At 34.9% G+C, this 72,089-nt stretch overlaps 2 protein-coding genes and 1 long non-coding RNA gene across 6 annotated transcripts; 1 reads left to right on the plus strand and 2 right to left on the minus strand.

The window, feature by feature from the left end:
• Positions 1–7,868: 7,868 nt before the first annotated feature.
• On the minus strand, positions 7,869–8,716 carry LOC145641028 (uncharacterized). The gene is made up of 3 exons (XR_014115108.1): positions 8,460–8,716; positions 8,118–8,219; positions 7,869–7,956 (listed from the first exon to the last, which is right to left on the minus strand). It is a non-coding gene; the product is annotated as an uncharacterized LOC145641028 (long non-coding RNA).
• A 3,635-nt stretch (positions 8,717–12,351) lies between these two features.
• Positions 12,352–16,365, plus strand: LOC145641029 (uncharacterized). 2 transcript variants are annotated; one of them, XM_081692225.1, is made up of 10 exons: positions 12,352–13,097; positions 13,204–13,255; positions 13,351–13,694; positions 13,797–13,850; positions 13,967–14,106; positions 14,214–14,787; positions 14,900–14,977; positions 15,118–15,167; positions 15,336–15,479; positions 15,890–16,026. In XM_081692225.1, the coding sequence occupies exons 1-9, from the start codon at positions 12,573–12,575 to the stop codon at positions 15,451–15,453; spliced, it is 1,935 nt and encodes a 644-aa protein (XP_081548351.1). In that variant the 5' UTR covers positions 12,352–12,572; the 3' UTR covers positions 15,454–15,479; positions 15,890–16,026. The 2 variants fall into 2 exon arrangements, with proteins under 2 accessions (XP_081548351.1, XP_081548350.1); XM_081692224.1 differs by having other exon boundaries at positions 12,355–13,097; positions 14,900–15,020; positions 15,890–16,365.
• Positions 16,366–16,853: 488 nt separating this feature from the next.
• Positions 16,854–41,446, minus strand: LOC145638989 (pyruvate, phosphate dikinase, chloroplastic-like). Of its 3 annotated transcripts, none has more exons than XM_081690077.1 (21): positions 41,290–41,446; positions 39,670–39,941; positions 39,368–39,424; positions 38,566–38,799; positions 38,319–38,456; positions 37,828–37,990; positions 37,483–37,718; positions 37,273–37,401; positions 36,945–37,124; positions 35,791–35,928; positions 22,095–22,259; positions 21,850–22,011; positions 21,440–21,529; positions 20,851–20,989; positions 20,584–20,761; positions 19,998–20,127; positions 19,629–19,757; positions 19,254–19,391; positions 19,087–19,164; positions 17,323–17,414; positions 16,854–17,216 (listed from the first exon to the last, which is right to left on the minus strand). In XM_081690077.1, the coding sequence occupies exons 2-21, from the start codon at positions 39,916–39,918 to the stop codon at positions 17,174–17,176; spliced, it is 2,868 nt and encodes a 955-aa protein (XP_081546203.1). In that variant the 5' UTR covers positions 39,919–39,941; positions 41,290–41,446; the 3' UTR covers positions 16,854–17,173. The 3 variants fall into 3 exon arrangements, with proteins under 3 accessions (XP_081546203.1, XP_081546204.1, XP_081546205.1); XM_081690078.1 differs by having other exon boundaries at positions 39,670–39,951; positions 41,290–41,435; XM_081690079.1 differs by lacking the exon at positions 41,290–41,446 and adding an exon at positions 40,484–40,501.
• Positions 41,447–72,089: the final 30,643 nt, after the last annotated feature.

Raw genomic sequence — 72,089 nt, forward strand, 5'->3', positions numbered from 1 at the left:
AAATCCCGAGAGATCTTCATGAAAGCCCCAAAACGGCGCCCCCATATTACACGTGGCATCGCCTGATTCCACAGCTAATCACGTCACGGAATTTTAGGGTACAAACCCTAAAGGGGCACAAACTCCCACCCCTATAAATACCCCAATCATTTATGATGGGAGGGAGATTATTACGACATTAGAAGAAAAGAGCATTAAATAGCTCCAACTTCTCTCTACTTTCTCTCTCTAGCCTTTTCCGTTTCAGATCTTTAACTTGATTGTCGGAGGAGAATATTCCGATAAAGGAATATTCATTCATTTTGCAGGTGTCCAAGTCTCATTGCCTGGAGAGCGCGACCAATATCCGAGGAATTCCAAAAAACACCCGAAACAATAGCAATAAATTGTAATTAAAACTGATTATTCGATACGAGAAAAACTATAAGATCTAATCCTTTCGGACGTTATCTCTCTTGTTGGTAGATTGTTTGTAGCTTTCAGGATCGAACTCATAATCATTTGTCTCTTTCATAGGTTCAGGTGTTTCAGGTTAGGGTTTTACTTGTACAAACTCCCCCTCTTCCTCCTCATCGGATGAGATTTCGATAACAATCGGACTTGGAGGTGGATTTGGATTTGATATCTCCATAAGTGAACTGTCTTCCAAGAAGAGAAGAAGTTTCGGACTGATGACCTAGAGGAGGATTATTCCCTACTGGATTGTTATAATAATAATCAGGGTATGGAAGGTGCAAACGTTGACAATTAGCTTTTTCAACCCTGACAAGGTAATTGGTTAAAAAGCATAATCTAGGTACCATTGACCATAATAATCCTTGTATTTGTGGTAGTTTGGAACGTCTCCTAGAAGATAAAAGTAAGAAAATCTTTCTTTGACAACAAGATAAGGAGGCTCTTTTGGGAGACAATGAATAATCATAGCTGAAATGCGGTCAGGGGTGTCATAAACTCTGTCCCTTAAGACATTACTCATATATGAACAAAAATTTCTGATTCTTTCTACATAATCATAGGGGTGTTCATTACGTTTCTTAACAAGTGTGCCCAATTGGGTGAATTTGCTAGGTAAGATTGGCATCCTGTAAAGGAAAAAACTTAGAAAAGAATTCTCTTCCCAAAAATAAAAATAATTAACAATCAATTTTTTAGTTTGTTCATTTTGCAGAAAAGCAAGGATTAAGGTAAGTATTATGTGTAGGAAAAAATTCGGGCATATAAGTTAGAAATAATCATGTTCTTGTATGCATTAATATTTAGGTTGTGATGTTTAATCATGTTTTTGGATTACTTGTGGGCATGTAAGAATGATTAAATTGATTGAATTAGGTTCAATGTTTAATCAATCAATTTAATCATTCTTACATGCCCACAAGTAATCCAAAAACATGATTAAACATCACAACCTAAATATTAATGCATACAAGAACATGATTATTTCTAACTTATATGCCCGAATTTTTTCCTACACATAATACTTACCTTAATCCTTGCTTTTCTGCAAAATGAACAAACTAAAAATATTTTTTACTCCTTTATAATTAAAAATTTTGAAATTAAATAAAAAAGAAGGTAAAATTTTCGGACCTCCCTACTAAAAAAAAAAATTCAAACCTTCCCTCAAAAAAAAAAAGAAAAATTAGGACCACTTAAATAAATAAAAAAAAATTGGCCCTTTTTTAAAAAAAAAAAAAACAAACCAAATAAATAAATAAATAAATAAAATTTTTGGTTTTAAATATTTAATTTTCCCATAATAAAATAATTAGAATAAAATAAAAGTTAGTTCTCTAAAATTTTTACCAATAAATAAGTACTTGGCCAAGTTTACAATTAAAATACTTTGAAACACGGATTTAGCTTTAGTGGTAATAAAATCTCAACCAAAGCTCCCAGATACCACTTTGTAACACCGTAGGAATTTCTTCCTTTTAAAATACCTGTTTTTCCCTGTTTAAAACTTTAAATAGGAATATCTAAGACATTACCGCCACCATGATAACAGTTAAGGCAACTATCAAAGACACAGCAGAAGACTAATTTCAAAACATTTTAAACCAAGTCAACATTGAAAATCAAACAACGAAAGTAAAGTCAAACCAAAGTCAAACGAAGTAAAATAAAGTCAACCGTCAACTTGGAACCATTGTAGCCCTTATTAAAGCAAAACCGAAATTCAAAACCCTTTTCGTTAGTCACGTGTAATAAATAAAGTCATAAATAATTAAAGCAATAACACATTCATATACTTATAGAAACTAGCATAATTCGCTCTTCACTCATGCTCATTCATGAAAATGTTTTATCACCTGAAAAACTTATCTCTACTTACTTCCACTACTCTCCATTAAAAATGGGTCATCATAGGGCCAAGGTAAAGACAAGGCCAACAAACACACAAAACACACAATCAGCAAAACTGAGTACATAAGCGTAATTAACACACTAACATATAATTTCCTATCAACACACAACTTACTTCGTTGCACCTGTGTTTCAAGCATACAACTAATATTCAACAACAGTTCTAACTAGACACTACATAATTTATTTAATGTTGACTACGCATCGAACGGGTTTCCCCCTCAACCGCCCCCAAATAAATTTGAGGTTACTGACACGGGAGCTGAACGTGCCAGCATCAATAACCACCCGTAAGTGGCGGAATTGCTGCGCATAATAATAATAAAAAGAATGTACAGCGTCTGTACTCCAGTAGAAGTTATGGTTAAATATAAAACCCCATAACTCCCCCTATATGTTCATACTCAAGGTATATACGTAATAAGAGTTTTGGTACGTAATCTCTTTCACTTTACATTATTTACAAATTATTAAACTTGGTGATGACTCTCAAACCATAATCATTCAATCAACAATAATTATTCAATCAATCAAATATACCAATTTAATTCTTGAATAATTAGTGACTACATAATATTTAATATTGAATCCTTTTTAATTCTACCTCGGTGCTAATGACACCTTAAACGCATAAAGCACCACAAATCCTATCCTTCAGTGTTTAAAACACCTTAAGTGCACTAAGGCACCAACATATAATTTATTCCTCGTGTACATAGACACTTATATAACTCTTTCCTCATGCTTATAGCATCAATAAAAATTATATGATTCATAAATAAATTCCTTTTTAATATTCCAAACTAAATTAAACATTTAGTTTAATTACACATGCTCTCTAACATGCCATAAATAAATATGTAGTTCATAGATAATATTCCAAACTATTAATTTCCATTCAATAATCCATTGGCGGATGTAGAATATTTAGTGTGGAGGGGCACTAAATAAAATAAATAAATAAAATGCTTGTATAAGGGCTTGAACCTAAGACTTTTAGTCCAAACTAACGCATTACCACTATGACAAAGATAATTTGATATTATTTATTGTATTAAAATTGTATTTAACCCATAAATTTACACACACTTAAATAAAAAATAAAAAATTTGGGAGGACCGGTGCCACCCAGGCCCCTTCATAGATCCGCCTATGATTTAGCATGCTATAATATTAACATAATTATGCTAAGTACGCGAACGTACCTTGTATACGATCTTAGAATCGCCACGACTAAGAAAAATCACTCACTTCAAAGTCTCCTACAATTTAAAATGATAGAAGAGTATTAAAATCCACTTTACACAAATTTCCAGCAATATATACTGTTATAAAACCCATCATAATTTAATTAAAACATGATGAAATTATATTTACAACATCATAATTTAATCCCAATTCATGGGTAATTAAAAATTTCTACAGAAACTTGATTTTAAGTGCTCTACTAAAAATTCCAGCACTATATTTTGATTAAAACTTGCTATAATTAAGCCTTAAAAAACTTTAATCAAAGGTCTAATTAAAAACAAGAACCTAGCGTTTCAAAAATTGGTGTTTTTTAATTAAAAACATAATCTGAAAATTAATTAACATAATACTTATAATCAAACATCAAAATCAAATCCCAAAACTCAAAATTAATAATTAGATTTAGGAATAAATTAGTTTTTAACAATAAAGATTCGATTTTTTTTACATTCGCAGCGACAGCCACCACGCCGGTTGTCAGTGTCGGTGGCTGATGCTGATGCCGGTGGTCGACAATGGGGGGGGGAAAGAGCAGCCGAAAAAAAAAAAGAAAAGGGAAAGGGGAAAAGGGAGAAAGAAAAAGAAGGAAAATAAGGAGAAAGGAGAGAGAAGTTTACCTTGGGTTTTTCATTCTCCACTCTGGGCAAAGTTGCTTTGCCCATAAGTGGGATATTTATACCTCTTCCTACAAACCCTTTTTCCCTATCTTTCCTCTTTTAATTTTCCTAATCCCATCCCTAATAAAACTTTACTAAATTAAAACTTTCCTTAAATTAAACCCCAACTTAATTAAATTAGTTAATTAAATAAACTTTCCTTTTATAGATATTTTCAAACTTATTTAAAATGAATAATTAAAATACTTTTAAAAAAACAATTCAATTAAATTAATACTTCTTAAAATACATATAAAAATACGAGGTATTACATATTGACCCATAAAAATAAGTTAAATTAAAAAATGAGTTCATCCTTTTGGGAGTGAGTATTTTCCCCTGTTCCTTTTTTATTGTCATGCAAAACAAAACACCAAACTTTCGAAAACAAATTTATCAAATCATGTGCTTCTAAACAATTAAATTCTCATTTTTAATAAATTTGAATATTTTATAAATCTAAATAAAAACAAAAAAACAAAAATTAGAAAATAGAAAATTTACCTGCCATTATCACCAATAAACTTGAAGCTTGCTAATCAACAGCTTGTTGTTTTGGCAAAGCCTAATCAGAAAAATCAAAACTTAAAATGAAAATTAAAATCAAAACCAATATCAAAAAATTAAAATGAAATATAACTGAAATTAAAATCAAAACCAACATCAGAAACTTAAAATGAAATACAACTGATTCTTGTCAAAATATTTTTTTTTTTTTAAAAAAAATCGAAAATCCAACCAGAAAATTACCAAAGAAAAGGAGAAGATGAAAGGATATTATGCCATCAAGGAGTTGGGTATTAGATAATAGAGAGAATAAGAGAAGGGATAAAGCGAAATTGAGAGAAGATCATGAGTCAAAGGCATACAAAGGAGTGAAAAAGGAGGTTCAGGAATATCAAATTATAAATGGGGGTAAATAGGTAAATTAATATTTCAAGGGATATAATTGTCTTCACACTGTTCATAAGAGTTTTCTTCCACTTTTTATAAAAAACTAGGGTTGCACACGCGCGCTTTGCGCGCAAAGCAATGTAGTGATGCTAGTGAGTGAGGCCGAAAGTGTGACTTTTTTTGGCTAGTATGTTATGCGATTTTATTTAGACTATGTTATTGGGTGTTTATTGTTTAAATCCCATATTAGTTTGTTTATAACGATTTTTATACACAATAACACAAGTTAATAGCACTACAGACAATAGCAAATTAACATATACGAAGTAAGTGATTACCCAACAAAAAAACTAAGCTCAAAATAAGGAATGCTCCTTGTCAATATCGCACGTATTATAAAACATTAAAGCTACTTGATAAAGAACATTTATCTAAATTTCAAATATTTAGACAAAATTGTAAAATAAATTAAAATAAGGATATTTAAATAAAGAAGTCAATCAAGAAGTATTCTGCTACACGTTTGCCAGCACTTGCGTCCACTGCATCAATTTTTTCAAATAATTCAGCAAAAGGTGCTCTACTTCTCTTCATCAATAAGTTGACTAAAGATCAATAACCAAAAAGATAAAATTAAATTAAAAAAAAAAGTCCAAACAATCAATTTCAATAACAGGAAAATTAAAAGTAAAAAAATTAGAAAATTTAAGATACTTAGCATAGCCGCCTCTCCAAGTATTATCCCTTGCTTTTCTTCTCCTCATATATACCACCTCAAAAATAAACAACAAAGATCAGTAAAAAGGAGTTTTAAAAAAATACTCTAGAAAGGAGCAAACATATTTAAGCAAATACAATAATTTGATAACCCAACATGCATGCTAATCCCCAAACTGAAAACATGAGTTTCTAATTAACAAGCAAATCAATTTTAGCTGAAACAATCAAAATGATGTGTTAAGAGACTTAAGACCATGAATCAATCAAATTTGGGATTGTTCATGTTTGCTTTTATCCGTTATCAGGGGTATTCCTTAGATAGTATAAAGAATGTTTTCTCCCAAATAAATAAAAATGAATACAAACCAGTAGAAGAGTGAGGAACTTGAAGAGCAACAACAAGATCTCCAAGGATAACAACACCAGAACACCAGGAAATACTTACATATTTACATGGAAATTCTGGCAACTCAAAAGTGACGCATGAGTTTAAACACGAATGAGGATTTTATCAAAAGGCAAGCTTAATCTAAATTTGGTGCACATCAATTCCCACATACAATAAAAATAGATAATAACGACTTCAAGAAATACACAAATATACATCTAAATTAAAAATGGCATGTTAGGATCTAAAACAGGAATATGATGAGTGTTAGTCTCTTATATTGTTTCCCATGAGTACACAATAACAGTTCCTTGGTAGTGTGTTCTTATTTCTTTGGTTGGCACTTCATTACTTAATAAATGCAATCAGGCCCAACTCCAAGATTGTAACTTTGTAAATGATGGGAAAAGAAAAACAAACACACTAACCACGAAACCAAAATACCATATCACAATAATACAAAATTCATTTATTTATCAGAAGAAAATATGGTACTCTATTCACAAAATGCTTAATTTAGTAATTTATAATAGCATTTGGTTATAAATCCTTGTTTAGATGACAAACAATTAAGAGTTATACATAAATAAATGATTTTAGTGGTTTATTATGAAATGTAATAGAATTATGAAGTCATAGGAAAGAATAAAGGTTGAGTTCAGACTAATTAAATTTGCAAAATTGATATTCGATAATTTAAAGAAAAATTTACCTCAGATACTGCTTCAATGGAGGAGAGAACAAGGTACTCAAGAACACCAACTAAGTAAACAAGGGGCACTTACTCCTATTGCAACTAATTTCAGAAGGTGCAACTAATTTCAGAAGAACAAAATTTCAGATAGACAATCTACTCTCTTCAACAGCTAATAACAAACCATTGAAGATAATGTTTATTTTTCTTTTAGAACCATCTTGCAAGAACCATTCTCTCTCTCTCTCTCTCTCTCTCTCTCTCTTTTTAAACCTGCAAGAAGCATTCTAAGCAAATGCATAATTAAGCTAAAGTTTAGGCATTTTTAGCAAATCAATAAACAGAAGCCAAGCAATAAACACAATGTCACACTAATTAAGCAATCAAAATCATTCGTTTCATCTCCAAACTAAGACAAAACCTAATTCCTTCATCAATCACATAATTTAACCACAACATTCATTTTTACAAACCAAACTCTAGAAAATAAACAAATCAACCTAATGTCACACAACAACCAAGATCAAATCTTTCACTCTCAAAAATCAATCTTTATGCAAGAAAACTACATATTTTACCATTAATTGACATAATTAAACAAATATCTGAAGCAATCTTTACAGTATAATTCAACAATCAAAACTACATATTTTACCATTAATTGACAAAACCCAATTCAGACACAAAAGTACAAAACCCATATAAAATATATAGATAAAAATAAAAGTATAATCTACAATCTTTACCCCTTAAAATCAACAATCAAAAGGCTTGAACAATCGGGAAAAAAACAACAAAAGAAATGTACCTATTGCTTGCGTTCATAAAGAGGGAAATCCCTGATCTTAGCGAATTTCTTATCAGCTTTATCAACGAAAGACCAGTAAATTTCAATCATGCCACAGTATAATTCTCTTCTTTCTCTCTCCTCATCAGACTCAATTAACCACCCAGAAAAGGGTCTAAGAGATAGAGGAAGGAGAAGCCTCCTACAAGTAATTCAACAAACCCACAATTAAAATTTTAGAAAACAATTAAAATGAATACAAACAAGTAGAAGAGTGAAGAACATGAATAACAACAACAAGATCTCGAGGTTAAGCAAGGTCATCAATACTTAAACCCAGCCTAAAAAAGGAAAAGAATTAACCTTCAATAGCTTCTCTAGGAGTCTTGAAACCCAAACTAATGCTCTTCCAGAACCTGTTTCCTCCTTCCCCGTGGTCGCTTTCTCTTTCCAGCTTTCTTCAAGCTGCAATTTCCATAATATTATTAAAATAGAATAATTTAACTTAAATATCTAACAATTTTAGCATTTTACAGAGTTGGATGATTACCTTAGAAATACTTTAGGCTGCTTCAAGGCCTTCTCAGTCTGTTTTACAAATAATGAAATGTTAATTAATTAAATGATAAAATAAATACTATTTGTATAAGATTATATAATAAGACCGAAATATAGTTAATCGAAGTAAAAAGATTAAAATAGTACATGTTCCGCCATGATTGAGTGGTTGTAAGATGAGGCTTAGAGGAAGCAATGGAGGCGCCGCAGAGGAGAGAGAGTAAGAGAAAAGGAGAGAAGACTTAGGGTTTTTTGAATTCTAGAACATTATAATTGAAAGAAAAAAAACTTTGAGGATGACAAAGCTCTCCCTAGCAACGCATGCATTAGCTCTTACAAGATAGAGAAAGTTGAGAGAGGAGAGAGGCAAAGAGGAAAGCAGGAAGCTGAGAAAGGAGGAAGGGATGCAGAGGCTCATAGAAGGGTCACAAAAAAAAAAAAAAAAAAAAAAAAAAAAAAAAAAAAAAACACAACAAAGACAAAGCCACATAGCTTTCTCACACATGTGAGCATTATTCATAAGGGGAACAAGTGAAACATTTTAGGGTTGTAGAAATTTTATAAAAAAAATAGGGATTCGTAATATATTTGATATAATTATATTTATTGCAAAAGGAAGGACTTATTATCTTCAACTTATTTCAGATACTTATTACTTATTCATTAATAAATTCAGATCAGATTAGACAAGATCAGAACTTTTGATTATCATTTACTTATCGTTAAATATTGTTAATTGCGTAGTAAAAAAAATTATAAAAATTACATATTTAAAAAGTTCATGATGAGGCGAATCTAACATGATCCATTTTGATTATGTTTTTCTTTATAGATTAGTATTAAAATGCGGTCAAAGTTTAGTCAAATTATTAGGTTAGATCCCGTGCCATGCACGTTGATTTTTTTTTATTGAGAAATATTATAATCATAAATTAGTCAAGAAATAATAAAAGTATGTGATATGTTAATTTGATATTTGCAATTTTAATTGTAACTTCCAATACACAACTGAAACAAAGTAGGCAAAAATCTTTATTGTAAAATAGGTCACTAATTATTTAAAAATATTGATTTTTGGTATATATTGCCCAATTTATATTAGAAAGATTTGTGAATAAATCATTTTTTTGTAAATGATTTGTTTCCTTAATTAAAATATTTTTTAAAAAGAAAAAAAATAATTAAGGACACGCCAGGAGATGACACGTGTCATCGCTGGTGTGTCTTTTAGTATATAGCATTGATTAAATCAAATCAAACCAGACTAGATCAGAAAAATTCTGATCAGACCTTAAAAAATTCAGATCATATCAACTTGTTTCATGTTAAGAGAACAAGTCTGAAAACTATTTTATTAAAATATGTTGTACAACTTAGCTATAAAATTAGTGAATTAAGGTCTGTTCTCATACGTTGAAATTTAGTTCAGTTCAGTTTATGTCTAATGATATTGCTAATGATATAAAGCCAAATTTCATTCTTTTAAGCTCTTATTACAACGACGATAATAATTTCATTCTTTTAAGCTCTTATTACAACGACGATAATAATTTCATTCTTTTAAGCTCTTATTACAACGACAATAATAATAATAATAATAATAATAATAATAATAATAATAATAATAATAATAATAATAAGGGTTTTCACAGGGGATATTTTCGGTGATCACACGGTGTTGTGTGTTGGTATGGTGGGTATTAAACATCGGCACAATGTTGTTCGGGATATCCTTGTTAATATTTGCTATCGGTCAGGGATTTCTGCTAGGAAGGAGGTGGACATTGGGTTATCTGGAGGGATCGACAGGGCTCTCAGACCTACAGATGTGTTACTTTATTCATGGGATCGTGGTCGCGATGTCTGTGTTGACTTGACAGGGTCTTCTCCATTGACACAGTTTAGGCTTTCTGACTTTGTTCCTGGATGGGTAGTGACTGATGCGGCTAATCGGAAGCGAGTGAAGTACGAATCTAGTTGTCGAGCAATAGGATATGGCTTCCTTCCTTTCTCTTTCTCTTCTCTTGGGGAGTTAGAAAATGAGGCTGTTGCATTGCTGAAGCGGATCCAGAAGTTTTCGAAGACTCAGGACATTGGGACGCGTGTTGCAGCTCATATCTTTACTAGGATCGGCTTTTCAATAGCTAGAGAAGTGGGGGCCCAGATTGTATCTCGGCTTCCCACTAATTTTCTATAAGGTGTATAACTTTGTATGTTTTTGAGATTAATAATAATAATAGTAATAATAATAATAATAATAATAATAATAATAATAATAATAATAATAATAATAATAATAATAATTATGACGGGGCCCTCAGACCTGCTGATGTGTTACTTTATTCATGGGATCGTGGTCGAGATGTATGTGTCGACTTCACAGGGTCTTCTCCTTTGACACAGACAGGGCTATCTGACTTCATTCCTGGGCGGGTTGTGGCTGATGCAGCTCATCGGAAGCGGGTTAAGTATGAAGCTCGATGTCAGGCGATTGGATATGGTTTCATTCCCTTCTCCTTTTCTTCGCTTGGGGAATTAGAGAAAGAGGTTGTTGCGTTACTAAAGCGGATTCAAAGGTTCTCAACGACGCAAGACATTGGGGCTCGTGCTGCAGCTCATATCTTCACTAGGGTAGGATTTGCAATAGCTAGAGGAGTGGGGGCCCAGATTGTATCTCGGCTTCCCACTAATTTATTGTAGGTTGTATGACTTTTGTTGTTGAGATAATATCAATAATAATAATAATAATAATAATAATAATAATAATAATAATAATAATAATAATAATAATAATAATACAATTCATTGTTCAAATGGTTCTATTTTTTTGATACACATTTCTACTGTTAAACTCATTGAGAAAATTAGAGTACTACACAACTTAAACTAATTTTCATAATCGATTAGTTCTTCGTCTTCTTCTTGTCCACCAAGCTCCTCCATTACCTTGGCATTCCTCTGAATTGACTCCCATATCTAATCAGTTATTTCTTGTCGTACAATATCCATAACTGCTTTTCTATTAGGATCGTACATAGTATGATATTCTCTTCGCTCCATGACTTCAACTTGGTGCGTGAATGGAATCCCTAGTTCATGTAAACGAGTAAAATTGTGTAGAGTACAACAAGCAACGATTATTTGCAACTGAAAACATAATTTATTTTTATTTTTTTTATTTATTTATTTTTTTTTAAAAAAAGTTTAAACAACAAAGTGTTTTGTGTTCTTTTGTCATAATACTATTTTATTTTTAAATTATATAGTATATGTGTTTAAAATGTTTTGGGGTTTCATGTTTATAATATATTTTCCATAAATATTATAATTATAAAGTATATTTTTCATAAATATTTTAATATGTACATATGTATATACACATATGTATAGTAATAAATAATCAATAAATAATCAAAGATCACTAATTCGTTGTTAAAAATCACTAATTACTAAGTTCAGTTCAGTTCAGTTCAGCTCAGTTCAATTCAGTTCAGTTTAGTTCAGTTCAGCTGATTTCAGTCAATGAGAACATACCCTTATTTCCGAATTTCGTAAGTGCTCGTAAATTCATAATCAATTTTACTTAATATTGGATAATGGATATTCGAAACATCCGATCCAAAAATTTTAGATATCCGAATATCAGATGTCTGAAATTTTCAAATCGGATTGGATATCAATTTTTGATATCCAAGTATTCGGATATCCAATCCGTAAACAGGCTTAATGTTAACAACCACAATTAATTTTGTTGAATAAACTATAAGCTAGTAAAACTAAACACTAAAAAAAAAAAAATAAATAAATAAAAACAAATCACACCACCTTATCTCCCCCGAAAAAAAAAAAAAAAAAAGAGGACAAATTAGAGTGCATTACAACGAAATCGCAATTCACAATTTCAATAATACATCTTACTTTATTAAGAAGATGATTAATCGTGTCATATTTCACTACTACACGTCTACACATATAAAACCAAAGTCTAAGCTCATTTCGCAGAAACCGCGCACTTTTGGCAGATCGCACCCATCATTCACTTTTAGGCGGGAGCTAATTTCACAATTTGCCACTTCACATTTTCACTTTCGCGCCTTACTTTCATTTCCCTAACTCAAATTTTCGCCATTTCTCCAAATTTCTCCTTTTACCCACTAAATTATTTCTAAAAAATTATTCACTACTTTCTCTGTCTTCCAATTGCTATACTTCACAATTTCAGATCTCATTTTCAGCCTTATCTCTCTCTCCTCCATTTTCATGGATTCCGAAAGTGATTTAGATCAATTGCTACTTCTGCAGTCTGAAGCTCCTACCCCAACGGATCAGAACCCGAAGATGAAGCGGTTAAAGAAGAACGATTCGACTGCAAATGATGTCACTACCAGTTCCGCTCCGAGTAATGAGATTGATGGGTTGGATACAGGGAATGATGAGTTTGATGGGTTTGATCCTTTATTTGGGGATTCCAGTCAGTTTTCTGCGAAGCGGGTTTTGGATTTTGATGACAGTTTTGATGGGTTCGGGTCTGAGGATGAGAATGACGATCCTGATTTTGATAAGAATAAGAACAAACAGGAGAAGAAGAAAAGGGAAAGTTCGATTGAGTTTCTTGATAATAAGGAGAAGAAGAAAAGGAAAAGTTCGATTGAGTTTCGTGATAATAAGGAGAAGAAGAAAAGAGAAGGTTCGGTTGAGTTTCGTGATAATAAAGAGAAGAAGAGAAGAGTGAGGAGTGATTTAGAGAAGAATAAATCGATTGTTTCGAGTCGCAAGGAGAAGAAAGTAAGGATTTCTGATACTAGTATAGTGATTTGGTTTTTTTTTTTTTTTTTTTTTATTAAATTTGTTGTTTGAATCAAAATTTCTCTCGTTAAAATGATTGTTTTAGGAGAGGAAAGCGCGTTCAAATCAGCAAGCAGATTTTCAAAGGGTGATGAGAGGTAGTTTTATTAACAGAGACATCGATTTTTGAATAATATTCGCAGTTACTATGCATTTATTTTGGTGTTTATAAGTGTATATTGGTTTTGTGTAGATATGAAAGGTGTGGGATTTAAGCCTATTCCTATGGTTGAGAAATCGATTTCTTCGGTGTTGGAAAAGATCAGGAAAAGGAAGATGGAGGTATCGAAAAAGTGGGCTTCCTACACCGAAGAGGATGAGGAGGTAGATGGAGGTGCTGATAAAGACGAGGCGAAGGAAGTTGGAGGTACTAAAAACGATCTAGCTAAGGATGATGGAGGTGTCGAAAAAGATCAGGTTAAGGATGATGGAGTTGCTGAAAAGGATAAGGAAAACGCGGTTTCCTTGATACCAACAAGTGAAGAAAAACCCGAATCAAGTGATGAGCAAACTACTTGTGGCAATTTGATTCAAATAGTATGTTGTGGCATGTTTATTGTTATTGTAATAAACAAGCATTAAGATTCTGATTATTTTGAGTAAGGGTTGTTAAGAATTTATGTTTGTGATCTGATGCAGCCTTCTAAGGATGCAATCACACATTCGTTTCGTGCTCCGATCAATGATACACAGGTTTCCCTGTTGACTTATCTTTCATTTTTTGTTTCTTACAGTAGTTTGTAAGCTGTTTGGAGTTGTGTTTTTGTTGCTAAACTTATAGTTGTTTAATGTGAATGTACAATCTGTAGGACTTGTTAATGGATTCTGAAAGGAATAATTCACAAGACGATGAGTTACCTAGCTGCCCTGATGAAGATATAACTCCATCAGCACCATCAATGAACTTAAGATGGGATTCTGGCCATTCTGCAGCTGTTGATGATGACCTGTAATTACCATTTTACTTGATATATTTGCTTAGGATTGTTTGGCATGCTTTTGCTTGCTCTTTGTTGATTACCTTGAACTTGATAATCGTATTTGTACATTTTTCAGCTCTTCTAGTGATGAAGAAAGTGACAAGGAAAATACTGATCCCCACCCAAAACACCTGCAAAGAAGTTCCACTGTAACTGGTGATCCAGTCAAAGACTTTGTGGATGAAGAAGCATTGGAAGATGATAGCGATGATGATTTTTTGCGCTCTCAAGAGCAAGACGATGAGGATAATTCTGACATGGAAGAAAATTGTGATTATATTGCTACTGATGTTAAAGAAAAGCCAATTGATGGTGAAATGCGCAACCAATTGCACCAGCAATGGGATCAGCAACACGACGAAGCTGTGACAGAAAAGCTCTTGCAGAAGCTAAAGTATGGTACAAAGAAGAGGGAGCCATCCATTTCTGATAACGAGGATGCTGACAGAACAGATGCTGATGAAGAAGAAGAGGAAGATGATGATGAAGAAGATAAGAATGTACCTCACATGTCCAGTTCTCGTGCAACTACAAAAAGGCTAAAGCAAATGATTCCCCTCATGTTTACTGATAAAGATGATGGTTTCGTGTCTTCTGATGACGAAGAAACAGAAAGAATGTTGTCTAAGCAGTGCTTGCTTCAAAAAGTGGTATATGATACTACAACCTAAATGTTTATTCTGCTTCTGCTTCTGTTTCATACTTGCCAGAGTTACTAATTGCTCTCTGTGTAATCTTATAATTACTGGTAATCACTATCAGGAAATGGAAAAGCAGCCCAAAGTTCTGCCACCAGTAGCGGATGAGACATCAAAAGAAGTTCTAGATCGTATAAAGAAGGTTAATGTTCCTCTTGAAACCAAGAAGAAATCAAAAACACCATGTAAAGTCAGACCTGTTTGATTAGCATTGTATACTTAATTTTACCTTATAGTTTGTCTGCTGTTGTTCTCATTGTCTTTTGTTTTTCTGTTTTCTAGCAATTTTTGAAGCTCTACTCAATAAAGGGAGCAGCAGTGACTCTTCAAAGGTAAAGAATACTGGTATATTATGGTATGATCTGCTGGGTTCGGAAGTAAGCAATCTGACTTCTGACCAACAATGTTCAGAATGTTTTGAAAGATGCTTTCCCTGCTGATTTTTTATACCCTGTTTATGTAACTGATCATTCTTTGATACTTTGCTTTTGAAAATGTAGTCTTCCTTTTTGCGACGAGCATCCAGCCATCCCGGGCCTTCAAGTCATAGGCATGGACCAAAAACTGGAAAATCATTTATTTTTGGACGAGATGACAGCAATAGCCGGAGCTCAATGACTTCGCTGGAAGACTCACTCAATATGGTAAAGCTTAATTCACAAGTCATTTTAACATTAAAAGGAAGCATCTATTCTCAAATTTCAAATATCTGCAGATTAATCCACACTGCAGCATATAAGATCCCTACTTACAAGTTGTTATGCGATGAGTTAGAATAGACTAATAATAAATTCTGAATTGATACTACCCATATCTAAAATCTGGTATGTATATTCACGTGAATCTTCATTTCACCTTGAGTTCCTATGTTGGATCCCTTATAAATATGGCTATGTCTACAAGCAAATGTACATACTGTGTATACATATCATATCTTACATTCTTGCGTTACTCAAGCTTGGGTATTCAAGTACACTTGGGTTTGCATAGCAATCGTAGCATATTGATTGTCTTATTTGTTATCTTGATCTAAACATGTACACTTCATATCCAGGGCCAAAAAGAAAATCAGCCGAAGAAGAATAGCTCAGCTAAATTTACTGGCTCTCAGGCCAAATTGAGTACCCAACACACAGAGACCAGAAGTGAAACAGCTAATGGCAGCTCATTATATGACATACTCAGAAGCTCTTCTGCGGAAACAAGCTATGATACTCGTGATAACGCAGTTGATCATGAAGCTGTATTTGCTGCATTTAAATCAGTGAAGAAACAAGTAAAGATTGAACAAAGAACATATCAAGGACCTTAAAAATGTGTCTTAGGTCTAGTTTTTGTAGGTCTTTCATATTGTAGTATTTACTGTTAGTTTGGTAAATTATGTGCATTATTATATGTCAAGATGTTCAGCATTTTCAACACCGGCCTTCTAATTCCAACAAATCAAGAGTTATGCCTCTGGCATTATAGCTGCAGATGTTCTCCTGACAAAGTTAACTTACAATGCTAGCACCATATGCAATAGGCTAAAAATAGATCATGGGTCGAGTTTCAATGACCACCAATTATGAAAATAGATTAAAACTAACAAGCTAAGGATTCAACGAAATGATCAAGGATCCAATGCATTACAACAGATGTAAGATAATCTTGCTGAGCTTGTAACTTTTTTTTCTAAGCCCCATAGTAAACTGATGGAAACATTAGAAATTGTGCTTGAATGTTAGACTCGCTGGTCGCTGGATAGGTTATTATAGGGCTATCAAGCCATACATATTTCATAGGCTAGTCCAAAGATTTTCAACATTGTGAGTTTGGTTTTGACTCTTGAAACATTTTAAGCTATTTGATGGTCAGAGCCATGATTTGTTTTAAGAATTTTAGAATTGACTTGAACACGTGAAGCTTCAAATTAATCCTTTAGGAAACAAGTAATCATCATCATCATCATCATCATGAGCCAAAGATCCCGGTTAAAAAAAGCTTACCCGAAGCCAATACAAAAAGAAAAGGCTTAATGATGTGAAATGAAGATATTATTTTATTGATTGAAGTTTACCTTGAATTTTGTCCATAACAATAGGGTTCATCAATGAAACTCTTATTTAGCATAAAGATCCGAAAATAGCTACTAGAAAAAAAAGGATCACAAGCTGCGAACTGTACGTCATACATAATTGACAGTAGCGCTCGTTTTGCATCATATATTACACATTTAAATAAGACTGATGCTTCTCTCTTCTTATTGGATGGTGGTGAAACCTGTAAACTATGATGTACAATACAATTATTTACAATTTATATTTGGTGTAGTATTTATGTACCATCTTTGTGTACTTCAAACAGCAACTTGAGCAGCAGCTAGTCTAGCAATGGGAACTCTGCCAACAGAATTAAAACCATATTCATATGACTGCTCAAATTAAAATAAAAATAAATTAAATGCTTAGGCAAGAATGTATAAGCACAAGAATAAGCATGGTAAACCTGAATGGCGAGCATGAAACATAATCAAGTCCAGCTTCGGCGAAAAATGCAACAGATGAAGGCTCTCCCCCATGCTCTCCACATATACCCACCTATGAGTGTATTAAAAGCATACGAAGTACTTTTTAGTGTGTTTTAGTAGATGGAAAAGTACAAATGGTAGGTTGGTCCTGATATAGTTTATCACAGGTTTGAAAGCAATGAAAGTACGGCTGGTCACAAGCAGAATTGAATTCTAACTTGACTCAACTTAGCATAATTTCAACAAGTTCAAACTTAGGCACAACTCGTCTTGAACTTGATAGGCTGGATTGTGCTGATTAAATGAAAATTTGAGTTCAAGTTCAAGCTCAGCTCAATGTGCTCAACTCCATGCCAGTGTTTAACCCAGGAAAGCTGTGCAAAGAATCTCCTTATCTTTGTATACACAAGTTTAGGCCTCGGGATAAATGATAGAGCAATTTCATCAAAATTAAAATTAAAATTTTTCACAAGAGCTCAATAACTGTTTTCAGCTACTTTATTGCTCAAATATGACATATATTGAGTTCAATCTCAGCTCATTTACAGAAACAGGAACATGAGCTAAGTAGGATCAACCAGATCCGAAATGCCCACGAGTTGCCTTTTGTTTTTTTATTTTATTTTATTTTATTTCTTTTTTGTGATCAATCTTTAATGCTATTTAGAGATGAATACCATCACATCACGAGACAAATGATCACTCTAGGATTAAAAACACTGACTTGATTGTTGTTTGCAGCCCAATTCCTAAAAATTTATGGGCGCTAGGCATAATGTAAGAAAAGGGCCTCTTGTTTAAACAATTTTTTTTAAACGCAATAGATTTAAATAAATGACACTAAAAATAACTTATATTATTTAAATATTAATTCTCAATACACAATAATAACTTTGCATAATATTAAAAATAAAATTTTCCCTCCTGAAAAATCATAAAAAGCGATTTCTTTTCATATTTTTTGATGCAAAATTATTTATAATTAAATCAACACCGATGTTTTCTAACATATTCGTCTCAATTAACAATTCTTAATCGTTTCCATAATATTAATTAGCCAAAATTAAAAAGCTTTAATTTTGGAAATTGAATAAATATGAAACGGTGTAATTGAAAAGATTATTATTTTGGAGTAGATAATCATAGAAACCGCAAGATTAGAAGAAGTGAAGGGTTATATTGCATTGTAATCTCCACCTAATTGACGGCTAATGTTAATTGCTAAATAAATGCAATAATTATCTTTTTTAAAATTATTATTATTATTATTAGTATTATTATTATTAATTTTATTTTTTATTTTTTATTTTTTTTTAAATGAGTAAGAAGTACAGAGTTAAATTATACGTTTTTTTTTAAATTGGGCCCCTTTCTAGTGTGGGCCCTAGGTGGTCGCACTTGAGGCCTACTCCTCAGGGCCGGCCCAGGTTATTTGTAATTAAATATATATAGTTATTTGTAATTAAATATATATATCGAGACAAATTCAACAAGATCTAACTTGTCTATGTGATTTTTACATATAAATTACCAACATTGGTCAAAGTGGACTATGCTACTATGTGCATAGCGCTAATGGAAAAGTGTTAGGTTAAAAAATAAATGGGGTTAGTAAATTATTTTGAATTAGCACCTCACCTACAAAAATGACTATAAATTGAATTTGAACAAACCTTCAAGTTTAAACAATTTCTGAAATGGATTGGTGATTAAGGCATATTGATTTCCATGTTGTAATTTACCTTCAAGCTAGGCCTAGCAGCACGACCTTTCTCGGTTGCAAGTTTGATGAGTTGGCCCACACCTTTTTGGTCGAGAACCTAAATTCAAATTGAGCAGCATTGTGTAAAGACTAGTTAATTGATTGCCAATTCTGATGGGATGTGAGTATTGAGTCAGACTGACTTACCACAAAGGGGTCAGTTTGCAGTATGCCTTTTGACAAGTATACAGGAAGGAACTTCCCAACATCATCTCTGCTATACCCGAATGTCATCTGTGTGAGATCATTTGTTCCAAAAGAGAAGAATTCTGCTTCCTTTGCAATCTACAAAATAAAATATAAAATATTGTACTTCAATATTTTAGGTAAGTGTAGTACCTCAAAAATGCACAAAAATAAAACAATTCCAATGAACTGTAACTATACTATATAGATGTTTATCAATAAACCTAGCTTTAGTAGTAAGTTTCACTCTGCTAGAGCTGTATGTTGGAAACCACCTGAGTATATACTAAAGCTATTATATGAATCTTTAAGAGGAAGAAAGTAATTTTATTGTACCTCGTCTGCAATTAAAGCTGCCCTTGGGATCTCAATCATTGTTCCCACCTTGTATTTTAAGGAAGAACCCATCTCAGAAAATACCTTTGTCGCTACTTCTCGTATCAAACTCACTTGATGCCCCAACTCCTGTCACTCAGATATGCAATAATTTAGGGAACATAATATAAACAAAAAGCCTACAAATCAACAATCAAAGGGGATCAAAATAAATTTTAGAAAAGAAGTCAAAAAAGTAATACAATATCCCCAACAAGTGTTATGCCTACTAATCCTGCCTTTCAGAAAATAAATCCAGTGTTCTAACAAAGGTAACAAGTCCAAAAGAGAAAAGAAAATAAATGTTGGCAAAAAGAAAAGGGTCCATGCCTGTGGTGTTCCGACAAGAGGAACCATAATCTCAGGAAGAACTGCAATACCCTGGTTGCTCATTGAAACTGCAGCTTGGAATATTGCACGTGCTTGCATTTCAGTTAGTTCAGGGTATGATATTCCCAACCTGTAAGGACACATCAAGTTCTAAAAAAAATTAATAATAACCTAATGACCCAATGGTCACTGTCATTGTGCACATAATGAAATGTTTAGATATTCTGCTTATGTGCTTAATCATTATGTGTCCATATATGAAGTAGAGTATCCATTATTCTCTGACATGAGTATCACAAGGGATTTAAAGTACATTGGCTTCATAAGATTTCTTTCATTTCTTAATTTTAGTATAGTATTAGAGGTTAGTTCTGTTGATTAAGGATTTATAAGAATTGACCTCTTTGTAAGACTGCGTACATCTGACCCCCCTCCCCCCTTCCCCTCCTACAAGTATTAAGTTGGTCGTGTTTGCTTAATAATTAATATTATAACAAACGTCTTTTGAAGAAAGGCTACATTTCAGATTATATATATCTTCTGATAACTTATAAATAGATATATATGCGAACACCTTATTCATTACCTGCAGCCCCTAAAACCCAACATGGGATTGACTTCTGATAACTTTTCTATTCTAGAGAAGACTTCATCTTCTGCCATCCCAGTTTCCGATGCCAGTTCATTCACAATTTGTTCCAAGTCACCTTCTGGAAGAAATTCATGAAGTGGAGGGTCTAGCAACCTTATTGTAACTGGAAGCCCTGAAATTAACAAAATAATAATAACAATAAAGCGCCTATTTACAAGGTAACTTAACCAAAATAAACATCAAAATATAAAATTTTCTTGCCATCCATGGCTCGAAAAATCCCCTCAAAGTCCGATCTCTGATAAGGTAATAGCTGATCCAGAGCTACTTTCCTCTGCTCAGGAGTTATTGCCATTATCATCTTCCTCACAGTCTTTATCCTGTCATCTGAAGCAAAGAACTAAGACAATGCATACATTAATTATGTTTCCTTGAGTTATCTGGCACATTATGATATAAGTTTTTAACAAAAAAGAATCTCATGACTAAATGACTTGTAAGAACCAGACCAGAACAAAGGCAGTGAAGCCTTCTAAATATTATTAAAATCACTTCTTACTTGAATAGGACAGACAACACACGATTTAGCCATTATTGAAATGTAATTAAAGGCAACTCCTGCATGACTCCTGTCAAAGTTGAGTCTAACAAGATTTGAAATATTTGCAATCACATTTCCACTACGAAACTACAAGTATATACAAAATTTAGCATCAAGGGCATTATAATGTTATTTCAAAATTGAAATAGCCCTTCTTTGTGATAACTACTGATAAAAATAAAAGCAACACCAACAAATCATGAAATTATCCCATAACGATAGATTACTAAGAGAAAAAGTGTAAACTACCATGTGCTCAGTCCTACAAAGTCCAATTCCTTCAGCACCATTGTTTCTTGCTGCTAATGCATCTTCTGGAGTATCTGCATTTGCCATGACCTGTACATATACTAACAGTGAATGTGATTTATAATAATTTGCGATGTTTTCCATGATTTTAGCCTTGCTATAGCCAATGTCAAAGAAACAGTCTATAATGAAAGCTACATAGATAAAATACTATCAATCATAGTTGTTTAGGGAACATGGAGGTACGCTAACTTGTAACTGTTTCTTAATGAATGCTTGTATGTATCACTCACACAATTAATATCTGCACATAACTCCAAGGTAATTCTGACCAGATTTTGGGATGGCTAAGTTTGATGAGGAAAATGCAATGCATGGAATTGAGAAACAGTATGTCGAAACTTTATAACCTTAAGGCGTCGTATGTTATCAGCCCATGACATGAAGATTTCCAGGTCCCCACTGAGAGCAGGAGGTGATAGTGGTTCTTTCCCTAAGATCACTTCGCCAGTTGATCCATTAAGAGAAAGCCACTCGCCTTCAGATATTGCTTTGTTTCCAACCACAAGAACCTGGAAAATGAGCAATAAATCTCACACATCACATCAGATAAACAATGATCAAGGTTAAAATATAAAGTAAACATAGGAATTACCTTGTTAGTATCATTCACTTGGATCTCAGAACACCCTGAAATGCAACACTTTCCCCAACCACGAGCCACAACAGCAGCATGAGATGTCATTCCACCCCTTGCAGTCAAGATTCCAACAGCTGCATGCATGCCCCCTACATCCTCTGGACTAGTTTCGGTCCTCACCTTTATAATGCATATGTATGTTAGTCGGGACAAGGAAATCAGCATTCACATAAGTTCAAGAAGGTAAACTATTGGAAATGTATGCTTGAAAACCAATAAAGGTTGCAACCTAACACTACATGATGTCACACATGTTCCAGATATTCTGTTGAACTTGATCTCAGCACGTAAACTTGATAATGAAATATAAATCACTTTTCTAATGGAAAGTGAATATTTTCTAGAGGCTCCGACTTGCTATATTTTAAATATAGTTCCAATCAAGGGTCTGCCTAGACGCATGTGATAGTCCATAATTCTCATGAGATAAATGTTATGGGCCTAAATCACTTGCCTAGAATGGGGTTCAAATTTGTGCTCATAATCTTTACCCCCTATTAGAGGGTAATCATTACCCATGCCTCCTTAGGGAAAATATTAGTGTAATTTCTCTCCATTAGCAATCTCTTCACCTTCATCTTCTCACACACCGCCACTCTTATTTTATTACTATCGTTGTTCTCTCACCCTCACCACTCATCCCTCGCTATAACCAAGGGCGAAGGGCGGGGGGGGGGGGGGGGGGGTGCTGGTGTAGGTCCAGCCTCCCCGGCCCAGATTTGCTACCCATACAATAAATACACCTTGTCATGTTGGTTGGGTAATGTTTTATTTTGCCAAGGGGGTTGGGTTCGAATCCCATCTCCCACATAAGTTTTTTAATTAAAACTTCTTATTCAACGTGGATTTCTAATTGTCCAAAAAAAAAAACGTGGGTTTCTAGCACTAGATTTTTTTTATTTTATTTTTATTTTTTTTATTGTCGTAGATTTTAGTGTTTAATCTTTGATTGATGATTTTATAACTATGAAAAATCATCAAGTATGATTTAACTAATGTTTTTTTGTGACAATAAAATATTAGTACACTTTAATTTTTTCCATCAATCTGTTGTCTAATAAGTCTGGCCCCCGGGACTTGAAAATCCTGGCTTCGCCCCTGACTATAACCGTCGTTCTCTAGTCAAGGGTAATGTATTACAACATATTCTAGTCATGTTCAAGATGAGAAGGAGGATAAGCTTAATCATTAAGAGGTTTAGTAGATAAATGCACATTTATTACAACACCGACAATATGATACCAATGATACCAGTGGTGGATCCAGGATTTTCGAACAGGTGAGTCACCATTAGGATTTTCGAACCGGTGAGTCACCATCAATAATAATTGATCACTTGTTTCAATCTAAAAATTATTTAGAAAAAAATAAACAAATATATTTCACTAAAATAATTTCAATCCAAAAATAAAACATACACTAATATCTATAGTAATATATAAAGTGAAAGGAGGTTTTGGATGATAAATTTTACTTTCCCAAAATACCCCTCTCATCTTTTATTTTTATTTTTATTTTTATTTTTTTTAAAAAATTTACCATCCTTTTTTTTTTTTTAAAAAAAAAAAAATGCAACTACCATCTAAAAAAACTATCATGATAGGAAATAAGGGTGTAATTGTGTTTGATTAATGCGGAACAAATCGCCTTTAAAAAAAATGCGGAACAAATCAATGAAAAATAAGAACGACAAAAACAATAAAGAAGATAAATAAAGAACACAAGGATTTACGTGGTTCGGTCAAATTAGACCTACATCCACGGGTAGGGGATTCGAGAGCTTCAGAATAATACAAAGGAGTCCTAAATCTAATGGCTCAAAAAGGTATGATCTAATTGATCAACTAAAGGGTCTTTTTATAACACAAGGTTACCCTAATAAAACCCTAAGATTGTTCCCCAAGTATACTCAAATAGCCGTCATAGAAAAGATATAATTTTAGGAAATTATCCCTAAAGTAATTAAGCTGAAACCGGATCCAAAAAACTGAAATTTTGACTAGGCATGGGCGTGTCTCTTTTAGGCACAGTAGTGCCTTATCAAGTACTTCGTCAGTATATTTCCAGCAGCGTCAGTTCTTCGTAAAACGGCCTTAACTTTCTCGTTTCTTATCGGAATTGGGCATATGACCTATCGTTGGAAAGCTCTTGAACCAAGCTATTACCTCCAACTTGAATCACCTCAAAATCATTTGTAGTTTGAGGGATATCTACGTTCAAAGTCAAACCTACTAGATTTCGAGTCACAATTTAACGTACCAGTTAGTTAAAAAAAAAAAAAAAAAAACTTGATGTGAAGATATACTTCTAATATGGTACCGATTACAATTTAACTTCTTTTCTTTTTTAATTTTTTTAAGGAAAGTGAAGTTTTATTATTTAGCTCATGGAAATCTAGAGCTAGAATAACTTGATGTGAAGATATACTTCTAATATGGTTGGTGGTAAAGAGAATTAGATATGTCGTTTGAGGAAATTACTTTATGGATTAAAGCAATATCCTCAACAATGGTAAAAGTGATTTGATTATTTAATGTTAAAATAAAGGTTTATAAAAATAATTTGTTGTGTATACATACATAAATTTCGTGGAAATGATTATATTTATCTACTATTTATGTGGATAACGTGTTTATTGCTTTGAAGAGCAAGGTGTAGATAGATAGGGTAAAAATTCAACCCGGTGCGAGACTAAATATTTAAGCACGGAATATATTAGGTATGGAGATCAAAAGAGACATCAAACCGGAAATTGTTTTTAAGCCAAAAAGGCTACATTGAATGGGTTATTGAAATGTTTTGAAAAGGACGAAAAGAGTAGTGCTAAGTTAGTGGTGACACCATTGGCTTTACATTTAGAGCATTCTCACTAGTGAGCAAAAAAAATTCTCCTCATTCTCTCTCTACCCACTTTCTCTCTCTTCCTAACTAAATTTGCTCATGAGCATTTTTAGTGAGCAAAATCTATTCCACTAGTGAGCAAAAAAAAAATGCTCATCAATCTTTCTCCTACTTTTTCACATACCCCACCAATATCTCTCTCTCTTACACATCACCCTATTAATATTTATTATGTTTTGGTTAAATTAATATTTATGGGTACTAATTACAATTATACTTTTATTTAATTTAATACAATTATTAAATTTTCATTCAAAATATTGAAATTTAATCGCTAATTAATTATAAATGTAATACAACATAAAATTTAATTAGCGTACGAATACATTTAATACTACAAACCAATAACGAACCTAGATTTTAAACGTACGATTAATACTCTATTAAATTGTAATCTTACGACAAATTTATTTTTTTTACTCATTAATAGAGCCATATTTTTGCCAAATGTGTTCCACTAAATCCGCTTTTAATTGAACATGAGTGTCTCTGTCACGTAGTGACATTCTTCTGTGGACGTACGTGTCGAAATCAACATTTGGCGGTCGGCCAACATTGAATTCAAAAGGCTCGTTATTGTTAACTGTAGCACTTGTAGTGGGTCTTGTAATTTGCGGGCGATCTTGTTCATAGTACCTTCTTAAAACTTCGGCCCGAGCATAGTTGTGTCGTTCATCTTCGACAATCATGTTGTGCATAATGATACAAGCTTTCATTATGTCACACAATATGTCTTCGTTAAACGCAAGGGAGGGTTGTCGTAGAACGGCAAACCGAGCCTGTAAAACCCCAAAAGCCCGTTCAACGTCCTTCCGAGCTGCAGCTTGTTTATCAGCAAATAATTTTTCCTTTTGAAGTTGTGGAAGTGTTATACCTTGAATAAAAGTAGCCCATTTTGGGTAAATGCCATCTGCTAAGTAATAGCCCAAGTTGTACTCATGGTCGTTCACGGTGAAATGAATTGGAGGTGCCCGACCATGAAGAACATTATCAAAGACCGGAGATCGGTAAAGGACATTAGGATCATTACAAGATCCCGGGATCCCAAAGAATGCATGCCAAATCCATAAATCTTGATCTGCAACGGCCTCTAGAATGAGGGTTGCATTTTTATTACGACCTGCGTATTGCGCTTTCCAAGCCATAGGACAATTCTTCCACTCCCAATGCATGCAGTCAATGCTACCTATCATACCGGGAAAACCTCGCATTTCATTTTGATGCAAGATTCTCCTTAAATCTTCGTCGCCTTCAAAATGTGTAATAACCCCTTGACAAAAATGTTGCAAAGCCAATCTGGAGGTAGTTTCGCCAATGCGCAGATACTCATCCACCGCATCTGGACAGGTACCATACGCCAATATTCTAATCGCAGCGGTGCATTTCTGCAACGGTGATAACCCAAGCCTTCCAGTTGCATTCCTACGTTGCTGGAAGAATTGATCCCTCTCGACCACCTTGTTCATAATCCTACAAAACAAAGATCGTTGCATTCGAAATCTACGCCGGAATTGTTTGTCGCAATAAACTGGATTACTTGCAAAGTAATCATTAAATAATTGAACATGCCCCTTTTCCCTATCTCTTATATCTGTATCCCCTCTACGCTCTGGAACACATTCAACATTGGATACGGGTTGGGGTTGTGTTTGGTTGTTATACAACAAAGTTGGTAGATGGGTTGTGACAAACTCGTCAACTAAATGATAAAATTCAACGTATTGATCAGAATCAGACTAGCTGGAGGTTGAGCTACTGGAAAACATTGTGTTTGCTGGTTCCTTGGGTGTTTGGATATTTTTGAGGAGTTGGATTATATTTGCGTAAGATGGTATCACTATCATTTATAAGCATGAAAACTCAATGACAAGTCCAAAAGATTCATGACAATTCCATGACTGATGAAACATGATTGACAATTCAATGAGTGATGAAACATGATTGACAATTCAATGACACTTAAGATAGTAAGACAGAAAAGAATCTTGACTATTCAAAATACATTTATACAACTGACATGAAATACATATGACTACTCAATGTCTAATAAGACAAGGGACATGAATACAACTCATAAAAATTGAACAAAATAAAGATATACTAATTAAAGATAAAATAATTAAACAAATCTAAATTCGGAATACAACTACTTAAAAATAAACTAATTGAAATTGAAAAACATAAAGATAAGCTAATAAAAGATAAACTAATTAAACAAATCTAACCAAATAATACAACTAATTAAAAATAAACTACTTAAGGAAATACAGTCAATTTCTACCGTAGACTAGTTGAAGTAACTCGTCCTTGTGGGCCTCATCAGCTGGAGTGAGCGGTGTTGTCCTTGCTAAAAGTGATTGAAGCATATCAAAATTCATCTTCTTCTCTGCTAAATCAACTTGTTTTTGCTTCCTCTTTTCCTTTTCTCTATCAAGTTCCAACCGTTGTTGTCGTAAATTCGCCTCCCTTTCTCTAACCTCAGTACACGCTTTTATCTGCTCACTAATGCTCAATATTGCACTTTCGGAAGCAACTGCTTTGCCCTTACGCTTAGCCTTCGTTTTTTTTGACACCGTCTGGTCGTGGTAATCCTCTGGACATAAATCCATCAGTACGGATTTCATTCTCACTCTCCGCCCTAGACCTTTTCCCACTTCCACTGCTATCTTCCTCATCATCGGCACCGCAACCCTTTCTTTCCTCCTTTGACAGACCCCATCTTAGTTTAGTCCTCCACTTCGGATCTTTATTAACCATTTCCACTCCATGTGGAAATGCAAAATTATGTTGTGGATTAGAGGAGATATAAAACAACTTGGAAGCGTGTTTAATTCGATCGGCATCTTTGTAACCACTTCCGCTTTCAGGGAGTTTGCCCGCCTCCTCATAGCAATTAGTCCACTGTAGCAAATAAGCTGCCATTCTTCTCCAATGTGTCTCCAAACTCTTCAAAGGTCTTGGCGGGAGAATATGCGGTTTCTCAGCTTGTAGTTTACAGTAAGCTGCATGAACTTTTCGCCATAGTTCGGATGCCTTTTGGCTCGTACCACGAAGCGCATCATCACTTAGTTCTAGGTAGAACCCAATTAGAGCTTCATCCTCAGCAACTGACCAAATGCGACTCGCTTTGGCAAGTGGTTGATTGGTCGGAATCCTTGGAGGTGGTGGAGGGTACTGTGGTGTCTCCGGAACAACTTCTTCTTGGCTGAGATCGTACTCAGAGTTGCTCCCTTCCGTAACGGGAGGAGTTTGTTGCTCAAAAAAAGTGTTTTCATTGTTGGGAATCTGAGGAGGTGTTGGTTGATGAACGGAATTTTGAGAAGAAGGGTTGCCTAACCTTCCTAGGATTAATTGAAAATTTGGACTACTAATGAAATCATCACCTAAATCAGAAAAATGTTGAGCAAGTTGATTGTAATTAGGGTTGTTTGGATCCATTATATTGTATAATAAACAACAATATATACTTAAGAGGCACACCTAAATTAAAATGGAATAACGTTAATAACGTTTTAAATAATTTCTAGTGCTACAAAAAGTAATTAAATAATTTTTTTTTTTTTTTTTTGTTGAGAAAAAAAGTAGTTATACTAAAAAATAGACATTAATATTAGAAAATGAAAATTGAATCTAACTAAACTTGGGAGTGAAAATAATAAAGAGTTTTTTGGATTTTTTAAACAAAAAAAAATATTGCTACTTAAAATATCATTAATAACGTTTTGAAAAAAATTAAAGTACTAAAAACTGTAATTAAAAATAATAAACCAAAAAAAAAAAAATAACCTTTCTCAACTTTATATTAGAAATTATAACATAAATATCACTAGAAATGTGATTAAGTGTAATATTGGGTGTTTTTGTGATTTTTGAAATTATACCAAAATATGTCAAAATGGATCTCTATTTGTAAAGAAAAAAAATATATAACCGTTGGTGAATTTTTTTTTTTTTTTTAATAATTATAAAACGGCCAAATTACCGTTTTGATTTAATTACCGTTGCTAAACGGTTGAATTTTTTGATTGGAGGAACAGGCTGACAAGGACGCGTGTCAGCTTCCTATTGGCTGGACTGACGCGCCCTGTCAGCCGATAAATGTTATTTTTTTTTTTGCTTTGCTGCCTTCAAAACGACGCGTTTTGGGGGATAGTTGTTCAGACCAAACCCCAAAACTCGTCGTTTTGAGGGTGTGAAAAGTAAAAAAAAAAAGGACGTTTAATGCTTGTTGTGGGCCCCACGCTATCACTGTTCACTATCAGTTTTGCTCATAGGATGAGCAAATTTCAATATGCTCATGAGCATATTTTGATTTGCTCATTGGTGGGGAAGCAAATAATGCAATTTTGCTCATGAATTTTGCTCATGTGCAAAATTCTCCTCACTAATGGGAATGCTCTTAGGCTCTAGTAAATAATCTCATGCTACAGCAAAAGATAAGGCTTATATAAATGACGTACCTTATCCTATCGTAGTTGGTAGTTTAATGTAAGCCATGGTGTGTACTCGTTTAGACTTTGTAAACTCGGATAAGGTTGGTAATTTAGATAGATGACAATGTACTATTAGTTATGCGTTTTAAATACACGATGCTCCATCAATGTTACAAGTTATAGAGGCTCTATCTATGATAGATTCGAGTATATGGCTACGGTAGAAGGGGTTAAGTAACCATTGTGGTTGTGGGGAATTCTATATAATTTGGGTTTGAAATAGGAACATGTGAATTTGAATTGTAATAGCCAAAGTGCATTAACTTGAATAAGGTTCATCATGCTCCTACCATACATAATGATGTGAGGTATCAGAGCCAACATCAAAATCTTAAGTGGTAAAATTTTTAATTTTGAAAGTAATTATAATGTCATCTAGTAGTGGAATACAACGAACAAGCTTAGGGATTGTTTGCAAACAAAGGAAGGACTAATGAAAGAGGGCGAGGCAAGGGAAGAAAGTCTAAATCAAAATCTAGACCTCTTAGGGAAAGGCTATGTTTCAAATGTGGTGTCGCCCAAATAAGAGAGTGATATTCAAGAAGAACAACAACGATAACTCTAGAGGACTTGATGGTGCATCTAAGAAGTCATACGTATGAGAATTAGGAGTTTGAATCTTAGAGAATGGGAATACCGACTCATCAAACCACACATGCCTAGCCATGATTATTTTCGGACTTCACATATCATAACATTTGTAACCCCGATGATTAGATGGATACCCAAGAAAGACACATGGAGTAGAACGAGCTTGGAGTTTGCTGATATTAGAAGGAAATAGAGGAAAACACAAGAAACAATATTTTAATTCCAGGTTGAGGATTCTTATAAGACGAGGTCGAGGATTTGAGGAGTCTTATTGCACTTAAGGTGTTTATACACCGAGGTAGTTGAAGGCATGGAATTAAAACTCGGCCGTTCCGTTATATAACGGGTGCTTTGTAACGGGAATCAGACACACCGTTCCGCAAAACCCCGTTATGTAACGGCGATTTAAAAATCACAAAAAAGCGGTCCGTTCCCGTTCTGTAACGGGATAACAGCGTTACAACACTATTACATCTCAAATCGAACGTTTTTTTTTTCCATTTCATAATTTTAATATGTCAGAGAAAGAACCCAGCTTAAGGAAAAAAAGTAAAGATTTAGAACAGAAAAAGAAGATTTTGACATGTAATAAAGCTCATGAAATAATCGAGTTTTGTAAACTCGTATCTACAAAAGTACAAGCAATAAGCAAACTAGCATTAGCAAACAACAAAAATCAACATAAATACACTAAATTTGTTTGAGCATTCCATCCAAAAAAATATTCGAATTTTTTTTTTTTAAAAAAATGTAGGTAAGGTGGAGGATTCAAATTGAAGAAAACAAATTCCGGAAAAATTCCAGGTAATTCAATTTAGTATTTTAATTTTCAATTTGATATACTCCGTAGTGTTTTTAGTCATAATATTTGGGAAAAAAAACAGGAAGGAATACATATCTTTATGGCTTTATTATCGTCAATTCGTCATGTCGAAACTTGAAATTTGAAATTATAATGATACGAAAATTAATCGAATGAACTCTTAAAATCTAATTTAATTTTATTTTCATTGTTAAAAGTAGAGATTTAGATGTTGTAGAAGATGAATTGACTCAACAATGAGGAAGAAAGAAGCAGATTATTTTTTTTGGCAAACGAAGAATGAAGCAGATTGTTTACTTTAGCATAATAGATGGAACATGGTGTAGTACAGCTATAGTACAAGTACTACATTTTTTAATAAAAAAAAAATTAGTGGTGTAGATTGTACTGCTAGAATAGATTTTTAAGATTTTATCAATTTGATTCTTAATAGTTAAGATAATTAAGCATGTGGTTTTGTATCTATAAATTATTATCTTGTACTTGTGATCTCGTGTGGTTATTTAAATCACGTGGAACTTAATTTATGAATTATTATCTTGTATTTGTAATTTTTTTTTATTTTTTATTTTTTGTAATTTGATTTAACATTCAATAAAATTTAATGAATTATTTTTAATAAAAAAATGACTTGTTTAATAGGTTGCAGGACATTAGACTAATTAAAAGAAAACACCTTAAAAAGTCGACTTATTTTGAGTTGATTAAAAAGTTCGCTTATTTTGAGCAAATCATACAAAGGTTGGCTTATTCTGGACAAATTTATAAAAAAATAAATAAATAATCGATATCATCGATTTTCGCCAAAATTGTATATATCTTTAACAATCATTATTTAATAATTATAATTTTAGTTTCAAAGTGTTGTGATGCTTCTAATATAAGATCATTTTCTTCCACTTATTTTGGCATACATTAATAAATTTATTAGTACTATCAAATTATTGTGATTTTAAGATTAATACTTTAAGTAGAACTTTTATCACCTTCATTTGATTAAGTTTCATGTGAGTTCATCTTATTTTAATTTAAGCCATAATACACATAAGTGTTAAATATATCGTGAGGAGAAAATTTTTTGTCAATGACTACATGAAATAATCACTTTTGGTTCATAAAGCCGACCCCATTTTTGGGATAATGACTTTGATTTATTGATGTTAGATGATTATCATCCACTGATTATTTTTGTCAATGACTACATGAAAATTTTTTGTCAATGACTACATGAAATTTTTTTGTCAATGACTACATGAAATAATCACTTTTGGTTCATAAAGCCGGCTGCATATAGTAAGGTGGGTACTGACCGTAGACCTGAGAAGGTACATATGGTGCAGTCCCGATCATCTGAAGGCCAGAGTGGACGGTATTACCGCCTGTCTGACTCTCATGCAAGGAAAGTGCATTCCCTGCAGAATGTTGAAGATGTCTGGAAAATTCAACGTAGAAGCCGACTCAGACAACTGTTGATTTCTCTTCCGGTTGATGATCTCCCGGGCATCAAGAGTTGATTTTTTACTTCCCACCGGCTGCTGGATCCGGCGGGTATTGTTGGTATTCCTCTTAGGAAGAAGAATTTTGGACCAATCAATGGTCCCGGCTGCCTTCTCCTTTGGATGAGGAGTGGGCTGCCAATCTCTGACTGACTTCTCCTTTTCCAGAGGAGTCTTCTTGACCGACTGACCCCTACTTGGGCCAGCCCGGCTCTTAGTGATCAGTTCTTTAATTTCACCCTTGAAACTTGTCATGAATCTCATGAGTTCGTCTCGGGTGACAGTTGCTGATCCCAGCTGCCGGATGGGTTTCCCCTTCCGGCTGCCAGGGGGTCGATTTGTACCCGCCTGGGAGGTACCCCGCTCCAGAGTGTCTCTGGGCTGGATGCGCTTGGTTATCAGAGAGCCATCATTGGTTGTATAGGTTTCGACCTGAGGATCTCCTGGTCTGTAAAAACTTCCGGGTCATCGCCCAGACGGTTAGGAGGTGGTACAGACTCTTGAACCATCTTCGAGGTACTCTCCCCACAGACGGCGCCAAATGTTTTGGGTGATTTTGTCCCTCGGGAGAGTTACGTCATGAAGTCTGATCCGGCTGAGTTGTACCTGCAAAACAACGGAGACTCCGGGTGGTTAGAGCTCCGCCTCCGACGATCAAGTTAGTAACTTGAAAAAGAGTAAAGAATGCGGAAATTTAGGTGGGGATCTGCTTGGATTCCAAGCTCAGATGTTTCTCTGATGTGAGAGAATGTAGGTGTAATAAATGATTGAATGTGTCCCCAAAGTTGGGAAATATCTCCCTATTTATAGAGTCATTGGAGAACGTGCCCCTATATAGGTCACTTAACCTAAATTTCAGTGGGCTGCGCCGTTTTACGGCGCTTCTTGGGATTTGGGCCCTTGAAGGCCGCCATTTCAAAGAGGTATCCAAGGGGGCCATGTGTCAAGAGGATATTAAGCCACGTGGGCTATCCTAAACTCGACACGTGGCCTCCTCTCATTGGTCCATGTGTCTAGGGTATTTTTACCTTAAACAGATGTAGTTGATCTAATTTTCACCGGAAGTAGTATTGAAATGTTTGAAGATTTTATGAAAAGAATGGCACGCGAATTTGAGATGACAGATTTGGGACTCCAGCCCTAATATTTGGGAATTAAAGTTATTCAAAGTGATGATGGAATTTTCATCTCATCAAAGAATGATCCAAGTGAGAAAAAGGCGAAATCCAACCTTGTTTAAAAGTTTACTAGGAAGTTTTTGATACTTGACATGTACTCGCTAATACATCATTTTTGTTGTTGGACTAGTAAGTCATTTTATTGAGAATCCATTTACTTCTCATCTAAAAGTGGCAACGGGAATTCCCCGATACTTGAAAGGTACATTAGACCATGGATTGTTATACTCTACTTCAAAAGATTTCAATATTGAGATAGTGATTTTGCTAGAGACATAGATGATCGAAAAACCACGACAGGGTTCGTAATTTTATTAGGTAACAATGTTGTTTCATGGAGTTCTAAGAAACAACCAATTGTTACATTATCTACATGTGAATCATAATACATTGCAACTACTTCATGCGCATGTCATTCGATATAGCTTAGAAGATTGTTAAACAACTACTACAAATGGAACCCATTGAGATTATGACTGATACGCTCTTGCTTTAGCGGAAAATCCGATCTTTCATGACTGAAGCAAACATATTGACAGAAGGTTCCATTTTATACGACAGTGCATCGAACACAAAGAAATTGAATTGAAGTTCATAAAGTCTTTAGATTAAATTGCTGACATCTTTACAAAGCCATTAAAGTTTGAAGATTTTAATAGGATGCAGAAGTTAATTAGCATTGTGAGAAAGTCAAGTTTAAGGGGGAGTGTTAAAATTAGCTAACTTGACAAATGATTTTGCAGGTTTAATTTAAGAATGACAATGATTAAATTAAGGGGTATGCTATTATATTAGAAAAAGAGAGAAATATACAGGTGAACAATCAATTATAACTCCCAATTACTATATAAACGCATTATGTATTTGCGTTTTTGTAAGACACACATTTTATAAGAGATATAAGAGTTATTGTTTAGTGCATTTGTGTGTCCACTATGCTTCCAACAGATTTTAAGCACTAAGAAAATGAAAGTTCATTTTCTATCTTAATCTGCTTTTCTTATAATATCAAAATGCAAGTTGGGTTAGATTAAAAGAGCGACAGAAGTGATAATACGCACCAATAAAACTGTGTAACTGATGAAATACATCACAAAATGTTACGAAATTTGACAAAAAAATGTCAAATGAATGGAATAAGGAAATTGTAGTTATGGCATAGTTGATTTCTATAAGAGCAAACAAAATTTGCTTCAAATGGTGAAGAGGAGAGCAAACTCTTCATGGTGTTCAAGAAATGATCTTTTGATCAAAGTCGAACATGAACACCATGAACTTTGAATCAAAATTGATTCAAAGTAGTTCCTATAGCTTAGGAACATATCACCTAAAACAATGAGATCTGGTTTTATTAAGGACTGATATGGTCTGACTTGAATTTTTATTATCTTGTATGATGTGATCTAATTAAATAATTTGACTAAACTTTAATCGCATTTTTATAATAATCTATAAAGAAAAACATTATAAAATGGATCTTGTGAGATTTGTCTCATTATGAACTTTTCAAATATGTATTTTTTTTTAATATGCAATTAACAATATTTACCAATAAGTAAATGGTAATTAGAAGTTCTGATCTCCTCTAATGTGAATGTTTCTAATCTGATTAAGGAATAAGTAATAAGCATCTGAAACAAGTTGAAGAGAACAAGTCCTCAAACATGTAGTTGTAGTGACACATTTTCCATCCTTAAGGGATATCATCAATGTTTGAAGTTTTCGTTAAGGTCTTAGTTGTGGAGATCATGTAGATAGTGGGTTAGGCATGATATTAGATTATGAGATCATGGGATAAGGATCCTAGTTTGTAGCTCTAGTTAGTTAGTCACATTCTATATATAATCAGTCATGTACTATGTTCATGTTATTCTTTCCCCTCTCTCATCTCTTTTAATAATTTCAACACCCCACCCTAGGGAAGTAGAGTTGCTGATGCTCTCCCTCTCCCTCTCCATGTTTTTTTTTTCTTTGGGACTAACTCTCCCTCTCCATGTTTTTTTTTCTTTGGGACTAACTCTCCCTCTCCATGTTGGCTACTTTTGAACATGTAAAACATAAGAAGTTGGTCTCTGACATTTCATTTGGAGTTTAACTTTCTCGGAATAATAATAATAATAATAATAATAATATATACAAAGCAAGAAAAACAAAAGGTATATATCATACCAGAATGACACTATTCCCTTGAGCATGCCAGGCTTCAGCATCCTCAGCACTGAATACAATCTGCCCCACAGCAGCTCCAGGAGATGCTGGCAGTCCACAGGCAATCACTCTGTCTTTATATGCAGACGGCTCTTCAAACTAATGCATATGCAACCGAGGAAAAAAATTCCATAAATAGCATATCTCATGCTACAAAGGTAAATAATACAGGTAGTGGGTTACATAGCAGCTAAGCCAGCTATGTTACTTGGACTCAGGTACCCATGTCTGACATGAGTACTTTGGCCCAAAATGAAGCGTTGAAGTGAAACGTAGAGTCCATGTAACATAACATAAAAGTGACTAGGGGTCTACGGGTGTTGAATTAATTAGTAAGCTCAGACACCTATTCTTGTACAACTACTATACGGCCATTTTATATTAAGAAGTATGGAATAAGTTCAAAGTTCAAGGCAATAAAACATTATTCTTTTAAAAGTACATTAAGTGAGGTGAAGAAATATGCAGGAATTACCCTTATGAAGTTGTTCCAAAACATAAACATATGAACATTTTGAGTTTATGACCAAGTGAAATCTAGATCGATTAAGTATCATATGCTATATATGTACATAATTTAAAAATAAAAAATAAAATCTAGAACTACCTATCATATTCAAATCAATTATAAATTTATAATACATAGCTTCCTAATACAATTTTTTAATAAAGAAGTACAATATTAAACCTTTTGATTTAACGACTACCAATTGACCTATTTGTAGTTTTTAATTTCAATGGAAAAAGTTAACACGCAGTGGTAGCTTAAAATGAATGTAAAATAGTTGTTCATGAAAAAGATTGTTAAGATAGTTATTTGCGAAAACATTTCTATCAAAGATAATTTTTTAGAAATGATTGCATATGTACAGCATGGCAAATAGCAAATTAAAGAATCCATACAGCCGTAGAAATGAGTGTCTATATCCATTCTCCACCTACTGGAGTCCCGATCTCAATTAGCTCCTACTTTCTTCTGGATGGTCATCTAAAGTAAATGTGTGGTTCCATTATAAAACTTCTTGGAAATGATGATGTTCTACAGCTAAACAGTAGTCACCAACTCATTGCTATAATACGGAAGTGGACAGTAAATTTCAGATAATAAGGTATACCTGAGGGTGAAGAAGTTGATCAAGATGTTGAGGTTCTACCATCTTAATAACAGTTCGAGTGTCAACTATTCCTTCATTCACCATGTCGACAGCTATTTTCACTGCACCTTTCCCGGTTCGCTTACCAGATCTGCATTGCAACATCCACAGCCTATTTTCTTGAACAGTGAATTCAATATCCTGTGTTAACATAAATGATCCACCAGATGATTATTGCTACAAATTCTATTATTTGGCTAACAAAACTTCCTTATTTCAGATCTAATGTGCACAAGCAAGAAAACTAGTGTTTGATTAAAGTCTATTATGATATCTTATCAATTATTACCATCATATCCTTGTAATGTTGTTCCAAAATTTCACAGTTCTCCACAAGTTCCTTATAGGCTTCAGGCATGCAGCTTTTCATGGTGTCCAAATCTTCAGGTGTTCTAATGCCAGCAACTACATCTTCTCCCTGTGTATGCAGTGCTTCAATGGTCGTGAATAAAGAGCAACAGTAATGTCCTCTAAGATTTGTACAAGTTTGTAGAAATACCTGAGCATTAACTAAAAACTCCCCATAGAGCTTCTTTTCACCAGTGCTTGGGTTTCGCGTAAAAAGAACACCTGTCCCTGAAGTATTTCCCATGTTGCCAAACACCATAGACTGAATATTAACTGCAGTCCCTTTCAACCCAGATATCTGGTTGATGCTCCGATACTTAATAGCCCGCGGACTGTCCCAGGAATCAAATACTGCTTGAATAGCTAACTGAAGTTGTTTCTCTGGATCTACATTTTTAATAAACATGCAAAAGAAGGAAACTCAAATACTGAAATAATCCAAACTAATCTAGGCTTGGAAAATGAGAAGGATAACGAAGCATATTTAATTTGGTACCAGCAGGGAAAGTCTCTCCTTTTACTTCAAGATACACATTCTTGTACTCCCCTATAAGCTCTTTAAGATCAGAAGCAGTTAGCTCGGTGTCAAGCTTAACTCCTTTTGCTTGCTTCAACAATTCTAACTTCTCCTCAAATGCTGAGTGAGGTATACCCATGACCTTGAAGTCAAAATTTGAACATTAGCTAGAGAATTGATTGATACAAAGCTTGAATTCATATATCTAAACTAGAAGCAAGATTTGGAGAACCAGCTTACACAATAACTCATTTGAAAAATAAATATAAAATTAAAAGAGAAAAGAGAAAAGAGTCAAAATTAAGTTAATAATAAAGCTATTCACACAAAAGTCATGCAAATCATTTAAGATGCCTCTGATTGTGAAAATATGCATTTTACAGGACAATTTTTAAGCAAAGAAAAGGGAGACTGGTAAAGTCATTTACTAAGGAAATATTAGGTGAAACGACATGGAAGTAATTACTTACTACACCGCCAAACATGTCCAAGAAACGCCTAAATGAGTCGTAGGCAAATCGTTCTCCGCTTTTTGCTGCTAGGCCTACAACCACTGTATCATTAAGTCCAAGGTTGAGGACAGTGTCCATCATTCCAGGCATTGAAATCTGTAGACATATAGAGCCAATTACTATTAGGGAGCAAAAAGAAAGCAATTAAACCAACTTCTAATAACAAAATATATTAAACCAATAATAAGACATTGTAGTCTCTTACCGCAGCACCAGAACGAACTGAAAGTAGAAGAGGCTTAGAAGGGTCTCCCAGAGAAGCTCCCATGTCATTTTCTATCACTCTCAATCCCTCCAGGATTTCCTCCCACAAACTTTTGGGAAGCTTTTTTCCATGGTCCTGGTACTCTTGGCATGCTTCAGTAGATATGGTTAACCCAGGCGGAACAGATAAGCCTATGCTGGCCATTTCTGCAAGATTTGCTCCTTTGCCTCCCAACTACATAATGATTCAGGCAAGGGTCTCAGCAACACAGACTATCTTTTATAGGATTGCAGAGTCATTTAACCACAACCCTCCAAAAGCCCAATTCTCAAATCTCATGCATTTTAGTTCTTTTTTAATTATTATTTTTTTATTTTTTATTTATTTAATTTTTTTTATTTTTTCTGTTTTGTATAACTTCTACATCTCCTATTGTTTTTCTTTCTAAATATACAAGCTACATACATACCGTGTGTTAGCACGAGTACACTCTAGTTTAGTAAAATATTAAACCATTTCTGCAACACATGCTCTTTTAACTCCCAGGTGCACATAATGAATCGACGAAGGAGATATCTCAGCACCACAGACTATGATACACTTCTAAGTAAAATGCTAAAAGTTATTGCCGGGACAGTTAGCTGGAATATTATGGTATTATGATGCAGGCAAAAGAAATTACACTCAAGCTTGTTTACTTCTCTTACAAATACGATCCAATGACTACAAGAAAACATAATTAATTTCAAGTGAAAACTTTAATTCATTCATCAAATCCATATATCTAAAGCCAATGACTTACCAAGGACTTCATGCTCTTATTGCCTTCACTTCTTCCTTTACCGAAATTGAATACTCGCTGTATGAATAAAGAAAATTACATAAAACTGACAAATATTGCATCTTAGTTATTCAACTTTTATGCTGATAAACAGATGAGATCATGAGATTAATGATTATAAGTTTCAATCAAACACGAATGGCAATAATAAAAAAGGAACTATAAATCATGCATGGGAAGAATGGGAAACTGATGCAAGTGACTGCTGGGATCTATATGCCTTGTTCAAAACACAAACAACTAGTTATACTGTTATAGTCTACCTTTTTAGTGGTGGAAATCGGGTCGGAGACCAGAGCCATGACAACCTGTGACCTCATATGGCTAGAAAATGGACGCAGGCATGTGCTCTTCTGCAATCGAACATGTTGAATACTTTTGCAATGGTTACAATCAAGTAAACTTTGGTCTTGCAAATAACCAATCTGTTCTGAGTGCTTCACTTTCAATTGTGTATCTGAGCATCTATCAGGGACAGTTCTGATTAGCATTCCTTTGAAAGCTGATGCCATCTTTCGTTATAAGATTAAGATCCCTGCAGAAGACTCCAAACATAAACCTTCAATGTATAAAACCTCGAAAGAGTAACATGACAGTTGTTCAGATAGAACATATTCTGTTATTGCTTTAGTCAATCTATCTAGTTAGTATTCTTTACCCAACTCAGGCAGATTATTATCTGTTATACATTAATACTTCATTCTTGTTGATTTGGACGCAATTGGACCTATATGGACCCGTATAACAAGAGTTGTCATCTTTATTAAGAGCTCAACAATGATATAGCATATACATTTGAAATTGCAGCACACTTGCTAAGTAGACTTTTGGGCAGAATCAAATATACTCATTCCATCCCATAATGATTATCAAACTTCTAAAATGGATGCCTCATATTGTTACCTTTTTATTCCCCACCCACTAGAAATTACCAGAGTCTCATATTTTGATATAATACCTACCACACCTTATGCTCCCCCACTATTCTACACTTAATTAGCCACACAACCCAAGGTACAAGACACCCAAAAAGCGCCAAACCCTTCTGTGGAAAACATAATTCGATCTAGAGTGTACCCTGATGATGCCTGTGAGTGACAGTTAGCTCAAGTAGAGAGCTCCCCTCCCGATTTCAAAAGATCTTCAAATCGATTCTCATCACCTGCTATTGTGACTCTCTAAACACCCAAAAAAAAAACAATCTACATGGTGAAAAATATATAAAATGAACAAAATATTATTATTAAAGGGTCATCTGTGAAGCCCAAGATCAATTTATATACTCTACCACGCCCCTTCACATGAGAGCCCTTGGGTTTGAAATGTGGATGCGACATAACCCCTTTATACCTAGCGCGAAATATTCCACTTAAAAGAGATCAACTCAACCAAAAGCTTAAACTTATGATATAGTATACAAATCGATCCTTGTAGGATTGATTTTAATAGTCCATCAATTACCAATCAAATAACCATATTTGATACATGAATACTCAACATAATCAGAAATTTTGACAACAATACATAAAAATCAAGCATACCCTAAGTGAAACCAAATTAAATTTCCACAAAACCGTATACAATTTGTACCAAAAAGCTTCTATTTCATAGTATCTTCATATGTTTCTGTTTGTTCCATTTACAATACATATGTGGTCCAATAAAATTAACTTTTACCAACGAGTAAATCCACCAACATACAACCAAAAAAAAAAAGTCATGTGGGAATTAATTAGAATGGTATATTAATATAGACAAATTCAAATATGAACCGGGTAACTCACAACAATTCCAGTAAATAATATGAAAAAATTGAACTAAAATTCCTCGATATTAGGCATGCATTCAACAAATATAAGAATAAGATAGCAATTGGTACTTACAAAAACCAAAAAGAGCGTAATCAATGATGAGTTGAAGACGATGATCATAAGAAGAGTGACACAGAAGTTAAGGTTGGAATGAGAGGCAGAGAGTGGAGTGGAATGATCAAGAGAGAGAAATTAGTGAGAGGCTACAAGCCTTCCAACCTGTACGACAAACAAAATTGGTATGAGTTTTGGCAACTAACAACAACATCCTTAATCACCACTTGAAAGATGACATCTGGATTTAATTGTGTATAATACACAGTTTCCCGCTCTCTACTCTCTCCCTAAATTGAATTTTATCCGTTTTAAACACTCTAATTTCTCGTTACACCCTCCGTTTCGTTACACTAGAGTGTACCCGTACAAAATACACGTAATATATACTTCCTCCGTTTCTTTTTACTTGCAACACAGCCTTGTGGCACGTGTTTTGAGGTCGGGTTTATGTAATGTAAACGGATAAATTATTCATTATAATTTTTACAAATGATACTTAACCCTATTTTAATCTTCGTGTAAAAATTATATTGATAAAATCGCTCGTTTATCCTCACTAATCATCTCCTAAAACTGCGTGCCTAAAAGGTGTGTTGCAAGTAAAATAAAACGGAGGAAGTATTATATTATAAAGATTTTAATTATATAATATAAGAAAAAATATATTTCAAATACAAGAAATTGATATAGATGTAGTAACTTAAAACCTGTTATTTTAAACTATTTATAGTCTGCTCTGGCTCTACTTTGCTAAAATCTAATATACTCTGTTGAGCCCTACTCTACTCTACGTACTGTCACCTACTCTACTCTTTTGCAATTTGATATGCTCTATTCTGCTCATAAACTCAAAAGAACAAAACCTTACTCTTATATGTGGGTTGCTACGCAAATGTGTTAAGCTATTATGGGGATTACTTTGTCAAAGCTACAGAGTTTACTTGTTCAGTGTTATATGGGTTATTCGGTTAGTGTCATGTGGGTTATTCCATCAGTGCTATAGGAGGGGTTACTTTGTTCTTTTGCAAGCAAGCAACTATTCGATGAAGCCAGTTACGCAAAAAGTGTGTTGTACATATTTTTGTTTTGATTATTAGAGAAGTGGAATTTGTTGGAATTGAAGGGTTGGGTATTTTGAGTTCTACGGTGAATTATTGATAAAGTAACTGTATATCCGTGTAACCTTGCTAATACACGACACATATTATACACAAAAGAAAATAACACAAAGTGAAGTGTTAGTAGTGTTTAAGGAAAAATGAATTGTTATTATTAGTTATTGCAATCCCTTGAAAAAAAAAAGTTGGTTGGGTAGTTATGGATTTTTTTTTTTTTTTTTTTTTTGTTTTTTTTTGTTTTTGAAAAACAAATAAATAAAGTAGTAGAATGGTAGTTACTAGTTAAAAAGAAATAAAATTAAAAAAAAAAAAAAAACCTAAATGCATTTTTTTAGTGGTTAAAAAAAACAGAAAAAAACCTAAATGCATGAGATTTGAGGATTAGGAATTTGGAGGTTTATGGTGAAAACGACTCTGTAATTATATATAAGACTATAGTGTACCCGTGAAAAATGCACGGGATACATATTATTATTAGAAAGATTTTAATTATATAATATAAGAAAAAATATATTTCAATTACGAGAAGTTGATTTAGATATAGTAATTTAGAACCTGTTATTTTGAACTATTTATAGTCTGCTCTGGCTCTACTCTGCTGAAATCTGATATACTCTGTTGAGCCCTGCTCTACTGTACTATCACCTGCTCTACTCTTTTGCAATCTGATTTGCTCTATTCTGCTCATAAACTCAAAAGAACAAAACCTTACTCTTATATGTGGGTGGCCACGCAAATGTGTCAAGCTATTATGGGGGTTACTTTGTCAAAGCTATAGAGGTTACTCGTTCAGTGTTATAGGGGTTACTCGATTACTGTCATATAGGTTATTCCATCAGTGCTATAGGAGGGGCTATTTTGTTATTTTGCAAGCAACTATTCAATGAGGCCAGTTACGCAAAAAGCGTATTGTACATATTTTTGTTTTGATGATTAGAGAAGTGGAAGTTGTTTGGATTGAAGGGTTGGAGATTTTGAGTTCTATGGTGGATTGTTGATAAAGTAACTGTATATCCGTGCAGCCGTGCTAATACACGACACATATTATACACGAAAGAAAATAACACAAAGTGAAATGTTAGTAGTGTTTAAAAAATGAATTGTTATTATTAGTTATTAGCTATTGCAATCCCTTGAAAAATTCAAAAAAAAAAAAAAAAAGTTGGTTGGGTAGTTATTGATTTTTTTTTTTTTTTTTGGTTTAAAAAACAAATAAATAAAGTAGTGGAATGGTAGTTATTACTGGTTAAATACATTTTTTTTAGTGGTTAAAAATAAAATAAAATAAAAAAAACCCTAAATGCATGAGATTTGAGGATTGGGGATTTGTAGGGTTGTGGTGAAAACGACTCTGTAATTATATATAAGATTTGATGATTTGAGACATTATTCAACCTAATTACTTGAGAGAATCTTTTGAATTACAAGTACTTTCAATTTATATTAATCCCGTTTCTAAATGATCTTCCTGTCTTTTTTAGGCATTTTAAAATGTTGTTCTCATGTGGTAAAGATGGTGTGCCCATCGTAGGGATCCTTCTCCTGAAATGCCCATGACCCTTTAAAAGCCTACCACTTTACACTTGTTAGGATGTATTAGGATTTGAATTCCTGACTGTTTGGGGGACCTTTAATTAGAATTGATCATATCATTACGCTTTTTTGTAAGAAACAAGTAGGAGTCGCCAATGAATTTTAGGAAAACTGATAAACCTCGTTCGTGCCTTTCTCCCAAGTAGAGTTCAAGGGATATATAGCACGAATCGTAAGTTTACCCATGCCCAAATTGGTCTACGTGTACCTGAAATGAGTTCGAGAGCAAGGGTACAAAATTAATGTTCCCTTTAAACAATGTGGCTCCTAAAAACTAAGTTAGTTTATTTTATTTACAGGCGTCAATCACGTAGGAATTACATTGCAAAAGTCGTTATTCTTATTTAATCAATATTCGTGAAAAGAACAACAAGTAAACAAGATTCGCCTTGACTTAGGTGATCAATCAACAATTAATTATTCAACTCTATTCTTTTTTAACTCAAGATACTATGTGGAATTAATTAATCAAAAGTTTGTTTAAAGTGATCAAACAACACTAATTAATTAATTAATTAAAAGTTATTTAAACAAGAAAACAAAGGTGATTGATCTAAATGCTCGGGAATATACCACTTCTCTTCGCTAGATCTTCGTTTAGAATACTTATGGACTCCTCCTTGTTCGGGAACCTCCACTGTAGTAACAAGTATTAAAGAGGTGAATATTTAGGACAAGACGGTTGGTAGTACACAAGTTCACAAAAGTTTCTGCCAGAGTTTTAGGTTAAAAGTTGTCTGTTTCAGCCTCTATTTATAGGGAATGGATGCATTTATGGTTTTGAGTATTCTACCGTAGCAGGTGTTGCACACATTAGAATGGTTGCGCGCGACAGCCCAACGCAAGTGATTTAGATGCGCTACTATGGGCACCGCAACTGAATGTCTTCCGCACAGTATTATGGTAAGATTCAATTTTATATTTTTATGAAATTCTGAATCTTCCGCAAGCGCATCACTAGAGGTTGCCCTAGGTGTCACGCGCAACCTTGTGAGTTGCATGCGCTAGACTAGCTCGACTCATTGAGATGTGCGTGGATTTTTTTGCGGGGATTTTTAACCTAGGCGCCTCTAAATCTGTCATAATTAGGTTTTAACCTTGGGCTTAAGCTTAATTATGATTGGGATTAGCTAGTTTGGACCTTAATTCATTTTGTTTTTGGGTTAGGCTAGTCATTTTGTATTTTTGTGACTTAATCAGTTGTCCATAAGCATTCTTCACGTTGATCCAACACAAAGATGGTTTTATTTATCATCATAACACTTCCTGTCAGGACAGGAGGCTAAAAGTAGATGTCTACACATGTCATTTTCATTTTTGGACACTTTGAAAACATAAAATTCCCCATTTTGTATTTCTCCTCTCATTTCTTAATTAATTCCCGTAAAATTTGGCAAACGGGAAGATTGTTTTGGAACAGAGGGAATATAACATAACGTAATTAATACATCTTCTTTGATTTGACTAATTCAATTGGCTACTAATATTTCAACTGTTACATTTTTGTAAAATTGTCTTCAACACACCTAGAATATACAGCTTGCGTGCACCCAACACTCTTGATTATAATTACTAATTCGCACACCACCCAATGACGGACCTAAGGGCAGGTCTACCCAAGGCACGCCCTATGCCTAATTTTTTCAGTTTTATATATATATCAAATTAATGTTAGTTAGTACGCAAATTATATGTAGCTAAGTCGTTTTTTATCGGTGCATTTGAATCTATTCTAGTGCTATAGACAGTGAGTTTTAAATTCTAATCCCACATCTAGAAAATATGTATTCCTATTTTTCCCAAAATCCTTTAGTTTAAATTACTTATTTTATTACTTTGACCTGCCCTATGTATAAATTCTAGATCCAATCACTGAAAAGTTGGGATATTATATAAATAAAAAAGAAAAAGCGTTTAATTTAATGTTGCAATCAAGAAGCAAACCTATAAGCAAGAATTTTTTAACAAGAATATGATGGGTATAACAAATATATTGAATAAAAAATGGTTATAATCCAATGAAAATGGGTTTAACATGTAACAAAGAAAATGAATATAATTGGATATTATATTAATAAAATAATAAAAAAAAAAGTTAAAGAAACAATTCTTGAACAAGGATTAGAAATGGATTTTAATAAATAGATTAAACAAAAATGGATGTAATCTAGTCCAGTAAAAGTGGGTTAAACATCTAACAAATAAAATGGGTATAATTTGATGTTTTAATCAAGAAAATATCGTAAAAGAAAGAAATCTTGAATAAAAAAAAAAAAAAAAAAAAAAAAAAAAAAAAAAAAAAAAAAGAAAGAAATAGGGTTTAACAAACAGGTTGAATAAAAATGGGTATAATCAAACATAACGAAGGAAAGAAAATAAGACATAAATTTACCAGTTTGCGCATTTTGAATCTTGTAAAAATCATCAATCATTTCTTGCATTAGTTAAATTTAAACTTGTAGAGCAACCATGATCATTTCTCACTGCGCTTCTACCATTTTTTTGGAACTTTTTGGTGATAAAAGTTATGCTATAATAGATAGACGACAAAAGCTTGACTATTTTGACTTGTATATACTTCTATCTATAAACAAAGGAGTGAGTAGGGGATTTTACCGCAAATAACGAATTTATCCTTTTTAATTTTTCGTTTTTTTTTCCAATGATTTTAATGCTAATATGCAGGGCTGGATCAAAGTTCAAAGTAGTATGTCACTTGTTTTAATGAAAAATTACTATTAAAAATATTTATAATATAAAAAATTATTTGACGTGATAATATCTAAATTTTTAGTAATATATCAATACTATAATTATATGTGTTAACTATGTACAATACAATTTTTACCTATAATTTTTAAATGGGAAAATCACTTCCGTAACACTATACTTTTAAGTTTTATCAGTGGTAAATTGCAAAAAAAAATTATTATCTTTGGTAAACTGAATTTTTTTTATACTAGGCCAACTATAACATTAATGATTAATTTTAACTAAACATTTAACTTTAGTTAGTTTTTTTTTTTTTTTTTTTTTAAAAAAAAAAACATTTAAATGATTTTAAAAATAATTTTAAAACCAATTTCTTAAAAAAAAATCACCATCTTCCCAACCAGCATCCCACCGCCCACTCCCTTGCCCCCACCCACGCTTGCTGAAACACCCTAGAAATTCCTTTTTTTAAAAAAATACATGTTTTGCCCTGCTTAAAACTTTAAATAGGAGTATCTAAGATATTAACGCCACCGTGAAAACGGCTAAGGCAACTATCAAAGACACACAGCGAAAGACTAATTTTAAAACCATTCAAAATAAGTCAACTTGAAAAGTCAACCAACGAAAGTAAAGTCAAACCCAAGTCAAACGAAATAAAATAAAATTAACCTACAACTTGGAACCCTTATAGGCCCTTATTAAAACCAAACCAACTTTAAAACTTTAGCGTTAGTCATGCATAATAATATCATAAATAATTAATGAATTAAACACATCATATACTTATGGAAACTAGCATGATTCGCTCTTCACTCATGCCCATTCATGAATATGCTTCATCACTGAAAAGCTTCTCTCTACTTGTTTCCACTACTCTCCATTAAAAATGAGTCATCATAGGGCTAAGATAAAGACAAGGCCAACAAACACACAAAACACACAATTAGCAAAGCTGAGTACATAAGCGTAACTGACGAGGGGTGGAACTAGGTCGTTAAAACTAATCCTCCCTTGGTCAAACTAAATTTATAAACACTTAACAAACCTATATACAATTATAGAGGCAAGTCAAGGGTCAAACCCATAGGAACGGTAATGTTCAAGCGCTCTCAATTATGCGCCTAAGCTAGGTCGAAGTCTAAGGATTAAAGGGTAAACACTAACCAACTAAAAAAACGAAGAACCAAACAAATAAAACACTAGGAACGAGGATCAACAAGTAATCATAACAATTGTAGCAACTCAGAAATACATGCAAGTCAATGGTTGTGAAGACCAATGGCAAGCTCAATCAAAAGAGTCAACAAGCTATCTCCAAGAGGTCAAACTAGCGCCAACTACGAGAGACTCTAACTAGGAGCATCACTAATCAAGCTCAATCGACAATTGCAATTCCTAAATTAATGGTTCGTATCATTAGAAACTACAATGCAATCTAGCATAATTCTCAAGGCCTAATCAAATTACACACATGCAAACTTCCATTAATCACTTTAATCTCAACAATTAATCAACACAATCCCCAAATTAAGCATAATCAATCAATCATACAAGTTTCACCCTATCTCTAGCCAAACAACTACTCAAACATCATCATCTAGTCACAAACAACTAAAGAAATCAAGAATCATCAAATTATGGAGAACAATTACACTAATCAACAATCAAACATCAAAATCAAACCAAACAAATATGAAATCAAACAAAGCAATAAAGAAGAGAGAGAGTGAGAAATCGTCATTGATTGATAATGGAGATCTTCAATACAATTGTCATCTTGAATCTTCAACCTCTCAAATAACCATTGAAATTCCTCACTTTCTCTCTCTAAAATCTACTCCTAAAACTAACCCTAAAACTAGAGAGATAAGCTCTCAATTAAGCTAAGAAAATGAATTCTAATTCTAATCTAATTCTAATTCTAATTCTAATTGTTTCTCTCTCTAACCCAAAAATGGGTATTTATAATTATAAGGTTAAAAGAAAATAAAAGAGAAAAGAAAACAAAAGAAAAAGAAATGAAATAAGAAAAGAAAAGAAAAGGAAAATGAAATGAAATGAAAAATAAAAAAGGAATTAAAGAAAGAAAATAAAAATGAATAATAAAAGAAAATGAAATCAGGGGCTACGAACTTCGCTGCTCCAACAAGTGGGAGTAGGGCTGACAATTTCACCCTGACCCGATGGATATCCGATCCACCCGACCCGAAAAAATGGATGAAAACCCAACAACTCACGGATTTCAATCGGGTGACGGGTGGATCGGGTGATGGATCGGGTCGGATTCGGGTTGGTGTACATCCAACCCATCACCCGACCCACCCATCCACCCGAATATTTATAATAATATATATGTATATTTTAATATATCAAGTCTTTAAAAAAAAAAAAGCACAGTTAGGGTTTTATTTTCATCCCTTTTCTAATCTGACTTCATTCTTTAGCCTCCACAGTTAGGTTTTATTTATCTCCTTCACTAAGACACTCCAACCTTTGCTGTAATTCCGGCGACGCTCCGAGCCTCCAACCTCCTCACCTCTGACCAGAACGTGCAAAATTCTTACAGATCGACGTCCTTGAAGGACTTACCACCATTTAATTATTCGACTCATCCGTAATCTTGTAAGTATATGTTTCTTTTTATTCATCGTCAACATTTATTTGGAAATTTGGAATGAAATTATTTTTCTATCTAGTTTATCATCTTATTCTGATTTTTGTGATTGTACTACTAATATGCAAACTTTTTCAATTTTGATATGAGTATTGTATAATTTTGAAATGTATGTAAATTTGTTCTGTTTTTTTTTTTATTATTATTTTTTTTTTTTTTTTATTTTGTTAGTATCATAGTTAGAGAATTTGTGTAATTTGAATATGTAACTTGCTTTTGTGATTCATTTTTTTGGTGAAATCTGAAGCTTGTACTTTGTTCTTAGACGAAAATGTTGAATATTTTGTACATAGATTCTTTGTTAGGGTATTTATTGATATTTACTACTACTAATAAAATTAATTGATTTATGAATGTATAGTTCTTCAATTGATGTCGCCTAAACTATTATACATCTAATTTATTATTTTGTTGATGTATAACAGTCATGGACACAGAAGACATCAGTGCAGGCTCTAAGTCTTTCTCTTTTTCCCCATCTCCATCTCCTGAATTGCCACTTCCAAAGGCAATGTCTTCCCATCCTGAACAACAAAACCACAATATTGAGGAGGAGGAAAAAAAATAAATGAGCCACTACCTCCACGTCCACCTAAGCGACTAAAATCAAAAGTGTGGAATCACTTTGAGAAGACTACTATCAATGGTGAAGCAAAGGCTAGATGTTTACATTGTAATCATCTATTTTCCAGCAATAGCAAGATTGGGACCTCTCATTTGAAAGACCATATTGAACTGAGATGCACTAAAAAGCACATGAAGGTTGACATTCGTCAAAAAATCTTGTCTATTAATTGTAGACAAGATTCAAGTGTAAGGCTAGAAAACCATGTATTTAGTCAAGAAGAATCAAGAAGGGAGTTATCTAATATGGTTATTCTTCATGAGTACCCAGTGTCAATTGTGGAGCATATTGGGTTTCGGAGATTTGTTCATAGCCTTAATCCAAATTTCAAAATAATAAGTCGTAACACTTTGAAAAGTGACATTATGAAGATGTTTTTTTACTGAGAAAGCAAATCTCAAAAAGTTGTTTGATGGTCATGAGGGCAGAGTAGCCATTACAACTGATATGTGGACTGCTTCACACCAGAAGAAAGGATATATGGCTGTCACGTCTCATTTCATTGATGATCAATGGGTTTTAAGGAACAAAACATTGAGGTATTAATATTTTAAAGCTATTTTTATTAAGAATTTGATAATTAGTTTAGTTTTATGCATTTTTTACAAAGTTTGGATTGAATTTTTATACATCTATGTTATTGCAAAATAGGTTTGTTTATGTTCCTTTTCCACACACTGCCAACATGCTTGCTCAAGTTCTTGTGGATACCTTGAATGTGTACAACATAGCTGAGAAAATATCTTCTATGGTTCTTGATAATTGTACTACTAATGATGCTCTAATTGATGTTTTGCAAGAAAAGTTTGACTATGATAGTTTACTTTGTTGTGGGGAATTTTTACATGTGCGTTGTAGTGCACATATACTTAATTTAATTGTTCAGGATGGTTTGGAGGTAATAGGGTCTGGAATTGAGAGGATTCGTAATTTTGTAGTTTTTTGGAGTTCAACTCAAAATAGACTTCAAAAGTTTGAGGATAAGGCTAGATCTTCGAAAGTTGATTGTTCTAAAAAATTGTCCCTTGATTGTAAGACAAGGTGGAACTCGACACATTTAATGCTTCAAAGTGCTTTACCATATAAGAGTGTTTTTGCAAACTTGAAAACTCAAAATCCAAAGTTTAAATTCGTGGTTCCTTCTCAACGGGATTGGGAGTTGGCTGAAATTATATGTGATAAATTGAAAAGGTTTCATAAGGTGACTGAGTTGTTCTCCGGTAGAAAATATCCCACTGCCAACTTGTTCTTTCGTCAAGTTTGTGAGATTAAATTAGCTTTGCGTTCTTGGTCAAATAGTAATGAGCAAGTAATTAGGGATATGACAGAAAAAATGGTTGAAAAGTTTGACAAATATTGGTCGAATATCAATGGAATTTTGTCTGTTGCTGCAATTTTAGACCCTAGAAATAAGTTGGAATGTGTGGAGTTTTATTTTAATGAAATATATGGTGATGAAGCTCATGTTGAGGTGGATAAAATAAGGAGTTTTTTGTATGATTTACTGCAAGAGTACCATGGGAAATCTGAAACAGAGGATTTTGTGTCTCCTACTTCTAGTCGTACTGGAAAACGGCATGCTGATTTTGTTACTTGTGATGGTGGTGATGATTTTGATAAATGGACTTTGATTAAGAAGAATAAGAAAAGAAAAGCCAATGTTCGATGTGAGTTAGACCACTACCTTGAAGATGATGCATTACCAGAGAGTAGTAACTTTAATGTCCTTAATTTTTGGAAAACTGATTTAAAGTATCCTACTTTGAGAAAAATTGCTAAGGATATTCTAGCAATACCTGCATCAACAGTGGCTTCCGAGAGTGCTTTTAGCATGGGAGGTAAGGTAGTGAGTCCACAACGTTCGACACTTTATGCTAATACTGTTGAAGCACTTATGTGCATGCAAAATTGGCTTCTTGGAGAGTATTCAGGTAATTAACTATGATTTTGTTTAATATCCACTTTAAATTTTACTCTTTAAATTAAAATGACAAAGCTGAATTTTTGGTGAAATTATTAATATAGGTTCTTCCTTTGATAATGCACACACATATGCAACTATCTTGGACGATGTCGATGAGGGAGGCGAAGGAAGCTCTACAAGTGAAGTCATTGATGTCAACTCGGTAATTTTATCTTTAATTTTTATTATTAAATTTATATTCTTTGTTCATATTTTATTGTAATTATATTTTTTATGGTTATAATTTTATTTTTCACTGTTAATTTTTTTTCCTTCTTTTTTATTATTGTAGGATGGAGAGGACATGGATATGTGAAAGTCACTTGAAGAGTTGATGAAGAACTACTGTAGTTTCATAATCTAAATTGAAGACTTGATGGATGTTTTATCTTATTGTAGTTTTATTTATTTTGTTGTTAATAATCACTGCTGCCAACATGGCCCAACAATTAAGTTATGTACTATGTGTATGTTGTTATTGTTGTTAACTTTAATCTGAACTCTAATAATTATTCCCTATTTCCCTTTAATGTGATTGTCTAATTGATGCATGCAAATATAATGGTGATGTTTAATTTGTGCAGTCAATGTCGTTAAACAGAAAAATCTAAATTAGTTAGAACCCGATTAGCACCCGATCCACCCGATTCACCCGCGGATGATGGATGGAGCGGATGTGGATGAAGAAAAAGTCGGGTGATGGATGGGTCGGGTGGCAGATGGGTAGCTAACGGATGGAGGCGGATTGAGCTCCACCCGATCCACATCCGATCCATTGCCACCCCTAAATCCCATGCTTCGCACAATCATCACCCAAATCACAAACCATCACAACTGTTCAAACATTAGTCAATAAAAATCAACGACCCTAATTCATACTCAGCTGTGCGCGACCGCGATTAATGAATGCGCGCCCGCGTTCGATTGGAGGCAACTTGGAGGTGCTTGCGGGGCTACTAGCTGCGGTGGTGAAGATGGAGCAGGGGCAGCAGCTGATTTGTGCGGTGGTGGAGGAATTGGGAGCTGCGGTGGCTTCGGTTTGAGGAGGCAGAAGGTGGATTTGCTGTTGCGGGATAAAGGTGGTCCTGGTCGTGTGGTGGCGGCTTGGCTGCAATTGGCGGCGGAATAATTGTTGTTGGTGTTGCGGAACTGGTGGCGTTAGCTGCGACTGAGCATGGGGCAGCAACTATGCGGTTGGTGGCTAATTTTGGGTGTTAATTGCGGTTGTTGTTGGAGTTGTTACTGCTGTTGAATTGGGGAATAGGGGAATGAATTGGGGAGTAGGGGAAATTTCTTGAGGTGAGGATGAGTGGTTGGTGGGCACGAGCATTGTCCTCACGGCATGCTGACGATGAACACTATAGTAGGCAGTCCCAAAACACTTCCACGGTTGGTTCAACACTACCCGACTTGAGAGCGCGGCTTTGCGAGCACAAGGAGTTGAACTTGGAACATCCACCTATAAAACACTAATGAAACCGAGGAGAAAATGAAGTAAAATGAACTCAAAATTAACAAAAAAAAATAAAAGAAATAAAATGAAAATGAAAAGAATAAAAGAAAGAAAATATTATAAAATGAAAAGAAAATAAAGGAAAGAAAATGAAATAAAATAAATGAAATAAAATAAACCAAAATAAAATAAAACTAAATCTATAAAATCTAAAATAAAAGAAAAGCAACTAAAATAACAAAAATAGAACAAATAAAAGAGAAAATACTAGAAAAACCATCAAAATGCACAAAAGCCACAAAACAAGAGAGGAAAGGTAAAATAGAGAGAAAAAGCATAAAACTAAACATTTATTGAGAAATAAAGCTATGAAAAGAAGGTAAAAACGACTTAAATGCTCATCAAATGGGTTCCATTTATGACACCCATCAAATACCCCCAAGCTTACCTTTTTCTCGTCCTCGAGCAAAACAAAACCAAGGGAGAAATGATAAGCTTATTCAAACAAACAAAAGAAAAAGAGAAAAGACAAGAATATACACTAACTCACTTTCGTAAGAATCACAGTCAATTTTAGCAACTAAAGACAAGCCATTTAAACCCCTAGATCGCCCTAGAGGACGAGTGATTCTCTCGTAAAGGTTTCCTAAGAGATTAACCTATAACTCTCGTAATAATACAAACAAGGAAAAGCACGAAAAAAGAAACCAAAATACAAGATAAGCAAACAAATGTTCATGAAAGGAATTTTCCAAATGTACAAGCACAAGTGAATGCAAATCTTTCTAAACAAGTAAGGGAGTGCACGTTCTAAGATATCTAAGGTTGATTGAAACATAGGACATGCTAAGCATAGAGAACTAAAGAAACACAATTCACTTTCATCTCAAAACATTTTAGCACATTCTCCCAATTTAGCTTCAAATCTACTTTTTAGTGAGCTTCTCTATAGTTCCCCGAAGGAACCGGAAAAACAAATAGATTTGAGGTTTCTCGACATCTTGACTTTGCATCCCCTCTCCTTAGGCTTTAACTCATAATGCCCTCCCTCGATATGTGACTCAACCTCTAGGTCAAAAGGTCTTTCCTAATGGTTGTAACGTAAAGGTAAAAGGTTGAGGGTAGGCTAAAATTTAAAAATTTGGTGGTATCCCTAATAGTGAAGCAAAGAACGGGCCCTTTCTTAGAATCACAATCAAGTAGTCACCAAACAAAAACAAACTAACACCCCCAAGCTTATTCAAAGCTATACTCACAAACATATATACAAAAAGCGTAAACGCTTCTCCGATCCCCCAAGCTTAAATGAAGCATTGTCCTCAATGCTTAGAAAAGGAGAATAATTCACATGAAAATATTTTTGAATTTTCTAATTTTCACTTTTTTGTTGTTTTCATATTTTCAAAGCAATTGTCTTTGTCATTTTTAACTATGGACGGTTCTTACAACTTTGCCTTTATTATGTCCTGGCCTTTTTTTAACTTTGGACGACTTTTTCCATCATTCATTTTCCATTATTCACAAAATATACGCAAAACACAAGCTTGCTTACAAAAAGAACCAATATCCAAAATCATATACCATAAGCTCCAAGAACAAGATCATTTGCTTCACAAAACCAAAAATGGAACAAAAAGAAACAAAAGGCTCAAAGTTTTAAATATGTGGCTTGAAAAGAAGGGAAAACGCTCAAATGGTTAGCAAGAAGGCAAATGTAAACCCAATGAACTAAAATAAATAAGATTAAACCTAGAAAAAGAATAATTACCACCCCAAAAAGATGCCTTTTTCCTCCCTAGATGGTTCGGTCTCGAGTTTGAGAATTATGAGACAAGATTTAAGATTAGGTCCGCAATAGTCAAGGATCCATGCCGCTCATGCAAGCAATGTAGAAGGCTTAAAAATCATGAAACCTCACAAGGTTGTGGCAAAAACTCACCAAAAGCTTCAAATTCACCAAAAGGGAGTAATTGCAAATTTTAAAAAACAAATAGAATCTGGCTTTAAGGTCCCAATAGTTCTAAACGACTACCTTAGCATACTCTATCATAGAATCAACCAAACATACTCTCAAACCGTGCACACCGTTACCATTTAAGAAGAAAAACATTCAACTATACAAGTCCAAAAGTATTATGTCCAAAGCAAGAACAAAACAAAGATACATTTGATGAGTGTCATTTATGGCACTCATTTGGCTTCTTTTAGGATGATTTTCATGCTCTTTTATAGCTCTTTTCTTTAGTTTTCCTTAGTTTTGTTCTTTATTTCTTTAGTTTGTGCTTTCCTTAGTTAGTTTTCTTTCTTTGTGCATTTCTTTGTTTATTTGTTTTTTTCCCTTTTATTTGCTTGTTTTCATGTATTTTCAGGTTATGATCGTGTTCCAAGGATTCCCAAGACTTCCTCTCATGTTTCTCATCATTTTGGATGCCTCTCGCTTGTAATTTGGAGCTCAAGTTTGAAGGAATGCAAGGAGCAAGTTCCTGAGATCGGTGCATGCATGCAGTGGGGGCATCATCTTTGGCATGAACCCACCAAAATGGCCATTTCAAAACTTCCTACCTTAGTGTTCATCATCATCACCAAGACGAGCGCACGAGGATGAGCTAGGACAAAGAAGAGGGAGCTCCCCTGCTGCCAGGTTCAGGCGCGCATAAGGGTGGTGCGGGCGCGCCTGATGCAGGTGCGGGCGCGCCTGCCAGGGCCCCTGTTGTAGGAGATTATAGGTACTACGCAGCGGAAAAACATGAATCATATTCATACAGTACCTAATCCCAAGATCTAATGCATAACACATAAAGAACATATAATCGTACCTTTGAAGCGTGATTCCACGTGCGATCGAGCAAGAACATTGGGAGATAAAGAACCTCAAGCGTGATTCCTCTACTTGGTCCACGGGCACAGATTAAGACCTCCACTAATGCTAGTTAGTTGCAATTGAACCCTTCAATTGACCTTCTATAGAGAAGTGCGAGCAACGAACCACCACAAACCACCACACGCGCCACCAAGGTGGCTGACCGTACGGACGAGGGGAGGAGAGAGAAAGACGTGAGTTAGAGAGAGGAATTAGGGTCTTTGGGATTGGTTGCCTTGATGTCAAAATACACTGTGTGTGAATTATGACTGCTTGCATGCAAACTAGGCATGGATCTTATTTATAGATCTGATCTCTAAATAAGAGCCCATGTCAAAATCCCAAAACCTAATTCTAATCTAACTATGCTAGCCCAATCCATTTTATGATTAGTTAAATGCTCATGAGGCCCATTAATGGGCCTCTAACTTGCTTAACCTAATACCCTTGTGTGTGACCTCATAGGATCCATTCTAGCGGGCTTTGGACTATTTGACTAGTCCAAAGATCATCTCTCATAGTCTAGCAACAGATGATGACGCCCCAAGAGAACGAACTTATTATCCCCATAATACTGATCTTTGATATATCTAGTATTTGCACTTATCGAAGACACAACTCCTTCAATCTCCCACTTGTCTGAGACAAGTGCGCAATATTCAAATTCCTTAAGTCAATGTGTGTTGATTTGATAATATGATTGCATCTCATGTCGTGATCATATTAGTCTACAAATGTTTTCTTGAAATACTGAGTTAGATTCACAGAACAAATGATTACTATGTAATGCATTTGAGCACGGCCACGCATTTTCTGAATTCTCCCTCTTCAAGGGGCCAAGACACATTCCTATTTAATAGGTAGACTCAATCCAATCTTGTGGCAACCAAAGCTCCCACTCAACTTTTGAAATAATCGGGAAACATCCTTTATAATCTCCAATTACGGGCAGACGTTTGAATGTACCACAGTCAAATCAGCCATTGAATGCAATCAGTGTTCCACTAATGTCAAAGGAATCCACTAATATATCCGGAAGCTCTATACTTGAACTTCAAAGTAGGTCTATAGTTCGATCATGCATCATTCATGCATATCCTTGTGATTGAACGAGCTTCACTATGCTCCTATAGCCCATGAAACTGCGTTATCCAATCAATCTTACATGCTAGTCCATTAATTGAAATCATTTATGTTCACTTTAATGATTTTGAACTAGGAACTTAAATAATATATGAATTTAGTTCACCTGTGGGGTTCCATTCACCAGGTCATCAACTTGATGAGCCCATCAATTCATAATTATTTTGGACATTTAATTTAATCTTAAAACCACGATTAAATAAGATTGAAACTTTGTTTTAATTGATAAACATAATGAATGTATTACATATGTAACTAGTTTTTCTCCAAAAACAAATACAACTTCTAATTACATTATTTGCCTCAATCCAGTTTCATTAGAATGTTTCTCGTGCTTTGGAAATGAAAGGGGTTTATTAAGTAGAGTTCATGAGACATTCTCATAAACATGAATTTTGCAATTTCTAAATCTTATAATCATTTTAATCTCCATTCACTAAGAATTTTCCTTCATCCTTTCACAAGGAACTTAGAAATTTCTAATTTGTATTCCAACGTTACATAGGATTTCGATTGAAATCTATCATCACTTGTTCTTAAAAAACATGTGAATCAAATAGACGAGTATAGTCCATGACATGCATGATGCATCCTTTGCATATTGCATGAGGATCATCACTCAAAACCTTAATTTCATCAACCTTTCTCAAAGCATTGAATCATTAATCAATGTGTCATGTTACATGGGATTGAAACTCCTTTCAATATAATGTTGAACCTTATAAGAATCTTATCAATATAAATTTCTTAACCAAGCTCAAATATCCATCAAAACCTATCTCTATACATTTTGAATCCTAAATGTACTCATCATTCTCTTCAAGGTTTTTCATACAAAATGCATCAGCCATTACTTGTCCCTTCAAGAAATGAATAATTTCTCTTTATACTAGACCAAGAAGACTTTATAGCTCCCACTAAACATCTTGTACACACAAGACATTTTCTTCATTTTACGTGAACATCAAACGATTTGATTTACTCACAAAATTAAGAACACTAATTTAACTCCATGATGCTATGCATCCCTAGGATTACTGGATCTTCAAACTTTTAATTGTATCATATACAAATCTTCTTTCATGAACAATTTCAATAAAGTGTTTTGAAGTCCATCTACCAAATCTTATAAGGTAGTAATCACTAAAATATCTTTAATAGATCTTTGCAACATGACTAATATAAAGTTTTTATCGTAGTCATAGTCATACTATGAATTAGTGGAATCCTTTAATAAGTCTTTGCTTTAGTTAGAAAACATTTTTATTTCTTGTCTATTTTGCTTATAATGGGTCTCAACCAATTAGGCAAATTATTCAAGTGTCATACACTTGCTTACAGACTTAGAATCTATTTCAGATTTCCTGGTTTTTAAACCACTTGGAGTCATAACTTGTCAAATCATCTTTGTTACTTGCATAATCATCATGTTTCAAAATGAATATTTTAGAACTTTTAGTCAATATGAAATCATATTTCTTTAGCTAAGTTTTATGTATGCTAGTCATCATTGTGGGTTTTGATGCAACAATTGAAACTTATGCAACAACTTTGTTTAGTTTCAATGAGAAACGACAATAGAGGATGTGCACTTGGAATGTACTACCTTCGACACATGGTTATAATTCCCATTAAACTTAATGAGACCACGCGTTGTCATTTGTAACATGAGGTGAATCATGCTCATATTGTTGCTTTGATTCGATTACTTCTCAAATTTCTTCAAGATTTTCGAATTCACTTTTCTTGAACTTTTCAAGGCTCTCAAACTTTTCAAGATTCTTATACTCCCACTTGCCTTTTTGAGGAGGAACTTTTTAGCATAGGGTGAACCAACCATGGTTTGAACCATGTTTGTTTGTTGCTTTTCTCGAACTCTGTCAAGATTTACACTACTCCCACTTGACCTTTTGGAACAATTTCCATAAGGGCACCTACTTGAGCAACAAACATTTTGTGCTAAGTATGATTTGTGTAGTAGTACCCCGTGCTCTGTGTAGGAATTGATCGTGCATTAAACGATTTAATACAATATTTATTCCTTGCTTTGTAGAAAGACTTAATAAGAACTTTTCTTATCCATATCACATATGAAGCCTTTGCTACAATTTGATTTTACCTATGAATCTTTGTTTAGTTTTGTAGTTTATCTTAAAAGTATATCCCTTGAACAATGGTTGGAATATAGGTAATTTTCATCCATTATCAAAATATATCTTATATAGATTGATAGCTCCCTTCATAAACACTTCACAAGGTTTTCTTTCGGAGTTTGTCGTAAAACGATTTCACAACTCTTGGATGTTCATCAAGGTCTTAACTTAAATTCTCATTATTACGATCATATCGCAATACTTTGAATGTGTTTCCAAGTTAATGTCTTGACTCAAATTTCACAATTACAATCATATTGTAATGCAATCATTATCTTTCCAAGGTGATACTGAACTTCATATTGAACATTTTGAACTTTTCAAAATTTTCACTCTTATGCTTCAACTAAGAATAAGTAGTGATCATATCACAAATGAAGTTTTATTGTGCGTCTCTAGTCTTTGAACCTTTGGTTTTCTTACATTGATATGTATTTGACCTCGAGTTCGCATCATCATTTCTCTAGATGGTGATTTTGTCAAATTTTCAAATTAGAATGATAATTACATATATCAATGGATTCATAATCCAATGATATTGAAAGTCCATCCCTTTGGATCTTCCGCATGCAATGTTCATTTTCATTCGAATTAATTGACATTTTAGAGACAATTTATATATATATAGAAATGGTTTAATAATTTCTATCATATAGAACTTTGAACCTATATAGCAATCTCAAAACACATTATGACTCAATGAAGCATAGAATAACATTTATTCCACGTTTTTGAATCTTCGATGCTTAGTCATTATTAAAATTGAATGGTGTTTTGATAATGGCAAAATTGAATAACATTTATTTAATTCTAGCCAATAACAAGGTAAGGTGAAATATAGCTTTTACTTGTAAAGTTGCAACTTTTGCTTCTAGACTCGTAGATTCTACTTGTGAAGTAGCAACATTTGCTTCTAAACTTGTAGATTTATTTCTCCTTTAGCCATACTTCTTCATTTAGTTCAACCTCATTCTCAATGAGAGAACTAAACAAGACATCATATGTCCAAGAAGTATCAATGTGCTAAATCAATTTCTATAATATTTTTCTTAAATTGGAACATTTCCATTCTTTTACCTTCCAACTATATGAGGTAGTTTCTAATCAATTGGAATTGGTCCATTTAATTTGAAACATTTGTTATTCATAACAACTTTTAGCATGTAAGTAGTTCTAGGTTTGAGAAGTAGCAACTTGTTTGCATTTCTTGGCCTATAACTTCTTAATGCAATCCTCATATATTCCTAAACCTTTCCCATTTGAGCCACTTAGAACACTTATCTTAGGTTCAAAATGATGCTTTGCTTAACTACTTTAAGCATTTTTCATGATTTTTCTAAGTCTATTCAATCATTATTTATAATAGAGTTTAATCAACTATTTAACTCTTATATAAAGTGGATGAATAATAGCGTCATTTGATCAACTTTTGATCATAGAGATTTCCAATCACTTTCTTATATTCAATCATATTGAAGATAAGAGCTTTTATTGGACTTTTATACTTGTATTTTAGAAGGTTTGTACCTCCCATCTCATTATATCCCTTGAAACACTTTTCAAAATGAAGATGTGTTGACATTTTAATCAAACATTTTGAATAAAACCAACCTTAGACTTGTCTTTTAGAATCATCTTAGCAAAATTGGAATATAGGTTTATGGATTATCTTTTAAACTTTTGAGAACGTTTCTCAACTTTATTTTCAATCGAGGAGATTATATATAATAATAAAATTAGAACGACATGTTACTTGTAAGTAAACGCAAAATTCAATTATGTTTAATAAAAATTTAAAGTGTCATAAGCGAATTAAATTGGCAACTTTAAAGCATTTATTCAATTTTAATTGATCCCTATTGAATAAAATGATTCCAAGATCCTTTATTTGTGCAATAATTGACCGGACTGAGGCCCTACCATCAAGTAATGCATTTTCAAGGTGAGTAAACTCTTTACTGATTACAACTCTTTGTAACTCTTGGTTGAATAATTAATCATCACATGTTTAATTATTACCCTTAGCTTCAAGGTTCTAAACTCTTTAGGTAACCTTGTTGAGTATAACCAATTAAAATTGTAAAACGTGATTTACCCCCACTCCCCTAAGATATAATATGACACCCAGCTGAGGCATGACCTATCATAAATATCGAAGGTTTCATCGGGTTTTTAATTGGAAAAGCAACCTCAATATTACTAGGACCTAGATTTATTATGTTGTGATTAAATAGTGAACTCTAGCGCATCATCACAAAACATCAATAAAATCTAACATGCATAATAAACTGAATGCATAAACAAGACATAGCATGGCCCCTAATCCTAAGAAACTAATAAAGTAAAAAAACTCCCACTTGAATCTTCATGGTTCTCATCCACCTTGCTCCTTTGGGCCTTCACTTCATGAGCTTCTTGGATTAACTGCAACCTATAATTTTACTCTATTCTATCTACTACTTAAATAAAATGAAATAAAATTACAAAAATACTTTATCGGTACGTAGACCATGCTAAGATTACAAAAATACATCACGATGCGCAGATCGTATTTAGTAATCTACTAGGCCATACTAGTCATTATATAGCAATAAATAACATCATATATTATAAAATTGCCACATAATAAATCACTCATCATGCTTTCCTAAACTACAACATCGAATGTTCACAATTAAGGAAACATGGCACCAAAATATCTAATATTTTAATTAATGCAATTAGATAATATCATATATTATTCATGACCATAAATAAAATATCATATATTCTAAATTAGTCATGAGATAGAATCAAATCTTATTTTAATCTTAAAAGATAAATCATATTTATCCTCAAAGATTATCTTAACAATGTTAGGAAATTATATCCTAATTACTAGCCAATCACAAAATTTTAAATCAATTATTATCCAAAATTAATGATGGCATAATCACATTATTTAAATCAATTATTATCCTTTTGGAATATGCTCAGATTATCCTAACAAATCTTATCCAAAATTAACCACTTTAATTATGGATAATTACCAATTTAACAACTTTAAATATGGATAATATCAAATATAACAAATTTTGAATATTTGATTTTATCCTAAAATAAAAGATTTTATCCAAATAAAATCGATCTATCTTTCAAAATAAAAGATCATATTTTCAAAATATTTTATCTTATCCAAAATAAATCTATTTATCTTGAAATATTTTTTAAAATAAAATAATAATAATTTTAAATTTTTTTTTGAAAATCGTGTACCACCACACCGGCCACCGTGGTTGGCCAGCCGAAGCTGGCCACGGTGGCTGGCTGCCAACAGCAGCCACTGCCGCAAGGGCAGCAGCGTGGCAGCAGCCGTGCAACGCTTGCACGCCGCTGCCCACAACCACCTTGGACCACCGCCCTCCCCTCCCTCCCTCTTGGACTGCCACCAGATCGGCAGGCGCCGTGGCTGCGCCACCCAGCTGCGGCTGCCGGCCTCAAAACTATATATATATATATATATATATATATATATATATATATATATATATATATATATATATATATATATATATATATATATATATATATATTTTGTTTTCAATTTAATTAAAATAACATTTATTAAAATTAAATCAAATCAATCCAAAAATTAAATTAAATCAACATTCAATCTTAAAATTAGGGTTCATCATAAAATTAATCCCAATTTAAAATTAAATCGATGATCATACACAAAACGTTTTTTATGCATAAATCAATCCGATTAAAATTATGAAACATAAAACTAATCGAATTAAATCAAAATCAAGCACAAAAATCACACTTTAGGCTAGGAATTTTTGAAATAATTCGAAATTAGTTTAGGGTTTTCAAAAATCCGAAACTAGGGTTCTAGGATTCGAAATTTTCGAATGGTCTAGGGCTTAATTCGGTCCTCTTCATGGCTATTTTGAGCATAATTAAATCACATTTAATTAATTCCAAAAGTTTAATCACATTAAATATAACAATTGAACCATAGTTAAATTATTCTCCCTCCTAATTGAATTAAAATTGTGGACTATCAAAGAATTATAGTCAATATGCGTAAATGCAATAGGCTAACTGATACCAGTGTAGGAGATTATAGAAACTACACAGCGGAAAAATATGAATCATATTCATACAGTACCTAATCCCAAGATCTAATGCATAACACATAAAGAACATATAATCGTATCTTTGAAGCGTGATTCCACGTGCGATCGAGCAAGAACATTGGGAGATAAAGAACCTCAAGCGTGATTCCTCTACTTGGTCCACGGGCACAGATTAAGACCTCCACTAATGCTAGTTAGTTGCAATTGAACCCTTCAATTGACCTTCTATGGAGAAGTGCGAGCAACGAACCACCACAAACCACCACACACGCCACCAAGGTGGCCGGCCGTACGGACGAGGGGAGGAGAGAGAAAGCCGTGAGTTAGAGAGAGGAATTAGGGTCTTTGGGATTGGTTTCCTTGATGTCAAAATACACTGTGTGTGAATTATGACTGCTTGCATGCAACCCTAGGCATGGATCTTATTTATAGATCTCATCTCTAAATAAGAGCCCATGTCAAAATCCCAAAACCTAATTTTAATCTAACTATGCTAGCCCAATCCATTTTATGATTAGTTAAATGCTCATGAGGCCCATTAATGGGCCTCTAACTTGCTTAACCCAATACCCTTGTGTGTGACCTCATAGGATCCATTCTAGCGGGCTTTGGACTATTTGACTAGTCCAAAGATCATCTCTCATAGTCTAGCAACAGATGATGACGCCCCAAGAGAACGAACTTATTATCTCCATAATAGTGATCCTTGATATATCTAGTAATTGCACTTATCGAAGACACAACTCGTTCACTTGTTCTGTACCCCTTTTCTCGCGGCCGCGCCTCTCTCTTGTTGCGACCGCACATTCTGGGGTTTCTTTTGGACGATTTAACTAACTCTTCTCTTGTTAGTTTTACTATATATAGTTTTTCCTTCTATTTTTAGAGAGAGAATGATTAGAATAGAATTAGAATTAGTTTTAGATAAAATTAGAGAGATTTTTAGAGAGAGAAACTCTAGGTTTTAGTGAGAGAATTTCATGGTGGATTGTTGATGATTGAAGATTTCTCCATTTGCTTTGATCTTTGATCACGTTTGTAAGGATTCCTTTTCTTTAATTCAATCTTTAGTTTGATCTTTAGTTTGATTTCAATTGTTTTGTTGAATGTTCAAGTTTGATTGAAGTTTGATTGATTTGTTATTTGATTTTAGTTTGTTTAATTTGATCTTTGTTGTTTAGTTTTGTTTTGATCTTGATTTCTATGGATTGTGAGTAGTTTGATTGCTAGGGTAATGGTGAAGCATATATGAGTAATGGATTGATGTTAATTTGGGGAAATTGATGGAGTTGATGATGTGATTAAATTGGTTAATTGATTATGTGCATGTGTGTGTTTGATTTAGGCTTGATCACCCTAGTTATTCACACTAGATTGCATTGTAGTTTCACTTTGATACGGACCATTGATTTGTGGCTTGCATTTAACGATTGAGGTGTTTTGTGACGTTCCTAGCTAGAGTTTATTGTAGTTGACGCTAGTTAGACCTCTAGGAAAATAACTTGATATGCTCTTTTGGTTGCATGATTGGTTTTCCCTCGCATCACTCAACTTAGTCAACTCTTTCCCAATTAGCAAAACCCGTTACAAGTATATGTGGATCCCGAGCCCTAGTGTTTATTACATTTGTCCCAATCTAGCTTGTTTAGTTGTTTAGCATCAACACCCTTACCTAACCTTTTCAGAATAGCTTGACTTGACAATATAAGATCGTCCTCCATTCCTTAGTGGTTCGACCCTCGACTTACCATTATACTTGTTGATAAGTGACTTTTATGTCACTTTTAGGGTATTTTTATGTTTATTTTCCGGTTTAGTTTCTAATATTTTCCCTAGTTTTATACTTTATTTCGCTTATTTTCTTATTTTCCTTATTCGATCTCTATTTTGAGTATTTTTGCTTTTCTTATTAGTTTTTAGTTTATTTTTGTAGTTTTAGTTAATAATTTCCCACCTCTCTCGTTTTATTTATTTTCTTTTAGTTTCTAATTTGTTTTCTTTATTTTATGTTATTTCATTTAACTTTATTATTTCTTTAGTTTTAGTATTTTATTTTAATTTATTTATCTTATCTTATTTTATTTTATTTTATCTTTTGATGATCCCCTCGTGTTTGGCTTTTGGTTGTAGGTGTGTTTGGGTTGACGCTCGATTTCCATGTTCAAATCAAGTTCGAAATTCCGGGTTTGAGTCAAATGTGTCCAAGCCAAGCATCATGGCTGCTGCCCCAAGCTGCTCAATTTGCTAGCCCCTTATCCTTCACCCCGCCACACCATATCCTACATCACTTGTTTAGGGTAAAAATACCATAGACACGTGGACCAATGAGAGGAGGCCACGTGTCGAGTTCAGGATGGCCCACGTGGCTTAATATCCTCTTGACACATGGCCCCCTTAGATACATCTCTGAAATGGCGGCCTTCAAGGGCCCAACTCCCAAGAAGCGCCGTAAAACGGCGCAGCCTACTGAAATCTAGGTCAAGTGACTTAGATAAGGGCACATTCTCCAATAACCCTATAAATAGGGAGATACTTCCCCATTTTGGGGACGCATTCAATCATTTATTACACCTACATTCTCTCTCATCAGAGAAAGACCTGAGCTTGGAATCCAAGCAGATCCCCACCTAAATTTCCGTACTCTTTATTCCATTTCAAGTTACTAACTTGATCTTCGGAGGCGGAGCTCCAACCACCTGGAGTCTCCGTTGTTTTGCAGGTACAACTCAGCCGGACCAGACTTCGTGACGTAACTCTCCCGAGGGACAAAAACACCCAAAACATTTGGCGCCGTCTGTGGGGAGAGTACCTCGAAGATGGTTCAAGAGTCTGTACCACCCCCTAAGCATCCGGGCGATGACCCGGAAGTTTTTACAGACCAGGAGGATGAAGATCCTCAAGTTGAAACCTATACAGCCGATGATGGCTCTCTAATATCTAAGCGCATCCGGCACAGAGATACTCTGGAGCGGGGTGCCACCCAGGCGGGTACAAATCAGCCCCCTGGACAGCCGGAAGGGGATACCCACACGACAACTGGATCAGCTCTTGTCACCCGAGACAAACTCATGAGGTTCATGATAAGTTTCAAGGGTGAAATCAAAGATCTGATCACCAAGAGCCGGGCTAGCCCAAGTAGGGGTCAGTCGGCCAAGAAGACTCCTCTGGAAAAGGGGAAGTCAGTTAGAGATCGGCAGCCAACTCCTCATCCAAAGGAGAAGGCAGCCGGGACCATTGATTGGTCCAAAATTCTTCTTCCTAAGAGGAACACCAACAACACCCGCCGGACTCAACAGCCGGTGGGAAGCAACAAATCAACTCTTGATGCCCGGGAGATCATCAACCGGAAGAGAAATCAACAGTTGTCTGAGTCGGCTTCTACGTCGAATTTTCCAGACAGCTTCAACAACACTTCTGCAGGGAATGCACTTTCCTTGCATGAGAGTCAGACATGCGGTAATACCGTCCACTCTGGCCCTCAGATGATCAGGACTGCACCGTATGTACCTTCTCAGGTCTACGACCAGTATCCACCTTAATATATGCAGCCGACCTTCTTCGGAGGTCAGGCGACATATAATAATGTCCAGCCACTGGACTAGCAGCTCCGTCTGCTCTGCCAAGGTGAACAACCTTCTGCGTTAACCCGGGAGATAACCGAGGCAGCACAGCCGGCCAAGGTTAAAAATGTGCTGGTAGGTACCTATGATGGTACCACCAACCCGGAAGATCACCTCATGGCATACACCAACCTCATGTACTTACAAGGGTTGGATGATGCCACTTGGTGTCGATGCTTCCCGGCTACGTTGAAGGGCATAGCCTAACAATGGTTTGACAACTTGCCAGCTGGGTCCATTGATAGTTTCAGGAAGCTTGCCTTCCTGTTTGCTTCCAACTTCTCAATGAACATCCCTGCTAAGAAAACAAGTCTTGACTTAAGCACCATTAAGCAGGGGGAGAGAGAAGGGTTGCGCTCCTATGTCAAGCAGTTCAATCTGTTTAGAATTCAGATTCAAGGACTGTCTGATGAGGTAGCTTTTACAGATTTTTTCAAGGGTCTGAGAGACGGGTCAACTTTTAAGTTCGACCTAGTCAGAAAAGGGGCTTTCACTTTACAGGCGGCCCTGAGGAAGGCGGAGAGCTATATTCAAGCAACCAACCTCTGCACGCCTGGTAATCAGTCGGACTTCAAGAAGTCTGACAAACAGAAAGACAGCCGGCCTGCTCAGCTGGCCAAAAAGAAAGAAGAGAGCAAGAAAAGAAAAGAAGTCTGGGCGGTTAGTGACTCTGACCAGCAGTCATAGAAGAAGAAGAAGGAATTTAAACCGTACATCCCTAAGTACGAGTTTAACAAGGACTGCAACTCCATCCTCATGGAAATTAAGGACCGGCTATCCCTAGAGAAGCCGAATCCAATGAAAAGTTCTATTCAATCAAGGAACAAAAACAAATTCTACCAATACCATGAGGAAGTTGGCCATGACACCAACGACTGCTTTAGCCTTTAACGGGCGTTGGACCGTCTGGCTGATAAGGGTATGTTAAAGTCCTACATTTCTAAGTCCAAAGGGACTAATAAAAAGAATCCGGGGCAGTCGTCTAAGACACCCCAGCTTGCTAGTAGTTCGGATACTGACAAGGAGCCGGTCTATACAATAGCAGGCGGGTTCTCATGCGGTGGCCCTACCATCCGGAGCACCAAGAGCCATCTTCGAAAGATGCACAAAGATGATGATGAGAAGGCGTCTACAAGCTCCTCCTTCCCAGACGTCCTGATCACTGAGAAGGACATGGGCAGCGTCCGCCGTCCGCATGACGACCCGGTCGTCATTGAATGTAAGGTTGCCAACCAGTAGGTTGGACGGATCCTTATTGACACCGACAGCTCATCAGACATCATCAGCCTCCGGTGCCTGCAAAAGCTGAAATACAATGACAGCAGCATGCATCCGGTTACCCACCTCTTAGTTGGTTTTGGGGGTGAAATGGTTTACCCAGTCGGAAGGGTTGATTTACTAATCCGGCTGGGTGAGAAAGGAAAAGGGCGACACCTGGTCGTCAAGTTCTTGGTCGTTGAGGAGCTGACCGCCTACAACAATATTTTAGGCCGGCCAACCCTCAACGAAGCTAAGGATGTAATCATCCCTTCCCTCATGCTCATCAAGTATGAGATGGATGACGACTCTATTGGTTCCTTGAATGGGGATCAGAAGATGGCCCGGGAGTGCTATCTCTCAGCCGTCAAAGATACTATGGCCCCAGACGGCCAGGAACCAATATACCTTGACAATGTCAAGGATGCCGACCCAGTACCAGCTCCACCAGCAGCTGGGAAGAAAAGAAAGGCACCTTTTCTGGTGGAGGTGAATAAAGAGAAAAAATAGCAATCACTGACCGGTAAACGGTCAGATGAGCTCCGTCCCCAACCAGCTGGAGAGCATGTTGATATACCTCTGGACGACAGCCGTCCGGAGTGTACTGTGAAGGTTGGGACGGTTGCTTATGCTAAGTTAGGTGCAGACTTGCACCTTCTGCTGAAAGAATTCAAAAATATTTTTGCCTTTGAAGTGGAAGAGATTCCAGGCGTAAGCCGGATCTTGCTGTCCACAAACTCGCCGTGGATCCTAAAAAGAAGTCCATCCGGCAAAAGAAAAGAAATCTCGGTGAGGAAAGAAGGCAGGCGGCAGCTGCCGAAGTTAAAAAGCTGTTGGAAGATGGGTTCATTCGGCCATGTAATTTCCCCGACTGGGTGGCAAATGTTGTGCTTGTAAAGAAGCCGAATGGTACCTGGCGTATGTGTGTTGATTACACAGATCTCAACAAGGCATGTCCCAAAGACAATTATCCGCTTTGTAAGATCGACAGCCTGGTCGATTCGACAGCCGGGCATGCCTTGATGAGTTTTATGGATGCCTACTTCGGCTTCCATCAGATACCCCTATGGAAGAAAGATCAAGAAAAGACGGCCTTCGTCACTGATCAGGGGTTATTCTGTTACCCTGTGATGCCGTTTGGCTTGAAAAATGCGCCGGCTACATTCCAACGGATGATTAATACGGTCTTTATTAATCAAATTGGGAGGAATGTAGAGGCGTACATTGATAACATGATAGTTAAATCCAAGCAGCAGGCGGATCACCTTGCTGATCTCCAAGAAACCTTCACCACACTCATGCGACATAAGGTTATGTTAAATCCTAAGAAATGCGTCTTTGGTGTTGAGTCTGGGAAGTTTCTCGAATTCCTGATTTATCAAAGGGGGATAGAGGCTAACCCCGAGAAGATATAGGCGATAATTGACATGAAGTCACTTCGCACTATCAAGGAAGCACAAAGACTAACCGGTTGCCTGGCAGCATTGGGGAGGTTCCTCAGTCGTTCAGGTGACAAATGCCTTTACTTCTTCCAAGCAATCAGGAAGAAGACCACATTTGAATGGGGATATGATGCTGAGGCGGCTTTTCAACGGCTGAAAGAACACTTGCACTCTTTGCAAAGGCTTGTTAGTCCACTGCCTAAAGAGGTGTTATACATGTACCTAGCCATTTTAGATCATGCCCTCAGTGCTGTTCTCCTTGCTGAGAGAGACAGCATTCAGCTCCTGGTCTATTTCGTTAGCCATGTTCTAAAAAATGATGAGCTCCGGTACCCCATGGTAGAAAAATTTGGCCTTGCCCTGTATATGGCTTTCAAGAAATTGAAACCGTATTTTCTGGCCCATCCGGTGGTAATTTACACTGATCAGCCCCTCAAGCGGCCAATGTCTACCTTGGAGTCATCCGGCAGAATGTTGAAATGGGCTATTGAAATGCAAAGTCTTGAAATCACTTTTGAACCTAGAAAGGCAGTGAAAGGTCAGGCGTTTGCCGACTTCATTGTTGAAATGACACGACCGGTGCAACCGGATAACATTGACCAGGTTTGGAAAGTGTATGTAGACGGGAGCTCAACGAAGAACGGCTGCGGTACAGGAATTATATATGAGTCCCCTGAGGGGGACAGATTTGAATATGCACTGCGGATTAAGTTTCAAGCCTCAAATAACGAGGCGGAGTATGAAGCCTTGCTAGCCGGAATCCGCATGTGTAAGGCAGCAGGGGCAATCAAAATTGACGCCTACTCTGATTCACAGTTGGTCGTTAGCCAGTATGAGGGAAAGTATGAGGCAACTCATCCGGCTATGATCAAATACCTTCAGGCAGTCAAAGAAGAGGCTGGGGCACTTGAGGAATTCCGTCTGAATCAAGTGCGCAGGTCGGATAACAATCAGGCGGATGCGTTGTCCAAATTGGCTTCATCCGCCTGTTGTGATACGCCTCGGTCGGTCTTTTGGGAAGTTCTTGAAAAGAGAAGCATATATGAAGAGCCCATTGGAATTCTAGACCGAAGCTTTACCTGGATGGATGGCATCCGGGCATATTTAGCAGATGGCAAACTTCCTGATTCACCAAAGGAAGCAGCCGTCATGAAGAAGCGAGCAGCAAACTTCGAGTTGAGAAACAGAGAGCTCTTCAAGGCGGGTTTCCTTAAACCTCTATTGAAGTGTGTTACCCCAAAAAAGGGGAAAGAAGTTCTTGAAGAATTACATGCTAGGTACTGTGCCTCTCATATAGGCGGTAGGTCCCTAGCCGTCAGAGCCAGGCGGCATTACTTTTGGCTACTCTTGAAGCAGACGCTAAAGAGTTGGTGAAGAGATGTGACAAATGCCAGAGGTTTGGCAAACTTATTCATTGCTCGGCTACTGACCTGACGGCAATCCACAGCCCAGTCCCATTTGCTTAATGGGGCATGGATATCTTGGGTCCTTATACGCCTGCTCCAGGCGGAAAGCGCTACATTTTGGTGGCTTTGGATTATTTCACCAAATGGGTAGAAGCTGAGCCGGTTAAGAACATCAGGACAAAGGATGTCATCTCTTTCATCTGGAAGAACATCATCACCCGGTTTGGGGTACCTATGTCTATGGTGTTTGATAATGGCCCTTAGTTTGAAACCCCTCATCTCAAGACTTGGTTGGGAGATCAGGGGATCTCACATTATTTTGCATCAGTCGGTCGACCCCAAGCAAACGGCCAAGTTGAAGCCTTCAACAAACTCATCTCAGACGGCATAAAAAAGAAAATTGAAAGAGCCGGTGGCTTATGGGCAGAAGAGTTAATTCATGTCCTATGGGCCATCCGGACTACTGCTAAAGGGGCAACCGGAGAAATCCTATTTCTTATGGTATACAGTGCTGAAGCCGTCTTGCCCATCGAACACTACGAGCCGACTCTAAGAGTCATGCTCTATGATGAAGAGGCAAATTGGGAGGCCATGCGGCTGACATTGGACTCCCTCCCGGAACGCAGGGGAAACGCTGCCCTGCACCATGAGATATACCGTCTGAGAATGACC

The sequence above is a fragment of the Chenopodium album genome, chromosome 7 (genome assembly GCF_948465745.1).
Source record: "Chenopodium album chromosome 7, dcCheAlbu1.1, whole genome shotgun sequence".
Lineage (NCBI taxonomy): Eukaryota > Viridiplantae > Streptophyta > Magnoliopsida > Caryophyllales > Amaranthaceae > Chenopodium > Chenopodium album.

What these genes read in the sequence shown, in the direction of transcription:
- LOC145641029 (XM_081692224.1), top strand. Translation starts at nt 12,573, where the DNA reads ATGGATTCCGAAAGTGATTTAGATCAATTGCTACTTCTGCAGTCTGAA. An exon ending in AGTGCTTGCTTCAAAAAGTG is followed by an intron (nt 14,788 to 14,899) that starts GTATATGATACT and finishes AATCACTATCAG; the next exon opens with GAAATGGAAAAGCAGCCCAA. An exon ending in GAAGAAATCAAAAACACCAT is followed by an intron (nt 15,021 to 15,117) that starts GTAAAGTCAGAC and finishes TCTGTTTTCTAG; the next exon opens with CAATTTTTGAAGCTCTACTC.
- LOC145638989 (XM_081690077.1), bottom strand. Translation starts at nt 39,918, where the DNA reads ATGGCATCAGCTTTCAAAGGAATGCTAATCAGAACTGTCCCTGATAGA. An exon ending in AACATTACAAGGATATGATG is followed by an intron (nt 37,125 to 37,272) that starts GTAATAATTGAT and finishes ATGTTAACACAG; the next exon opens with GATATTGAATTCACTGTTCA. An exon ending in CAGCTTTAATTGCAGACGAG is followed by an intron (nt 19,392 to 19,628) that starts GTACAATAAAAT and finishes TTTATTTTGTAG; the next exon opens with ATTGCAAAGGAAGCAGAATT.